We start from the raw sequence: 72089 nt of genomic DNA on the forward strand, positions 1-72089 counted from the left end.
CTGAAGTCTCTCAGCCCCACTCACCTCACAGAGTGTTTGTTGTGGGGGAGGAAGGGAAAGGAGAATGTGAGCCACTTTGAGACTCCTTAGGGTAGTGATAAAGTGGGATATCAAATCCAAAACTCTTCTTCTCTTCTATATAGGTTTTTTATTTCCTGATGGGTTCTCGGTTGATATCTGTATCATATGTACATTGAACTGTTATGGTGGTACTTAATGGAAATTTGAAACCATGGTCACAAAGTAATAAAAATGGAGATTACTTATTTATTTATTTAAATAAGTAAGAAAGAAGGGAACATCCAATTTTTGGGCAACTTTTACATAAATATGCAAGTTCTCATGATTAGGCTGTTGCATTTATACACTGTTGAGCTAGAGTATTCTGCTTTGCTATGTTGATGTTGGGAAAGATGGAGGGCACAAGGAGAAGGGGACAACAGAGGATGAGATGGTTGGACAGTGTTCTCGAAGCTACCAGCATGGGTTTGACCAAACTGCGGGAGGCAGTGGAAGACAGGAGTGCCTGGTGTGCTCTGGTCCATGGGGTCACGAAGAGCCGGTCAAGACTAAACGACTAAACAAAACAACAACAATGTTGATGTGAACATCTGCAGAGCATCCAGAACAACTAACAGACCCTACAAAGTCAGGCGAGGACAAAGAGATAGAGAAGGCCTGGGGGTTTCCAGTGCACAATAAAACATTTTATTTAAAAACAATGCATTCAATATCATGTTTTGGCACATGAGTCAATGTGGTAGGCACATCCACACCCGACAATAACATTGTTGAAATATTCAAAAGGAATCGTTGCAAATCTCCCACTCCCCACCCCCAATAATTTTCAATCACAATAACTATGCAGAATTCATCTACAAGGAAACAATAAAGAAAAGAAAATACACACACCAAGGTGTACAATCCAACCAAACTGGATCCAACCTTTAAGCCTCTTTGATTTCAGAGGAGGTTTCTGATGCTCCCACTGAAACTGGTAAGGTTGAAACATCTTAATTTTGGCTGGATGAACTAGCTGGCAATGAACAAGTCAGACAAAATATTTACATGTACATTACATTGTACAGATCACATTCCAATCTCAGAGGTGTGGCCTGTTTCATACATCTTTAATACTTATTATCCTGGAGCTGAACCGAGTTCTAGACAAGCTATTGGGAACAACTCCTCCATCAAAAATGAATTAAGTTGTGTAGCAGGGCAACGCTTCATTCATTTAATGGCGCTTGCTTGTTGACTGGTTCCCCCACCAGTGAAATCTCCACTGACTTCACTAGGACAACCTCCAGGTTTTTTCCTCCCCCATGCCAAACGTTTTGAAACATTGTGCAGCTTTCCACACCATTTCACCTGAGATTAAATCCTGACTCTAGTGTACATTTGCTACCTGAAAAATAAAGACTTTCTAATATGGCTATTTAAGAACAAATGGTTGGTTTTGATGACCATGGCAGAACTTCTGAAAAATGCGATTTCTGTGTAAAGATGATGCCACTCAGCAAGGAACAGCAAGCTCCTTAGAGTAGTTCACACTTATTTACAGGATCCTGTCCTCTGCTTGCAACCTCCATTCACATTTCCTATTCTTGGCTTTTTGGAGATTTTGGATGCTTAAAGGAAAGAAATGAGAGCAGACAACCTGTTGGTATCTGATTGGGCCTGCAATCAATATACTCACCATATTATGGTCTGTCAGGAGCCCCCTCCCCCTGGCTGTGCAGCTCCAGGTAAGTTTCCCCCCTCCATCTTCCTTGGACCTCCTATGCTTTGACCATGCTTGGACAACTGTCTGCCTTTGGCTCCCTCTATCAAAAGTTGTGCAGGCCCATTTTAAATGGATGGATGCTAAGACGTACACACCTGGCCATAAGTCCATGAAATTAGGGAATCAGAAAACTTTGTTGATCTACTGCCAGTCACTCAGAGATCTACTAGTAGATCTCAATCTCCCTTCTGAATGCCTATATTTTATACAGACCAACTGACAATGGACGATCATGTAAGCCATAGTACATAGATTTGAGCTGGATTTCCAGTCTGGAAATATTGTGTGTTTCAATCGCCAGCCCAGTCATCAGATGCTCACAGGTAGTTTTGATTATTTTGACCAAGGCCTATCTACCGATGCCTAATCAAATCAAGAGCTTAACAACACATGCTGTATACAGCAGTGTGTACCAGCATGGGGTACAGTCCCCATGCACTGGGGACTGCCATTCGGAGTGTTTGCACATGCATATCTCTTTGATGCCATTGCGGGTCTTCTGCAGGTGAGAATGAAGGCATGTTACAGACGTGGACAATGGAATACGCATGCACCTTGAACACATACGTTTGGATGTGAGCTTCCTTCCACCACAGGCAGTGCAAGTTTCTCATTTGATATCAGTGAACGCAAGGTAGGTCTTCATGCACGATGCTGTGAAGAACAGCAAAGATGTCAAGCACCCCAGTCTAAATGTCTACTGTCTGCCAAGATGCACACATGGACCTCTTGTGCACATGGAATGTGCCCCGCCATTAATTTCAATGAAGGGAGCCAAGCTACATGGCTTAGCTGGTTCCTTCCACTAAAATGAATTGCGTAACCTTCCAGGTGGGAAAGCTGTGTGCACATACCAGAACACTCATGCCCAGAACAGATCACTTGGTACAGTGGTGAAAAGAGGTCCTAGAATAATTGGATTAAAGTTTGTTTGTTTCGATAGACATCTTATTTAAGTCCTGCCCTATATTTACATTTCTGCTGCGTCTATCTATCTCTTGAATCTCTTAGTCAAGGACCCAGGCTACTCTAGAAGCCATGCTACTCAAGGAGTTGTGTCACCCTAGAATTCACAACTCATTAAAAAATCTATGTTGCATGACTGTTACATACCATTCTAGGACTGATGGTACTCAAGCATTTATACGATTGTTGAACAGCCTCTCTTGGGCTCGGCAATGGGGTTGCTTTGGACAAACACAGTGGAAGTCCTTTCAACTGATGCCAGCAGAAAAATAAAAGCTATTTACAGTTTTGGCCAACAACTGTAGGATCACAACAGTTTTCAAAAGCAGGATTAAAGCAGCATATAGGAAATACATGGTCGTGAATCATACACTTTGCTTTAAGGAGAGACTTTTGCCCTGAAACCAAGAGTATTGATACGTCAAAAAAAGTAATTTGCTTTGGATGATATTGAGCTGTTGATTTTGAAGTTGGACTCCCTGATGGAATCTATGGCTCTGAAATATTCAATGAGGTTATGAAATATCAATGGCGAATTCCACATGAAAATCAATGACTATGATATGACCCTTTCGTTGTCAATACCTTTCTGAATTCCAATTACTAATGTCTGAATAATTTGTTTTCTTTCTTGGATCTCTTTCTCTCCTCTCTTTTAACAGAGCCATAAGCGTTAACCTGCACAATGTTTTCTTGGGTGGATTTCTACTGCGGTCAATGGATTGCTCCTGTTAAAGAGGTTCGAAGACTGCAGGCCATTACACCCAGCAATTCATCTTAGCTGGATTGATGACCAACTTTGTGACTTGGTAATAATGGTAGCTATACAAAAAGGAGCACATAAGTGGTCAATGCAATTTCTTAGAGATACTCACAAAGCACATTAGTCTGTGGATAACACAAGCCCTATTACTATGTCCCTATTAATGCAACAACATATCAATAATTAGAGATCAGTGCTGTTCAAACGTTCATTGAATGCCTTCCCTGAATTGTCGTCAAGGATGTCAATTATAATTCAAATAGAATAACCAGGCTGGCTTCTGAGCAAGTTCTTAATTTAGGACTTAGCTTGGAAGTCCCCAAATGCCTGGACCGCTATAGGTTATCTTACATTAACATGTATTAAAAAACCACAACAAAACAAAACAAAAACCTCAGCAATCTAGGGCAACTAACACAATGAGATAGGCTCTGTTTAGGAGCTTACCATCCTCAGGGTCCCATATGGAAAAATGGCAAGTCAGGAGGCTTCCATTTCATCTCCCACATTTAATAACTCCTATCTGCTTCTCCCCAAGTAGACATGTATCAAATACAGGATCAGGCTACTACTTTTTGTCGCACTGTTCTTCCACTATCAGCCTCTAATACAGCACACAATGGCAAACAGTTACTGATGTCAATGATATCACCGGTAAACATATGTTAAGTGCAGGGTCTTCTTCAGTGGAATATCATGGTGGAATAATGGAAGTGCAAATCAGTTCCTATACATTTTTTGTGGAGGGGAAGAGAAGAAGCATGTTTTTAAGGACAGGATATGGCCATCTGAACCAGCTCAGCTAACACCAATGAAGCTTTTGAACCATACATCAATAATATCAAAGCTTGAGGTTAAAACAAACAATCAAGATTATATTGAAATATAGGTGCTCCAGTGATAGACCATTAATGTCAATGGGTTGTTATTTCAGTAGAGGACCTTAAAGATCAGATCCTTTGAAGTCTTTAGCAAAGCTCATGGCACACTCAACGAAGCTGAAATCACTATTTATTTATTTCCTTTTGAAAAAGCAAGTTCTGCAGGATTATGGTATACGTTGCAAGTTTAATTGTTTCTGAGACTTAAATTTTGGAAAGTGGAAGGACTTGAAAGATGGTCCATCCCACCCACCCCCCCAGAAGACCCATGCTTGCTTAATCATACATATTTTAGTTGACTACTCTGATCAATCTATTGCTTTAAATCTGCAAAAATCTTCAGATGGGCAAAATAATTTTGAAGCAAAACCATCGTTTTTGCTGTTGTTGTATGGTTGTCTCTTTTAAAAGAGGAATTATCTCCTGCATGAGAACAAAGGAGGGTGTGTGTGTGCCTGTTTTATGACGGTACTTTTAATGAATGCTTGTGTTAAGGTTTGTTTTAAAAACAAACAAAAAAACACCCTTCCTGCTTGACTAAACTGGGACAGTTTTTTAAAAGGTAATTTAAAACTGTTTAATAAATGAGTCTAGCTATGGAATTTTCCACACTGCAAAATCTGGGGAGTAATGTCTTCGCAAAGAGGCAGTCAAACAGAGTTGAAACTTCTACAGGTGCCAGTTTTGACATAACTACCAACTGTAAACAACAGAAAGTTAAGTAACTGCTTCGACCCGATGGGACAATGCCCAAAATGCCAAATGATGTAGCTTGAGGTTTAAACTTCCAGAAAGCAGTGGCTTAGAGCAACAGTGACATTTAGAAGTGAAGTAGATTTCTAGCGGGAAATCAAAAAAAAACCCCATTCCCAGCCCTGGTGTGAAAACAATGGCATTCTTCCATTAGTCATGTCAGAACAAATACTTGGGCGATATTAGACGAGGAGAGATGGAGACCTTCGTTTGGAGCTCTCATGAATCCTCTCAATTTACAGCAGGAATGGGGACATTCTGGAGTACAAGGTGAGGTGTCGCCACTGCGCTGCACCCCCTGTGAAGACCAGGAGGGGACATGGCAGGGCACCATGCTGACAGCAACAGAGCTTTCTCATCCCTGATCCAAGAACTTCAAACTCATCAGAAACTATGGCAAAAACCGAATGACTCAAACTCGTCTGTAGCTTTTCTAACTAGTCTCAACACAGCCTAGCATTTTAGCATTGTGTTCATAGTCTATTCAAAACTGTAGAGCTGCTGCGGACAATATCTTCAGCCTCAGGGGCCAGACTGTCCCAGACCGAGTTCTTTGATGAACGAACTCCTATGGAGTCATGCCTGCGCCCTTTGGCTGGGGAGAGGCTGCGACCTTCTTGGTTGGTTGGTTCGGAAGCCCCCTTGGTTGAATAAATTGGCCTAGGATGGGATGTGGCAATTCTTGCTTTCACAGATGGCCTTTGAGATATGACTGGGTGCTACAGAAGTTTCTGTATTGCCACAGAGACTTCTGGTGGCATGCTCTTTCTTTACAAAGGGCATTTGCTAAGTCTCTCTCACTTGAGGAGCACACTGGGAGCAGCACAGGTCAAGTCAGAGACTGCCTGGCCCTGTCCAGATCTTCTCTACCTAGCCATAGTGGTTGGGACAAGCTTGAGTGGGATGGAAATAGGAGTCCACAAAAGATTGTGACAAGGGCCAAATGCATCCCTTGGGTATCCAATGGACCATCTCTGCATGCCTGCATGGAAAGTATATTTCACTCCCCATTGGGCTTGTTATGCTAATGAAAGATCTTTGGAATAATACAGTGACCACTTACAGTGATATATTCCCATTGACCTTAAAGGAGTTAATACTGGTGCAAATGGTCATTCGGTCAGAACATTCAGGAGCGGTCCTCAAACTGTTTTTCAGCTACTAAGAGGAGTTGTGCAAGTTAGCCAAGAAAACAAGCCAAGAATCTTAAGAAGCAAACACAGGTGTTTTAACATTCAATGTTTTGAGACATATTGCGGAATGTGAAAAATACATGACTATGAAAATACTTTAAAGAGAGCCATCTTGGCAGCATAACCAGAAATGCAAAACTTTCTGCTGTAAACAGCTTTGACTTTCTTACTGCACAAATAGAAGAAATCCTTCTGCATTGCTAAATATGCTAAAGACACCCTCCAATGCTTGAAAAGATGGCAATCAAAGGGTGCTTTCAGAGCATCTCTGAATCAAAGGAAATCCCTGCCCATAAATTCTTTTTTTTTCCATTTAGAATTCTGTTTTGAAAAAAACGGTGAATTCATTTTGGGCACTTTTTTTTTTTTTACTTAAAAAACAACGACAATCATTTGGCACTTCAAGTGTTAAATCCTTAGGCACACTGGGACAAAGTCAGCTTTGCTAGACCTTCGCCGTGAATTCGAAAGAGTTGCTGGAATTCGGCAGGGAGCTGGTGGGACTCTTGCCACTTGGTCGTAAACTTTGTTCCTTTTTTATCATAGTAATGGTACGGAAGGTCTTCCCGGTTGTTCGGATTAAATCCAAAAGGCCAGAACCCGTATAGGTGGATTTCGTCACAAATTGCAGATGCCAGCGTATACATGAGAATACCTGTACTGAGCCGTTTGGGTGCCAAGTGCTTGTTTTTCCAATACCTGCGAAATAAAAAGAAAGCATGACATGGGAAACGGATTATATATATTGAATGGAAATGTTCTGGAAATGCATAATAATGTCATTTTGAAATCCCTTTTAGAGCAACACCTTTACTAGGCCAACCACGACATCGAAAAACAATGTGCAAGCTTTTGTTAAGGCATAGACAAACTCAGCTCTCCAGATGTTTTTGGGACTACAACTCCCATCACCCCTGACCACTGGTCCTGTTAGGTAGGGATGATGGGAGTTGTAGTCCCAAAACATCTGGAGGGCCGAGTTTGCCTATGCCTGCTTTAGTGAGTGCTCTAGTGATGAATCTCATCTCTGAAAAGACGAAAAGACTAGCTGTTCTTGACTGTTCTCATCTTTTCAGAGACAAGGAGTCAGCTGCTGCTGTACTTCTTGTTCCTACCAAGCACTTGGTGCAACGTGATATCTATGGCACAAGAAAAACAGGGGGAAGAGCACTTTAAATGAAGAACATATCCTCCCCTCCAAAGGGGAGAGACTCAGCTGACACCTGGGGCAAAGGAAATCTTTATTATAACTCCATGTGTCTCAGAGCACAAGGACTGCTCAAACTCTACCCATACATTTGCATCTGAACTGCACAAAACTTAAGAGAGTGTTTGAAAAGAAGTTCACAGCACGATGACATGTGTGCCAGTACTAAATGGAAACCTTGGCCAACCAAGGCCGTCATGTACTGATAGCTCTTGTCTTCTGGGCTTCTTTTCAAAGATTCCTTTACTGGTAAGCTTAAGGGCCTTCCTTCACCTTTTGGGGCAACCCTGATATGTGCACAGCAACTTAAAGCGCCCTACCCAGTGCTGGCTACTTGTTCCATATTAAAACCGTGACCAGATGCAGACTTCATGGCTTCAATATAAGCCACACAACTGCTCTGTTTCCCACTTAGCCTGATGAATCTCGACAATATAAGAGCTTGTTCAGTATTCTGCGATATTTTGGTTGGCCCAATTAAGGGGCTGCCCCAAGAGGGACTATTTCTCATGGGCCAACGTGGCTATCTAGACTTCTGTTTTGACTGATAATGACAGCATCTGGATGCCTTGGAGTGAGGCATCTTTCCTATGTTCCCCCAATGATCATTCCCTGATACTGTAATGAATGGTCAAGTCTTAGCTTTTGGGGTTGCTCAGTGTACATGGCTAAGGTTCCCTCTAGATCTGGGATGGGGTGCCTGTGGTCTGATAGAGGTTGCTGGATTCCAACACCCATCAGCTCCAGCCAGCGTAGCCAATGGACAGGGATGATGGAAGTTGTAGTTCAGCAACATCTAGAATCTGTAGGTTCCTCTCTGCCCCAGCTGCACCTTGGCTATTCCTGATCCTGAGTCCCCCCATCTTGTTTAGATATGTTTTTTTTAGCTCCTGGTGGCAATTTCTATTTACTCTACACTTCTCTACTCACACCACCACAAGTTCTCGAGAGTTTGTGGGCCTCGTTCATTTACCCAGCAGCCTAAACCGGCAAAGACCTGACAATCTTATCTTAATAAGAATTTGATTAGCTACAATTGTTCACAAATGTTGAGTGCGAATGATCAAACGTACGGCTTCCAGGAGCAAAGATGGCAGCTGCCGCACTCCTTCCCTGCCCCTACCACAGGGATTAAGTCATGGTTTGTCTTAGTGCTACACCCAAACCTGGGCTCATGGTTTGTCAAACTCGAGGCAAACCACAATCTGTAACCAAGGTTTGTTCTTGGGTTTACCATTCATGGTTTGTTGGGGGGAGATAAGCTACAAGCCAGGGTTTGCACAGAGCAATAAGCCAAACCATGGCTTAGTTCTGGGTAGCAGCAAGACCAAAGTGCCCTTGATCTGCTCTCCAGCAATCTGCATGTTTGCTTGTGCTACTGTAAGTAATGGCTTGGCTTAGCATTACATAGTTACTGGGCCACTGTATCATGATTGCTTCTTTGTTATTTTTTTTTTGCTGAAGAAAAGTAGGCTACAAATTTAATCTACCTCTCTTTCAAATAAGAACCAGTCCTGTGTGAGTGTCTGGAGGCGGTTGGAGGATGGATGGCGGCTAACAGATTGAGGTTGAATCCTGACAAGACAGAAGTACTGTTTTGGGGGGACAGGAGGCGGGCAGGTGTGGAGGATTCCCTGGTCCTGAATGGGGTAACTGTGCCCCTGAATTTTGGACTCACAGCTGTCCATGGAGGCACAGGTCAAATCTGTGTCCAGGACAGCTGTTTACCAGCTCTATCTGGTACGAAGGCTGAGACCCTACCTGCCTGTGAACTGCCTTGCCATAGTGGTGCATGCTCTGGTTATCTCCTGCTTGGACTACTGCAATGCGCTCTATGTGGGGCTACCTTTGAAGGTGACCCAGAAATTACAACTAATCCAGAACGTGGCAGCTAGACTGGTGACTGGGAGCAGCCACCGATACCACATAACACCGGTCTTGAAAGACCTATATTGGCTTCCAGTATGTTTCTGAGCACAATTCAAAGTGTTGGTGTTGACCTTTAAAGCCCTAAACGGCCTCGGCCCAGTATACCTGAAGGAGCGTCTCCACCCCCATCATTCTACCTGGACACTGAAGTCCAGCACTGAGAGCCTTCTGGCGGTTCCCTCATTGCGAGAAGTAAGGTTACTGGGAACCAGGCAGAGGGCCTTCTTGGTAGTGGCACCCGCCCTGTGGAACACCCTCCCACCAGATGTCAAAGAGATAAACAACTACTTGACATTTAGAAGACATTTGAAGGCAGCCCTGTTTAGGGAAGCTTTTAATGTTTGATGCATTACAGTATTTTAATATTTTTTTGGAAGCCGCCCAGAGTGGCTGGGGAAGCCCAGCCAGATGGGCGGGGTATAAATAATAAATTATTATTATTATTATTATTATTATTATTATTATTATGAGCACATTTATAAACAACCCACTGCCTCTCTTAAAAACCCCTCGATTCTTGACTGCTGCTCCTCTACTCCGCTGCAAACTACAACGAAAGCAAACAACAGCATCACGGGGTGAGTTAAATGCACCTGTTGAGATGTTGCATGATATTTCCTGGCCAAGCCAGCTGGACTTTTAGCTGCCCACGATGCTCGATAAAGAAGTCAACCAATGTTCTTGTAATGGTTGCTGAAGTATGGAAGAAAAAGGCTGGGATCCAGAGAATGGCGCCGTCAAGCTTCTTCAGGCTTAGGAAAAAGTTATTTCGATCTTGAATGGTCAACAGGTTGTTGTAGTACTTCTCCAGAATGCTGGGGTTGAAGGTGGTGAGATTAGTTTTCCTCCCGACATCCTTCTGGAATGCCTCAGTCGGGGCAAAATTGCAACGGAAAACAAAATCGTATTTATCTATTTCTTGCCCACACTGACTTCCCACAAGGATGCCGCTGTTTCCGACGACAGCACAAATATTGTAGTGCTTGTTCTGAATAGGAGAGACATCTGGAAGCAGCAAGCGGAAGCTGTTGCTAATGGAGAAGACATATTTGTGGCTGGAGTAGTCGTAATGCATCAGCTGCCCAATCCGAACCATATTCTTCGTCAAGGAGAAGTTTTTGATCACGTCAACATGCTGAAGAATTTCTCGCCTAGAACAATAAAAGAACACGCATTTCATGAACATGATGGGTCTTCCTTCTTATGTTGAATTGTTATCTTTGCCTTGAGGAAATGGGAAGGAAGGGGCTAATTTCACAATTATGTAATTGAAGGAGCACCTTCCTCCATTCCAGCCAACCTGTTTTTTTGAACTGCTTGTGGTGCCCGCAGGGAATATGGCACCTTTCACCAAAAGAAGCAGGGCCTTCTCAGTGGTGACACCCTGGCTATGGAATTCCCTCCCTGTAAAGATCAGATTGTCTCCATACTATATTTATTCAGGAGGCAGCTTCCAACCTATTTGTTCCAGCAGACTTTGGGAGCATAACAGGGATGATACTACTGAGGATTATTCCATTTCGCTTCATGGTCTGCTTTTGTTTTTAATACTATATTTTAATTTTAACCTGTCATTTGAAGAAGGGCAGGGAATAATACTAATACTAATATTTACAACAGGGATGCAGAGCTATTGTCCCTCCAGAAGTTGCTAAGACTGCAACTCCCATCATCCTTGTCCATCTTCTATTGATGGGAGTTGAAGTCCAACAGTGCTAGGAGGACCAAAGGTCCCTCGCTCCTGATTTACACCAAGAACAGAGTACATTTGGGCTTGGTTCAGACAATACTGTCCATTATTCTAGCTGCTCACTCCACAGGCTTCTGTACATGCTTATAGAATCCAGTGCACACCTGCCCAATATCAGCGCCCCCCAAATCTGAAAATAGATCACAGTCAATATCAGCACCCCCCATCTGAAAATAGATCACATGATCTGGGCCTACATTAACTTCCCTTCCCTATGACTATCAGGCAGTAAGTAGTGTAATGGCAGATTCATGAACACAGGCTCCCTTCAGGATAGACAGAGGCATGTCTCCTCACAGCCACCCTCCCCTCTACGATTATAGAACCTTCTTGATTACACAACACTTATATAATAATTATAATTAGGGATGCATTGCAGTAATCAATGCAGATCTCCATGTGTTTCCTTTCAGCTAGATCTACTATTTTCTGTGCACATGCATGGGCAAATGATTTGGACTACTCCAATAGCTTCTTTCAGAGTGATTTAAGTTGCGTTCTCCTTGAATTCCCATTGCACGTAACAGAACCGCTTCAAGGGTTTCTCTCTCTCCTTAAAATCAAGTGGTCTAAACGTTTTGTGAAATAAAAGGCATTCATTTCACTCATTTATTTGTATTAGTGGGGTAATTAAAATAATAATAATATTCACCTACTGAGAATTTGTCTTGTGGCATGAAATTAATCCTGAGTCATAAAGGGAATAAGAAAGTAGGTCTTTGCTGCTTTTGCTTTTATTTATTAAATTTCTATACTGCCTTTCATCTGAGGATCACAGGGCTGTTTACAATATAAGAACACAAAAACACATAATACAGTAACAAACAAAAAGAATACCCTACCACAGTTTAAAAGGCAGAGGAATGTTTTTTCCTGGCACCTAAAGGAGCCAGACAAGTCTCCCTGGGGAAAGCATTCCACAAAGAGAACCTCTCATAGAGGAGGCACATGAAAAAGGGCTTCAGGTCCATGAATAATCATAGTTTAGAGGTCCTGGGCCCTAGGGAAGTTAGATTATCCTGCACCAGGGCCAGGGCCTTCTCAGTGATGGCTCCAACCTGGTGGAATGCTCTGTCCCATCAGAACAGGGCCCTGCAGGATTTAACTTCCTTCCGCAGGGCCTGTAAGACAGAGCTGTTCTGCAAGGCTTTCAATTTGAACTTAGCCTGATCTGTTATCCCCCTTCCTTCCCCCTCTCCCCTTTTTTATGAAGATTACCCGCTCTGGGATCCCACAGCTAATTCTCCCCTGGCCTCCTTGCTGGCCCACATAGGACTAATTTAGCCAGCTAGCCCTGGTGATCATCTAATGTTTATTGGATGGATTTCCCCCCTAAATTGATTTTTGAATTCTGAATTTATTGTTATTCATGTTTTATACTGTATTTTATGCTGTTTTTGTTGCATTAATTAATTGTTTTAAATTTGTTGTTAGCTGCCCTGAGCCCGGTTTTCTGAACCGGGAAGGGCGGGGAATAAAAAAAAAATATTATTATTATTATTATTATTATTATTATTATTATTATTATTATTAACACTTGTCTACCAGGCAGGATTTCAAAAAAATAACTTCATAATGAAGCAGGAAGTTCCTTCAGAACAAACAAGGAAGTTCTTCTCCACAGACGGAATCAAGAGAGAAAAATTACAGCAGCAGCAGCCACCACCCCACCTTTCTGAGCCTGAGGGCGCATTTGGAAATCTAAGGAACTGCTGAGGGCACTACAAAATACCTACTTCATAGAAGAAAAACTGGTGATGCTCAGAGCCCCCTTTCCAAATACTAGGCAAAACATCTGCATGCCCACCAAACAAATGAAACACAGATAAAACAAACAAACAGCCCCCCACCCAAGAAACCTCATTAAAAATAATTGGGAGCGGCAGGGGGCCCTGACAGGCACCAAGGGGGTATCTGAGAACACTATGATGTTGATAAACACCACATGGGGGAAAACTCCAGGCCAAGAAGACCCCCGAAAGGGGAAGTTTATCCTCCATTTCCATCCCAAAGCTACAATTCTCAAGAGTGGTTTAAAAACCAACTCCTCTTCCCAGGGAACTCTGGGAATTGTAAGTCTGGAAGGTGAACAGGGGTCTACTATCAACTCTCAGACCCTTAGTGAACTACAGCTCCCAGAATTCTATGGGGCCAAGCAACAACTGTTTGAAGTACTTTAAATGTATGGTGTGAATGTGGCCCGGTTGAGTCCTCATTCTTAATGCTTAATCAACCAAGTACATTAAGCTAAGAAGTACATAATATCCTCAACAATATGAGTACGCCTGAACTTATAAACCTATTAACCATACTTAAGGAACATTGACTATTGATTGTACATTACTTAACTGCCACACACCTATCCAATTAACATATCACACCATATCTAATATCCAGGTGTATCTAAAAAAAACCGCTCCTGTTGTAGGTTGATCCAGTACAGTGGTATCTCGCGTTAAGTTCGTTTCGGAGGTCTGTTCTTAACCTGAAACTGTTCTTAACCTGAAACACCACTTTAGCTAATGGGGCCACCCGCTGCTGCCACACGATTTCTGTTCTCATCCTGAAGCAAAGTTCTTAACCCGAGGTACTATTTCTGGGTTAGTGGAGTCTGTAACCTGAAGCATATGTAACCTGAGGTACCACTGTAGAGGGTTATTAATCTGCCGTATCAATAGAAACCATCAGTATGCCAAAGTACCAACCATCTATTATGTACAGCCCATAACTTGATATGGAACCTCATCTTGTTCTGTGACCTTATTTAGTCACACGCTTCCCTCTCAGATGCTATGATTAATAGATTAATTAAGGTCTGTAGCACACTTATATCATAACTAGTTTTCCTGGCAAATGCCACCCTGTGCAACATCATAGTGTTCTCAGATACCCCCTTGGTGCCCAAGGGTTTGGGTTAACTGTGGGAAGGTAGAAGCTCATTCCTCTATTGCACCTTGGAAATGTTTGGGGACAGTATTGGCTGAAATGGGCACTCATCGCCATCTCTGATGCCCTTTGTCAAATCTCCTTACAGCCCACACACTGACCCTGCATCCATTTCCTAAACTTTCGCCAAAGTATTAGCATAACTGGCAACCACAATGACAGTCAACAAGGAGACACTTCATCAGAATGAGCTCTGTCATCCTTCCTTTAGATTTTAGAACATTTTATGCTATCTTTGAAGAACCAAGCTCCATAAGATCTATAATGCACAACTGCCTAGGATGTAAGTGGAAGCACATTTGGGCTTAGGGTTGCCATATTTCAAAAAGTGAAAATCTGGACACAAAAGCTTTTTAATTTTTTTTTTAATCTCCAAATAAAATGACATTTTAAAGCTTTTTTTAAAAAAAGGAAAATTGCCAATAAATCAACACTTCCGATATGGGCTTTCATGCGCCCGGGTTGTCCCTGACATTTTAACCAGGTTATGAAACTTCTGCCCAGACATCATCAGGGGGTTTGAACTGAGTGTCCATCAATATACAGATGATACCAGCTCTACCTCTCTTTCAAATCAGAACCAGTGAAGGCGGTGAAGGTCCTGTGTGAGTGCCTGGAGGCGGTTGGAGGATGGATGGCGGCTAATGGATTGAGGTTGAATCCTGACAAGACAGAAGTACTGTTCCTGGGAGACAGGGGGTGGGCTGGTGTGGAGGACTCCCTGGTCCTGAATGGGGTAACTGGGCCCCTGAAGGACCAGGTGCGCAGCCTGGGAGTCACCCACTGAAATTAATGAGCATGACTAAGCTAGGTCCATTGATTTCAACAGGTCTACTCTGAGTAACGTTCAGCTGACGACCACCAATTATTTCTAAAATTGCATCTAAATTAGCATATACAAAGTATATGCAATTCTGCACCCTTTTTTCCCTGGGTGTGTATGTATGTGCTGCACTTCCACTTTCCCTGCGATTTGCGTAGAATGGGCACAAGCCTCCAACGAAGACATTGGGCATTCGCAAACTGGGCTCTAAAGCCTTTCCAATCTAGGATTCATCTGTGAAAGTGAATTAGTTTTAGGACATCTAGAGGATTAAACCAATCAACCCTCTTCCTGTGGATTAATTCTGAAATGGGTGTGTGTGTGTGTGTGTGTGTCCACTTATCATCAAAATCAAACATAGGGCTAGCACATGTTTAATTAACTAAGTAACACTTAAATTTATGGAATTTGCTACCAGAGGATGTGATGATGGCCACTAGCTTTACACAGCTTTAGAAGAGGATTAGAGGGATCTATCATTAGGCATGAAGGCTATCTGGAACCTCTGTTTTTTAGGGGCAGCACGACACTAAACACCACTCCATGTGGGGCACCAGTGGGAGATGGCTAAGGCCTTCAGTCCTCACTCATGGCTTTCTGAAGACATCTGCTTACTTGGCCAACTGTGGGAAGCCGGATAGTGGGCTAGAGATGGACCTTTCATCTGACATAGCAGGGCTCTTACATCACCATCACCATCACCATCATAATTTATATACCGCCCTATATCCACAGGTCTCAGGGCAGGTACAACTATGACAATAACAAATCCCTCTGTCTTGAGTGTTAATTTCCATATGATGGGGTGTACGACTGCACACCATTTCTCACAGCCTGTAGGAGTTTCAGATGCTGTAATGCAGGTTATGGCTATGGTTTCCCCAGTAGTGATGTATGGTAGTGAGAGCTGGACCATAAAGAAGGCTGATCGCTGAAGAATTGATGCTTTTGAATTCTGGTGCTGGAGGAGACTCTTGAGAGTCCCATGGACTGCAAGAAGATCAAACCTATCCATTCTGAAGGAAATCAGCCCCGAGTGCTCACTGGAAGGACAGATCCTGAAGCTGAGACTCCAGTACTTTGGCCACCTCATGAGAAGAGAAGACTCCCTGGAAAATACCCTGATGTTGGGAAAGATGGAGGGCACAAGGAGAAGGGGACAACAGAGGATGAGATGGTTGGACAGTGTTCTTGAAGCTACCAGCATGAGTTTGGCTAAACTGCGGGAGGCAGTGGAAGACAGGAGTGCCTGGCGTGCTCTGGTCCATGGGGTCACAAAGAGTCGGACACGACTAAATGACTAAACAACAACAACAACAATGCAAATTTGGGGATCCACTTTCTCTCCAGATGGAAACCACAACTCCCATCACCACTGGCCATTGCTGGGGCTGATGGGAGTTGCAGTTCACCAACGTCTGGGGAGCCAAAGCTTCTCCATACCTCTGGCGATGGCACAGCAGTGAGAGCATTGGATTGGCTCCACTGCACTTCCACCAAGATCCTTGCTGCTTTGCTGCTACCCTTCTTGGTAACTGGCAGTGATGCACAGCAATGGGAAGCCAGATCAACCATCAAGTCCCTCCCACCACACTGTTATGGCTTGCAAAGTGCTTACGTACTTTGCTGGCATAACTTTATTAATTATAGCAAAGGGACAGAAAATGTCATTCCTGGGTTCCTCCAGAGTATATTTGGAAGCCTCTAGTCTAGTTGGCAGTATTAAGGGATTCTTTGGGATGGGAATCCAAGGGGAGAATTAGAGCTTTGTTTATCCATAGTCCTACAAAGGTATGTGGTTTTGGAATCACAAGTGTTGCCTTTGTATGGTTTTAGTTTTGTTTTAATGTATTTGCTGTTTTGTGTTTTTAACAGTTTTTAATTACAGTGGTACCTCCGTTCTCAAACTTAATCCATTCCGGAAGTCTGTTCCAAAACCAAGGTGAGCTTTTCCATAGAAAGCAACGCAAAACAAATTAATCCATTCCAGACTTTTAAAAACAACCCCTAAAACAGCAATTTAATGTGAATTTTACTATCTAAGGAGACCACTGATCCATAAAATGAAAGCAATATTCAATGTACTGTACTATAAAATAAGTAAGACAGTATTGTAGATGATAAAAATGAAAATTTAATTTTTTTCTTCCCTGCACTGATGATAGTCATTGTTTGGATGGGGGGCTTATATCCATTTCTGCAGTCACACAATCAATCAATCAATCAATCAATCAGTAGCTGAACTGGGTTCCACACAGTCACAAAAACAAATTAAACGAAAAAGCCTCGAAAACAAAAACGCAAAATAAATAGCAAAAACAAAAGCGCCAAACTTAATCCGTTCCGGAAGTCTGTTTGACTTCCGAAGTGTTCGAAAACCAAGGCGCAGCTTCTGATTGGTGCAGGCGCTCAGGAAACAATAGCCAACAACCGCATCAGATGTTTGCTTCCAAAAATCATTTGAAAACCAGAACACTTACTTCCATGTTTTCAGAGTTTGAGAACCAAAGTGTTTGAGAACCAAGGTGCCACTGTATTATTAGTGTGTACATCACACTGACCAAGTTCTTAAGGAGACAATTACCACTTCTAACATTGCTGCTTTAAAGAAAATTGGATGCTTTGTGTAATGTAATATATACACGTGTCTGTATTTTAGTTTTTATTATGGGATATATGCGTGCATGATTTAATAGAGTGGTATTCAAATAGGGTTTACACAGAGTAGACCCACTGAAATTAATGAGTTCGGCCCATTCATTTCAATGGATCTACTCTGCATAAGACTTATCTGTAAGCTGCTTTGGAGGAATGTGGGCTAGGATTTCTATTTATAAATTAAGATAAATAATTCACCAGTATCAGATACTTTCCATCCTGTGCTAAGAAGCAACAGAAATACTGTCAGTCTGAGCCCTTCTTCAAAAACAATGGGCTGGATCCAGACTTTGCCATCCGCAAAGGAAGGCTGCTTCTGTCCATGGAAGACTATTGATCCCATTGGCAAAGTGGGAGAAGCAACTTCGGCCGACTTCTCCCCTTGTTGTCAGGAGTAAACTCTAGATCCAACCTAATATATGTGGACCAGGTGGGTGGGGTCCCTTCCAGGGGCCACATGAGAGTGATAGAGGCAAAAGTGAGTGGAGCAATGTGCACTAGGTTAGTTTGTGTGGGAAGGGTTTTAATGGGTAGGGGAGGATATGTTAATTGCAATTTATCCCTCCAGCTGCCCACATGTGTGCATTAAACAGAGTTTTAAAATCCCATTATCGACAGTGAAATTGAAAGCCTAGGAACTGGGCTGCAAAGACTCACTTTGTAAGCTGGCTTCCCCCTTCTTAGCCTGCATAACAATGAACCAGGCAACAACGTGTAAAGTTACGTATAAAAGTAAGATTTACTTTATAATCTTGCATTGGTTCACAGAAACAGTAGCAGTAAAAACTATGCTAGCAAAATACTTATATTTACAGTATAACCAATCTCAGGCAATCAGGTACAGGGCAGAGAGAGAGAGAGGAACAGGAAGTACTATATGCTCCTTCCTCTCCAGGAGATGATGGGAAATGACATCACACAGAGCCCTGTCTACCAACTGCATTTCTATGGTCTGAGTATCTGTATCTCAGCAATATACAGTGGTACCTTGAGTCTCGAACATAATCTGTTCTGGGAGTCTGTTCCACTCCCGAAACGGTTCAAAAACCAAGGCATGGCTTCTGATTGGCTGCAGGAGCTTCCTGCACTCAAGTGGAAGCCGCGTCAGATGTTTGGCTTCGGAGAAATGTTTGCAAACCAGAACACTTACTTCTGGGTTTGTGGCGTTTGGGAGCCAACCATTCGCGAACCAAGGTACCACTCTAGCTCTGTGGACTTAGCCTCTTCTAAAAGATGTCTGTTTAAAAGACATCTGAAGGCAGCCCTGTTTAGGGAAGTTTTTAATATTTAATGCTGTATTGTTTTTAACACTCAGTTGGGAGCCGCCCAGAGTGGCTGGGGAAACTCAGCCAGATGGGTGGGGTATAAATAATACATTATTATTATTATTCTCATGCTAACTCGCAAGAATCTGTATTTGTTAGGTTTGTCTGCTAATCTCCCACTACATAAACTCACACACCCTTTTTTCCCTCCTCCATACAGGCAGCCACTCCTGCCAACCTAGCAGTTCGAAAGCACGTCAAAGTGCAAGTAGATAAATAGGTACCACTCCGGTGGGAAGGTAAACGGCGTTTCTGTGTGCTGCTCTGGTTCGCCAGAAGCGGCTTAGTCATGCTGGCCATATGACCCGGAAGCTGTACGCTGGCTCCCTCGGCCAATAAAGCGAGATGAGCTCCACAACCCCAGAGTCGGCCACGACTGGACCTAATGGTCAGGAGTCCCTTTACAGGCAGCCAAGAATCATTGTCAGGGCTTAAGGACATGGTCCAGTCAGGCAAAAACACTAAAAGAGTGTGTGAAGCAGCTTCAGTGAGGGGGTGTGACCTGGGAAGAGTTCTGGAGACCAGACAGAGAGGCCTGGAGAGCCACATCCTGCCTCTGGGCCTGAGGTTACCCCACCTTTGCTCTAGACTTTATGAAGAAGGTGCTGCAAAGACCCCCTTTCACTGTCTCATATAATGAAAAAGCTTCCAGGATTAGAGACTTTTTTATTTTAAGAAATGCATTTCAGCAAAAAAAGAAAGAAAAGGTTTCTTAAAAATTGTGCCCAGTGTAATTGAACGTAATTGAGACTCTGACCACCGACGCTTGTCAACCTCTACTAGACCACAAAGATAATGCATTTTGGTTTGGGACTGCTACCTGATTGCAATACAGTTTATAGAAGTCTTTCAAAGGGAAATAAACTGCAAAGGTATCTTATATTATTACCTTGCGGGGGGAAGTAAAGAGCTTTGCAAAGAAACATTACTGCACATTCCCTGTATCATCAGCACAGAACTTTCAAGTCATCCTTAAATGTCATTAATGATAATGCGCTCCAAGTTTTGAAGTGAGTGCTTCCAGTATCCTCATTTGGCATCTCGAAGCAACATTCAGCTGTCTCCCCTTTGCAGACACACAGCTTCTTAATATTCTATTTGGGGAATCATAAGGTCAATTTGCAAATATTAAAATTTCTCCTAAAGCGAATAAGGCTAATAAAAATACCATTATGGTTTCCATTTACTCATCATCAAGAGAAAACTAAACAACCTGGTCTATTTCATTACTTATATGCTACCGGCATATGCTGCTCTTCCTCCAAAGAGCTCAGGCTGGAAACTACATGCTATGCATGACCCTGGAAATACTACTGAAAACAGCATTCTTCTGCTGAGTTCCTCCCATTTTCCCTGGAAAGTTTAACATCTCTTATCCATCTGGTAATGGCATCACATTGCAATTTGCCCCTCCTCTTCCAGCCACCAATAAAATCATTTATTTACTTATTCCATTTATTGACCGCCTTTCATCAGAGACCACAAGGTGGCTTACAACATTCTAAAAACCAAACAGTATCTTCCTATATACATAAAAATGTAAGTCTGTTGTCACGTTGCAGTTTGCATGGCTGCTGATAGGTGGCCATGCTAATTTCAGCGAGATGATAGAATGGCAGGCAGTAAGGGAGCAAGCAGTGCATGGGGGGAAATGTTCTGTGAAGCACCTTGCCCCTCCATAATAATAATAATAATAATAATAATAATAATAATAATAATAATAATTTTTATTTATATCCCACCCTCCCCAGCTGAAGCCGGGCTCAGAGCGGCTAACAACAATAAAAGTAACACAGCATTCTAAAATCAATTCATTTTAAAATCAATTCAAAATCAAATCAATGGCAACCATTGGGCTAGAGTTCTGTGAGGATTACCAAAGGAGGGGGTCAGACTGTGCCTTGGCCAAAGGCCTGGTGGAAGAGCTCTGTCTTGCAGGCCCTGCAGAAAGATGTCAAGTCCCGCAGGGCCCTAGTCTCTTGTGACAGAGCGTTCCACCAGATTGGGGCCACAGCCGAAAAAGCCCTGCTCTGGTTGAGGCCAGCCTAACCCTCCTGTGTCCCGGGACCTCCAAGATGTTTTTGTTTGAAGACCGTAAGGTCCTCCATGGGACATACCAGGAGAGGCGGCCCTGTAGGTACGAGGGTCCTAGCTGGAACATGGAGGCACTTCAGAAACTACTCTCTAAAGGTGGGGCTTGGAGGAGGCTGTGCGGGGATAGTTGAAGGGGTGGGTCAGGTATGGGGAAAGTGGGGTTGGCAAAGTGGTTGACAAGCAGAGCATACGCACTCTTATGAGTTGAGAAGGGGTTTGCAGGCCGTATGCCGAAAGCCTTCTAATTCCTTGATCCAGCAAGTTGTAAAACTTAAGCAAGAATTCAAATTTCTGGAATAGCTAGGTTAGCTTTCTGGTGAGGTGACAGCCTAGGTAACAGACCATTAAGAGTACAAAGGAAGTGGCTCTATGCCAGACGGCAAATGGGTGGGCCCCCACCCTCCCTCAACTTACTGGTAGTTAGAAAAAGCAAAGGCCAGAGCTTAGTTGTGTGCGTAAGCTAGAAACTGGAGGAAGAAGCAGGCTGAATCCCTTGAGGGAGAGGCATGCCTGATTTCTGCTTGCATCCAAGGCTATGGCTAAGGGTGAAACAAGATCCCATTGGGATATTAAATGCAATGAACTCCTCCATTGTAGGCTCAGGCTGTGTATATGTGTAAATAAACCATGTATCATAAAGACACCACGGTCTCCATTGTCCCTCATTCCAAAGGAAACATAAACCCTGGGTAAGCGCCTGGAATTCTGCACTGTTCAGAGACTGGTGTGGCGTGCAACAGTATGTTCAAGTTTTCAAACCAAAACTATTTTCCAAATCGTAATGAGCAGTATAGAAGTCAGTTACACAAACTCATTGCATAGCAATTAGGCTGACCCCAAAGACCAAGATTTATACCACCTCCAGCCCTCTAGCTGGCAAGTCTCCTGCTTCATTGCATCATCATCATCATTTTTATTTATACCCCCCCCCCCCCGCATCTGGCTGGGTTTCCCCAGCCACTCTGGACAGTTTCCAACAAAATATTTAAAATACAATAAAACAACCTATGCACTCCACAGTGATGGTGAGGGTACTCAGGAGAGCGACCGAGTCAAAGGCTCTGCACATCTTGCCATTCCACAATCTAGGCGCAGTGCATTTCCCCTGAAAAACATTTATGTTTGCAACACATTGGGGAATCTGGAAACCAGCTTGTTGGTAGGTTTCCCTTGCGTGTATCGTCCTACTGGCATCTCACTTAGGCAGACCTCACTTTGCCCTGTTCTGATGGCCCTCAGAGCAACCTACAGACTTGCCGGCCTGAAATGTTTAAAGCTTAATAAGATCTAGAACTTGCTTATCTGACAGAAAATTGCCTTGGATTTGCTAGCGCGACAGTATATATAGAAAGCTGAAGAAAGGTTCCATGGAAATAACGCAGCATATTCTTGACCCCACTGACAAGAAGAGTCAAATTGAAACTGAATAGACTCTTGCCCACTTAATGAAATTTCGTATTGTGCCTTGTTTATTGCCTGCCTTACAAAGGTACATCAAAACGGAAACTGAGGTGATGACACTCCTAACCCAAAGCTGTTGTGCTTCCTTTTGCCATCCCTATTTTAAAAGCCACGTAATCCAACTTCTAGCCTCTTCTCCTTGCAGGATCAAATAAACTATAATCCAATCAACGGTCAACATACCTACATTGACCTCAGAGCACCGTGCCTTATTCCATCTTATTTTATTTTACTTGACGCTAGATGTCCACTCCCACAGAAGAAAGCTCTTGGATTTGAAAGCATGCAACACATTTGAACAGCCTGTTGGTTGAGCAAATTACATATTTTTTGCACCATAACACTCACTTTTTTCCTCCTAAAAAGTAAGGGGAAATGTCTGTGCGTGTTATGGAGGGAATGCCTACGGGTGGCATGCCTACGGATTTTCCTCCTCTAAAAACTACATGTGTGTTATGGTCGGGTGCGTGTTATAGAGCGAAAAATACGGTATGTGATTCCGAGGGCATTCTATGTTGCTTGCTGGGCTCATGCGGTTGTAAGCGCCGGATCCCTCTGATACAAGGTTAAGGGATCAATAGCGAGCTATAATGCTGCAGATATCTCCTGCAGCCCCCTTTTCAGTCTGCACAAATCCTCCCCTCTTGCCTTAACCAGCTAAGAAATCCATCTGCAGCAACTGTGATTAAAGTCCTGTTAACAATAATTTGGTTACTGGTTGTGGTGTTTGCCCTACTAGGTGTGTGACATCATACTGGGTTCATAAGGAAAGGGTTAACTAATTGTAAAATGACTAACCAATGGGAACCCAAGGGGAGGAGTTAAGAATTAGAGTTAGGGTGTTTGAGAAGTCAGTCTGGAGTTAGAAGAGACAGAGAGGATAAGTCTGTGGGTTGGGCTAGTCTGGTGAGAGAGAGTGAGAGAATTTGTTAAGAGGAGTCAGCCAAACAGTTGAGATAATCAGTCAGAAGGCATTAGGAAGGTATAGGCCGGTAAAGAAACTAAAGTTAAGAAACTGACAGGAATATTATCAGAGAAACCATAAACTTGTTAATGTTTGTAAAATAAGCTTGTTTATTTGGTTCAATTTTAACAGCTGTCTGGACTCAGTGTTTTACCCAAGAGAAGTGAGCACAGTGGTGGCACAGGGATCAACAGACCGTTAAGCATCCGGGGACCCTGTGTGATCGCCACACTGGTTAAACTGGAAATCGGGTCTGGCATTAACTGGGGTTAAGGTCTGTGCCAAGGTAATCCTTAATAGAGCAATGCTACAGAGAAGTGGAGGGGACATGGGTGGCGCTGTGGGTTAAACCACAGAGCCTAGGACTTGCTGATCAGAAGGTCGGCAGTTCGAATCCCCGCGATGGGGTGAGCTCCCGTTGCTCGGTCCCTGCTCCTGCCAACCTAGCAGTTCGAAAGCACGTCAAAGTGCAAGTAGATAAATAGATACCGCTCCAGCGGGAAGGTAAACGGCGTTTCCGTGCGCTGCTCTGGTTTGCCAGAAGCGGCTTAGTCATGCTGGCCACATGACCCGGAAGCTGTATGCTAGCTCCCTCAGCCAATAAAGTGAGATGAGTGCCGCAACCCCAGAGTCGGCCACGACTGGACCTAATGGTCAGGGCTTCCTTTACCTTTTTTACAGAGAAGTGGGTAGGAGGAAAAGTCCTTGGTAGAGGAATCACCACTTACTAAACCCTACTGGGCTTGTGCTGGCCATACTGGAAGGTTTCCCCCTCTGCCCTTCAATCCACTGGTTTCCAGGGGAGGGAAAATAACTGTGTCTGCTCCAGGACTGGCACAGTCTGTCTCCTTTGTTGGGGGCATGTCAAGGGAACAGGAGGGCTTGGGATCCTGTGGATCCGAGGTCTCTTCTGATCCAACCTGATACACCCACGCGACACACCCCTTTTCAGCCCCTCACAACAAAACTTTCCACCGTTGCAATAAAGATGGCTTTGAGGGCAGGTCTTCTTTGCCAACAGATCTCCACACTGCCAACAGATCTCCAGGGTGGTCCAGGGAATCCACCCATCCACTGGCTACTCCAGGAAAAAGACTTTTTCACATAACGTAAGCTAGTTAAGATATGGGGTTTTCTCCTGCAAGATGCACTGATGAAACACCGTCTTGCTTGCAGGCTTTTGTCAGGAGCAGGTCAGCAACAAAACACCTGGCGTCAGTGAAGTTAACTCTTTATTCAAAGAAACCAAAAATAGTGCATGCCTAGTGGTCACAGCAACTCTTCCCAGTAGGTCTTGCCCCAACGAGGCAGTTGTGAGGACTGAATGTCCCACTGTTCTCTAAGGATCCTCTCTTGGTTCCTTCTCCAGCAACCTGAGGTGCCTTCGCCTTGTCTCTCTTTGCTCTGCCCTCTTCATTCCTCTGTATGTTCTGGGAGACCAGTGGAGAGAGGAACTGGTCACAACAGGAAGGGGAGAGTCCCTGGCGTCTTCAGCAGCATGTCCCCACTCCTCCCCAGCCTCCACTTCTGCCTCTGATTCCGAACTGCTCTCTGCCCCAGCTTCTTCCTGCTCACTAAACCCTGTTGCCTCTTCAGCTTCTGACACCTCCCGCTGCCAGCCTGCTCCCTCTTCTTCTTCTGACCACTCATCATCACCCCAATACTGATCCCCTGGCTCTGAGTCCTCTTCCCTGGGGGGTTCCTTAGGGGAGTTCGCCAGCTAGTGCCTCCTACCACTCTCCTGTATCCACCAGCCCATCTATAGCCATCTGGATGGATACTGTGAGAATAGTATGCTTGACAAGATGGGCATTTGGCCTGATCCTGCAGAACTTTTCTTATGTTCCTACATAGGAGTTGGGAGGAGGAAGCATGCAGCTTTGTGTACACACACACACACACACACACACACATTGCCCTTCAATCATATTTCCAAGTTTATTTACGAGAATGAATAAAATAAAATATAACTGCAAACATAAGATCATAAACTGATCTCATAGCTGCCCCCCCCAATTACTTAACTGCAGATTAAGCCTACATTCTGCCTGCACTGGCCTATTCAGTTGGTCCAATATATTTGTAGTTTTTTGTTTTTTTTAACACTGCAGCACAGCTGTATCATCCCAGTTTATATTTCAGACAGAACAGGTCGCTATTAGATAACAGTGTCTGCTTTAGTAAAACTCGGAACAGACTTGGAACAAAACTAATAAAAGACAGCAGGAATAAAGAGCATTTTCATTATTATTATTTTTTATGCAATAACCGGGTGCAGGAGTTGTGTGCTCTTGGCATAGAGGAAAGATGGTTTAGATAGGATCACAAGAAGCTGCCTTATACAGAGTCAGACCGTTGGCATATCTAGCTCAGTATTCTCTAAAATGACTGGCAGTAGCTCTCCAGGATTCAGACAGAGGTATTTCCTAGCCTGGATATGCCAGAGATTGAACCTTGAGACCGTCTGCATGCAAAGCAGATGCTCTACCACTGAGCAAGGTCATTCCCAATAATGTGAGGGCTCTGTCTGCTAAGAATTTTGAAGGCTCCTGGCCCAAAAGATAAGAGAAAGTTGGGGTGGAGACCCATTTCATATACACTGGAAAGGAGAAGCTCCTGGATACCTTTCTTCATCAATGGCTATCTCCTCTGCCCTGTCTCCTTTTAAACCCCCCCCCCCACCTAAGCTCCTTGGGGAAATTAGTGGACAGAAAGAAATAAGGAGCGGCAAACTATGAATGGATATAGAAATGTGTGGTTTTGCAAAAATTTAATATGGGGAAATGTTTCTGGAAATGTTTCCTGGGGATATTAAGCTAACATGCACAGGGTAATTTGTACCTGACAGTTTTCTGATGTGCGAGCAAGTGATTTAATTTAGGATGTTATTCTCTCTCTCCTCCCCCCCAATTTAGTAAACAAAGCCCCTACCCTCAAAAAAGTACCCCCTGTTAATTTTTGTCCCAATTCCCCACAATTCTTTGAAGGGAAGAAATAAGGCACGGCTTAAATTATGTATTATTTGAACACTTGTAAAAATTGCAAAGACTTGCAAAAATTGCAAAGAATACTTGTAATTTTTTTTGCAAAGAATTGCAAAGAATACTTGTAAAAATTGCAAAGAGAATCATGTGCTCCTCTTACATCATTTAAAACTAAGGGACCTCCCCGAAGTTATTGAAAACTGTTGACGCACTAATAAATGTTAGAAACTCAAAGAATTGCGCATGATATACGCTGACTCACATCACCGGACAAATATTAATTACATCTTTGAAACTGCCGAGCTTGCTTAATATTCTATTCGCATCTGGAATCCATTCATTGATACCAATGAACTTCGGGAACAGAAAATTTCCCACAGAAAAAGAAAGCCCTGGGAAATTTTATACCCCACATCGCTGGATGGAGCAAGCAGTCAGATCCTGCAGTGAGCAATTGATTTCTATCCTCCTTCAACTTTCTCTGTTGACTTCAGAATTCTCAGCAAGCAAAGTTTTGTTGTGGCAGAGCTGCTCTCACATTGAGAGTGTAACGGGGGTCAGAGAGACAAGAAGATGGCATGGTGGGGAGGTGGTGCTTACCTGACCTCCCGGCAGGTGAGTTGTCGCTGCTTACTGAGAGGGCTGGGGTGAGGCTGCGACAAACCTGGTGCAATGCAAACGCCCTGGCAGTGCCAATCTGATGCACCTCCTGGCGTGTATGTACCATGCTGCCCTTTCTGCAGCCATGGCACTCTCCCTTCCAGCAAGCGGTATAAACTCATTTGCTGCGACTGGAGGTCAGGTAAGCACTTCTGCACCACCACACAACCTGACACTGGAGCCAGGGTTGCTAGGAGGCCATGGAGGTGAGAAAGAAATCGAATACAACTTTCACATACCGATCAGAAAGAAGTCACATCTTCAGCGACAGGTCTGCGGTAAAAACATGCCTTCTCAAAATAGGAAGGGCTTAGCGTTTATTGGTTTAAGCACTGTTTTCAAACATTTGAGAAAAGCACAAGATCTGATTTTGAACACAGAAGCCCATCTCAAAGCACTGCTCGTTTATTCATAGATCACTGTTATGGCTGGTTGATCTTTAAAACTCCCAAGAGCACACACTACCTGTTGCCAAATAATTAGTTAAATAACAACTGCGATTGCTTTTTTTTTTAAAGAAACATGACAACACGCTTTTGGCCTGATGGCTTAGGTTTGTCTCGTTCTCACTCACCTTTGCTGCAAAAATGCCGTTCTGTTGAATGTCCATTTGGGAGCTTTATCCTGCAACTCATGGTTCAAGGAGTTTGTATTGGGTACAAAGGAAGGGTCAAGGAACTTCAGTGCAAACTGGGACCTGAAAGGGATCACATATCCACACCGTCAGTGAATTCACTCGAAGCTTGAAGGTGTAAATTAACTATTCTATTACAGTCTAGAATGAAGTGCAAACCATACTCTGGTTTCTCTTCAGATCGTATAAATGTTAGAGGCAAGTTGTTCATTCTTCCTGACATGCTATTCGTACATGTGCTGGGAGACGCCTCCCCCACAGGAAGAGGGTTCGAAAGCATTGCTCCTGTTGTCCAAAGTGATGGAAAGTTTACTATTAGATCCTGCTACATATGCAATCTTGCACTTAATATGTTGTGGGAAGGAAAATATGCTATGGAATGCTACAGGCAAGCTAGAGACCTGAAACTATGCTTGCTACCACTTTTAATCATCTTTCTTTAGACTCTTTTTGGTCTTCTCCTTATCCCCAGAAATTCATGCTCTTCATGCTCTCCTGTTCCTCTACTGCTTCTTCTGCCCCACCTATTATTATTATTAATAATAATAATAATAATAATAATAATAATAATAATAATTGCCTTCAAAACAACAATCTCAAGGTGATGTACATGAAAGATAATTAAAAAGCAAAAAACAGCAAATACATCTAAAAAGAAACTAAAACCAAACAAAGTAAAGACCCATTTATCCAGCTGGAAAAGCCTGTCAGAACAAAAAGGTCTCCAGCTGTTTCCAGAAAGTGAAGATCGTGGTTGTCTGTCATATCATGGCAGCAAATGCTATTCCACAGAGGAGAGGAAGCCACACTCAAAAAGCCCTACTCCCAGGAACTGCAGAGCAGATTTCTGAGATCTTTAGAACCTGTAAGAGAAACTCCCCTGCAGACTGGCCCTTCTTCCTCTCTGTACTTTTGTTAAGTTTTTAACTTTTTGTAAGTACGGTTGTAACCCCCCCCCCCAATTTTTCTGTTTTATCTTTTGCAAACCGCTTTGAGGTGGCTTTTTCTACACTCAGGCAGTGTATAAATTTTATGGAATAAAAAAAGAGATATTTTTTCCCCATTGATGAAAATGCTTGAAATAATAATAATAATAATAATAATAATAATAATAATAATAATAATGATGATGTTATTATTTATACTTCGCCCATCTGGCTGAGTTTCCCCAGCCACTCTGGGCAGCTTCCAACAAACATTAAAATACAATAACCTATTAAACATTAAAAGCTTCCCTAAACAGGGCTACCTTTAGATATCTTCTAAAAGTTTGGTAGTTATTTTTCTCAACCTAACTCAGTTTTATCTATGCTGATTGATTGTTGCTTTCCAGGGTTGTTCAGATGGAAGTATCTTCCATTCTCTACTTGGAGATGCCAGGGATTTAACAAAGCAGCTACTCTACCACTGAGCTAGAGTCCTTCCTAAGCATCTTGCTGCATGCATACAGGCAGTCATAGAGTTGAAAGGGACCTGAGGGTCATCTAGGCCAACCCCCTGCAATGCAGGAATCTCAACATGCAGTCCCTCATCCAATTAGAAACCATACCGGACCCTGCTTAGCTTTGTAAATGTGCCAGTGTGTACATTCTTCTAACCTGATGAGCTGTACACCATACTTTCTATCTACATCTGACTAGAACAAATGTAACATATAAAGCAAGGGTGAGGAGCCTATAGTGCCCTCCAGATTTTGTTGGACATCAGCTCCCATCACTCATGCTAGCTGGGGCTAATGGGAGCTGGAATCCAACAGCAGATTCTCGATCCCTGATGTAAAGCATCTTTTAGGCTGCAACTCTAAACAACAGTAAGTCCCACTGAACTCAGGAAGACTTAACTCTGAGAAGACATGTATCTGATTATGCTGTTAGCCTCTAATTTCCCCCAATACTTCAAATTTTCTAATGATTAAGAGCCAGTCCACACATTAGTCTAGACAGCAGACGATGCCACCAGAAGCAGCCACAGCATTATGGTTACATAACACTATATTTATTAAAGTGGCAGCATGGAGACGACAACATGCAAAAGCCATTTCAAGTGGGACCCACGCACAGAATATAGATTAAGGTATCCAGCTGCCTTGTACTGGGCCATTCAGCTCAGCTCTGCTTCCTCTGGTAGACAGCACCTACGCACAAAAGTAGAAAACAAACAGAATGGTCCGCCCTTTCAAATGTTGTGATCTGAGAGTTCTCCTTAATTAGAAGCAGAGGGTGGACGGGCACCGAACAGGGACTCTGCAGGATTTCCTGCATCAGCAAGAGGTCGGACTAGATGGCATTTGAGGTCCCTTCCAAACTCTGATTTTGACCCCCCCCCCCCCATTCTGAATAGCCAGAGCCGTTAGCATCTGGGTGGTTCATTAGCGGAGAGTAAGCTTGGAAGGGAGTGAAGGCGGAGGGGCGCAGAACGGGAGCGGATGCAAATTCAGCACCATGGACAGCGACCTCCGAAAGATAACGTCGGAGCCTCCAGTTTCCATTCACTTTAAAAATTCTTCTTTCTCTGAGAGGTAGGAGGCCACTTCAAGCAACGCCCCCCACCAGAATCATTTGTGTGGGCGCTAGGAAGGGGCTTATTTTTTGCAAAGAGCCAAGGCGACGCCACGTCTGCACAGCGTGGGGCATTTCCCGGCCTCTGGACCAGCGGAGGAGGAGGAGGAAGACCCAGCAGAGCATGCGAATCGTCTGCACGACTTCCGCCTCTCGCCTGCCTGGGAAATCCACCTTCCTCCTGCAATTCCCCTCCCCTAATTCTCCGGGCCCGATCTCTATGCGCAGAGAGGAGGGTGCCTCTAATCTGCCGGCGCTAAAACGGGGAGTAAATCTGCGCTTCTTTGGGATGGTGGGGAAGCGCAGCGCTTCCAAGCAGATTAAAAAAAATGCATTTTAAAATAAAAATAAGAAAGCCACAATCACACAAAGGACTCCCCTCCCCACTTCCATCACCAGACCTGCGGGGCAGTGCAGAACACCGGAGTGGGGATGGGGGAAGACAAGGAATGGTGGAATGGAGCGATCGGAGACCCTTCCTAGCCCCCCTGCGCGTTTAAAGAGCGTTTGTGCATCTGTCAACCCGCCCCCAAAACGGTGGGGAAGCCGCGCCGATGTCTTCCCCCATCCCCAGCCGGGGAAAGAGGGCGCCTGCGCCATCAGCTCGCCCCATGATGGAATATACATGAACCGGGCAGGGAGCCACCATGATTCTCGTCAGAGACCCGCATCATATTTTATCTATATCTATAGGAGCCGGGGGTTCCTCACCTCCCACCTTCCTCTGGCCACTGAGGCAACCCCCCCCCCACCTCTGCACGATCTGATCGATTTTTAAAAGGGAGGGGTGGGGGCTTAGTTTACTGCTGGCACAAAAAGCGAAGAGGTGGGGAATGGGGGTGTCCCGGAGCGTTGATCCAATAATGATCATAATAATAGTAATATCTACCCCCCGCGCGCAACACACACCCTTCCCTCCTCTAAACCTTCCTCTCCAGCATGCATACCCTCCGCCCAGCTCACTGGCTCTTTCCTCCCCTGGAAGATGATATATGTACATTTAAATATATACACGTATGTATTTCAAGCACTCACCTAAATCCAGTGTGGAACATGTACATTCGTGGCACTCCCGTGTTGGCGTATTTGGGAGTGGTGAAGATATTGTCTTTTTTCAGAGACACGTAGCTGATGAAGGACAAAATCAGCAGAGCTACGCTGAGCATCACCAGACCCAGAACACTAACCACCCGGACCATCTTGCAGCTTCTCATGCCTGGGGGCGGAGAAGGTGGGGGGGGGGGTGAAAGAGAGAACACACACACACACACACCCCACACACACGGAGCTGAAAGAGCTACATTGGAGTTAACACACCCAGAAATCAGGGATGGAGCTTGTATGTGTGTGTGGGGTGGGGTGGGGGGAGAGCGGTGTGGCTAAGGAGCGGGGGAGGGAAAACATACACAAATACTCCAAAGGATTAATTCAAAGCACACGCACACACAGGGGAGCTAAGCGCTGAGAGGATGAAGAATTAAAAAATAATAGTACAAAAAAAATATGGAGGGTATGAGCTCTGCAGCGTTGTAATGGCAGCGGATGGGGGTGGGTTAAAAAAAAAAAAGGTGGATCCTGCCGGAAATTATAGAAAGCTGCCTGATCCTGCCTGCTTCCTTTGTGCAGGAAGCTGTGGATCCTATTGCCTTAAATAGGTGTCCCATTCAAAAGCACTCAGGGGGTGTCAAACACACACCATCCTGGAATATTCTGGAGATTTGCTCTCTGAACATAAGGAAAACGTCTTGCATTGAGTTGAACCATACCAGTTCAGTTCAGTATGGTCTACTCTGCCCAGTGTTTCAGACAGGGGTTTCCCAGGCCTGCCTGGAGAGAGGGGACTGGATCTGGGAACTTGTGCATGCTAGGCAGGTGCTGTACCACTGAACTGCGGTTCTGGGTCTGACTGAGACGGGGTAGCACCTGTTTTCCTGCCCAAATGCCATCGGCACAATAGAAGATGCTCCAGGCTCCAATATCCGCCCCTTAAAAACATCACTGCCTACAGACGGACATGAGTTGGTGGTTTGGAGCTGGTACAGCAGAGAACTTTGTGGCGAGCAAAGCCTTTGGGGGGCGGTTTGGAGCCGAGACAACCGGGAACTTTGTGGTCAGTGAGCACAGCCTTCCAGCTCTGGGCCTGTATCCCAGAACACACAAGGGGCAGCTGTGAAAATGAGTGGACACTTTCAGGTACAGTATGCAGTGGCAAGGCTTAGCACAGGAACAAGGAAGCTAAGGCTCGCCAGATGTTAAAGGTAAAAGGTAAAGGTACCCCTGCCCGTACGGGCCAGTCTTGCCAGACTCTGGGGTTGTGTGCCCATCTCACTCAAGAGGCCAGGGGCCAGCGCTGTCCGAAGACACTTCCGGGTCACGTGGCCAGCGTGACATCGCTGCTCTGGTGAGCCAGAGCTGCACACGGAAACGCCGTTTACCTTCCCGCTAGAAAGCGGTCCCTATTTATCTACTTGCACCCGAGGGTGCTTTCGAACTGCTAGGTTGGCAGGCGCTGGGACCGAGCAACGGGAGCGCACCCCGCCGCGGGGATTCGAACCGCCGACCTTTCGATCGGCAAGCCCTAGGTGCTGAGGCTTTTACCCACAGCGCCACCCGTGTCCCTTTTACCCACAGCGCCACCCGTGTCGCCAGATGTTGCTGGACTACAACTCCCATCATCCCTGACATTTGCTGGGATGATGGGAATTGGGAGTCCAACAACATCTGGAAGGCCACACCCTTCCTTTAGCCTTTTACAGTTTCAGGGGGTTGGACTCAATGGCTTTGGGTCCCTTCCAACTCTCAGTTTCTATGATTCAGGTGTTGTTTATTTTTTTTAAAAAGGGCCTGTTATCAAGGGAAGTGCAGGTGATGCTTCATTTTTATTTTATTATAAAGAGAGCTGTCAGAGTTTCCACCAATATGAGACTCCTGCCATCTACCTTGAAAGGAAAACCAGGAAGGATACCCAACTCTGGTTATTGGCAACTCACTGAGTCCAAGCCAAGGGCATGTAAAGCCCTAAACAATTTGGGACCCAAGTACCAAAACCCAGCCAGATGGGCAGGGCAGAAATGATTAATAATAATAATAATAATAATGGTGATGACGACAGGGCATTCTCTGTGTTGGCACCCCGCTTATGTAACTTCCCCCCAGGTGATATTTGGTTCAGCCCTGCAGAAATATTTACCAGTAAGTGAAGGTGAAAGACCTTGTAAATTGGTTTATGTGTTTGGATTACAAGTGGAACTGATTTTTTTTTGCAATATTATTATAGATATTTGTTGCTGCTTAAAGAGCTGGTATGTGAAGTTGCTGGTATTCTAACAAAAATATGTAACAATAGAACATGTGGACCTCCAGTGAAGCTGAATGCTGGAAGATTCAGAAGAGATGTTTTTAAATAAAAAAAATAGTACCTCTTTGTGCATTGCATAGTTTTGTATGTAGTGTGGTATTTTATGCGTTGTGACTTGCAGTTATTTTTAACTTATCATAGTTTAGTAATTATTTATTGTAATTGTTAAGAGTGAATTTCTGTTTAATTATTATTTGCTGATGTTTTGAGAGTTAATTTTATTATATTCTGATAGATTATTGAATACAGTGGTACCTCGGGTTACATACGCTTCAGGTTACAGACTCCGCTAACCCAGAAATAATACCTCGAGTTAAGAACTTTGCTTCAGGATGAGAACAGAAATCAGCAGCGCAGCAGCAGCAGGAGGCCCCATGAGCTAAAGTGGTGCTTCAGATTAAGAACAGTTTCAGGTTAAGAACGGACCTCCAGAACGAATTAAGTACTTAACCCGAGGTACCACTGTATATAACTTACAAGAACTTGGACACACTTGGACAATGTAGGACACACCTTCTTGAATTGTAGGTATGGAATGTGCGTTTCAAAAAGAATTCTCATTCGTCTTATCTAGGTTGGCCCTTGAAGTCAGCACATCATCACTGTTTGCTAATAGACTCCAATGTATTGCATTTGCAGCCCAGAAAAGTACAAATATAGACCTGATTCCAAACAACCTTATCGATTTTAAAATTATGCATGGGTTGTAAGATGACCAAGAGGTATCTTAGTACAGTACAGTGATGAGCACAGCTTTTTGACCTCCTTGGCAGGTCCTGGCCTGCAGAGATACAAGCCGGAGCTGACTAGAGGAATCAAATTAGACCCTGTCTGTTGGAGTCACAGCCCATCCATGCATAATCTTCCAAATAGATGTATGTCAGGATTTGTCTTGTAGTTTGGCCTAGGTTCTCGTTGTAGTCTATATGCAAGTCTTAAGGTATGGCTGAAAGCCATATGATGCATGAGTTATGCAGAAGCTAAGCAGGGTCTGGATGAGAGACCAGCTGAAGGTCTCATGTGATCTGCATTTAGCATCATGGAAGAAAGCAATAATATAACTATAATTAAAAAAAGAAAAAGAAATAAAGCTTAGAATAATTATTCCTAAAAGAGAAAGTCTGCTCAGAGCCCTGTTTGCCATCTTAATGAGATGTGTGTGTTGATTGTTGTGGTGGTTGATGCAAACCAAATAATTTGATAATTGCTCCTAAGGAAGCAGGTTTTTTTTAAAAAACAACAACAACTCACAAATAAAAGTGTAGTCTTTACAATCAATCAATCAATCAATCAATCAATCAATCAATCAATCAGTAAGCCAGTCAATCAATTCAGTCAGTCAATCTCACAAAAGTTACGAGCCTGCTAAAAGGCTAAACAGGGAGAAGACTCTGCAGTCAGCATGGAAATGCAAGCTATTAGTCTCTGAGATGGCTAGTAAAAATTAAATAAAATTGCTTTCTTCCAATGGACTGGTGGAAGAAGGGAAAGTGGCTTTCCTCTACCAAGGGGACAAGTAGACTTGGGAAAGGGCCACAGCTCAGTGGTACAGCATCTGCTTTGCATGCGTTAGGTCCCTGGTTCAATTCCTGGCATCTCCAAGTCAGGTTGAGAAAGTCTGAAATCCTGGAGAGATGCTGTAGGTCAATGAAGACAACATGGGAACAAGATGGGCCAATGACTTGATTCTGTAAAAGGCATCTCCCTATGTTCCTAAGGAGGATGGAGTGGTCCATTCTCTCTCTGCCAATCCCTTCCTTTGCAGTTAGCGCTGAAATCAAGCAAGCTAGCAGAAGAGGGTTGGAGCATCATGTGCCAGCTTGTTTGCTCATCTCTGCATAGAAATCCACCCACTCACCTGTGGCTACCTGGAGAATTGTTAGATAAGAGGCTAAATCAGTCACCAAACTTTATTATCTTGGCCACAGCCACAACAAAGGAACTATAAACCAGGAAGATAAATATGTGGCTAAAAGCAAGGTTAAAGCTCCAAATCAGAACCAAAGTCCAAGTCAGAAAATACCCAATGGACAAACTTATCCTACGGATTAAAATTAGTTTGGCAGTTAGTGCTTCTTCCTAGGGAATTATGTAGATTCCAGAAGTGTTTTTGCATTAGTCTGATCTGGCAAAAAGAGCCAAATGCTATAACTATTCAGTCACCACCTTCCACGAAATAGAGGCCACTGTGTCAGGTGCATTGGATGAAATGGGCTCTGGCCTCCCAGAGTTTATACCACAAGAACCATGTGCTCATCTCCAAGGTGCCACTAGGGTTAAAGGTAAAGGTACCCCTGCCCGTACGGGCCAGTCTTGACAGACTCTGGGGTTGTGCGCCCATCTCACTCAAGAGGCCAGGGGCCAGCGCTGTCCGGAGACACTTCCGGGTCACGTGGCCAGCGTGACATCGCTGCTCTGGCGAGCCAGAGCCGCACACGGAAACGCCGTTTACCTTCCCGCTGGTAAGCGGTCCCTATTTATCTACTTGCACCCGGAGGTGCTTTCGAACTGCTAGGTTGGCAGGCGCTGGGACCGAGCAGCGGGAGCGCACCCCGCCGCAGGGATTCGAACCGCCAACCTTTCGATCGGCAAGTCCTAGGCGCTGAGGCTTTAACCCACAGCGCCACCTGCGTCCCGCCACTAGGGTTAGGGACATCTAATATTGAATTTATTTATTTGCCAAAATTTCTAAGCCCACCAACACTAAGAAGAAAAAAAAATATGGTGGTGAACAGCATGCAGCAAACAGGCTTCACAGAGAAGGAACACCAGATGATACCACCAACTCCAGGGCCCGGCGCTGTTGGTGAAGAATTACAGAACGACTGCAATCTACTCTAATTACTGTGAGCTGCTTCACTGAGAGCCACTGAGCCTTCAGAGATACCCAGAGCAAATGTGCAATAAATCCACTATGGTGCTAAGAGAGCCCAAGAGAGGAAGCAGAGCAATAAAGAAACAGCCCTACCTCTCCTACAAAAGACCACCCTAGACTACTGCCATCCAGTGGTAACTAGCCATATAGCTACTGAAGATACCCCACTGGCCCTGCCCAAGAGTCACTGAATCTTGCAACCTTAAGCAGCATTAATGACCATAACCAACAAACAGAAGGTTGGCAAAACTCCTCCGACCATGAACAGTTGGGTAACTGGTCTCCTGACCCAGCACTAGTATGTGAAAATTCTTATATTACACACGTGGATCATAACAACATGCAGTTCATCACAAACTCTACCCCTAATCAACAGGCTCAGTCCACAGCCAAAGGAACTGATAGGGCAAAGCGAGAAAGATTTGCAGATTTGTATGGCTACCTCCAAGACCATTGTCTGCTTAATGCCCAAACTAATGAAAAAAAAATTCAGAACTTGGACTGCTTAAGAAAGGAACTATCTGGCATCAAGGCTAACATGCTTGTCTTGCTAGGGCTAATTGAGTTGGGGATCCTAACAACAGTTTCCCCACCTCTGCTGGCACAACCCAATAAACCTAACCAAGACTGCACCAGTAACAAATCTACTAATTTAAACAATAATTCAAACAATCCCAAGATCCTAACCAATATGCCTTTTAACAAAGAATGGGATTCGGAGAGACAGGCAGATGCCCTTTTACAAGTCTGGGCAAGAAAGGATTCGCCCCCTCCAAATCAAATAGCTACAGAAGACCACCAGAAGAACTGGTTGGAAAATTCCCATATCACTTTATCCAACCCTGACTTGCTGGTCATCGATGACTGGCAAAATGCTCCAGAGGGGCAAACAGATAAAACAGATGAAGCTGATCTAGCAAGAATCCACACCAGCCTGGACCTAAGGCCAAACTGCAACCAAAGAAACAGTGACCCAACTTTAAACAATTCTATCCCCAAAGTGTCATTTAAGTGGGGTAACCACTTCCTGGGGGGGGGGGAATCTCAATTTACATATAGACCACAACAATCCCGCCAAACAGGCACCAATTGATAGACACCCTTCTCATCAAAAAAGGTACTGGCCAAGTGGTCTCACACATAACAATAGCACTAGTAGGAATACAGCGCCCCCATACATAACCTACCCCAATAACATCCCTGTATTAAGGGAGAGACATGGGCAACAAGAAAAACCTCTCCCCAGAGATGATACCCTTATTCCAGCATCGCACCCAAAACCCTACAACAGGATCTCTCACCCTAGATGGAAGAAGCCTCCACCTAGAGAAGGGGAATTGACGTTTAGTCATTTCTATAATAGCCCAGTATCAAAAAACCTCACATCCCCAAGATTAAATGCCGGTACACTGGAGCCGGTGCCACAGTGAGACCACCTGAGAGCTCTTACTGTTGACTCAGTAGACCCAAGAAAGATCTCAACATCCTCACCTAGAACTTGGAGCAAGAAAGGAGATAAAGATCTTACTACATTTCTGCAGAATTTTGACATCATCTGCCTACAGAAAACCTGGCTGCAAGATGCTGACCTTCCACACTTGCAGGGATACTCTCAGCATAGCCTCCCTGCAGTCAAGAGACATCAAAAAGGACGAGGAAGTGGGGGATTGCGCACCTTTACCTCACTGGATTTGGCTGGGGAAATCAGTGTTGTGGAGTCGGATCTCCTCTATGAATATTTCTTGCCACTACAGTTCAGTGCAGGGGCAGGAGACCTATTTTTCTGTATCAACATCTACTTTCCACCAGCACATACCCTAGCTGTGGTGGTTAAGATCTGGACCGATCTAACAAGCGTTATAGAGCAGATAAAGGTGAAATATTCAGATGCCCTAATCCTACTATGTAGGGCAGCGGTTCTCAACCTGTGGGTCCCCAGATATTGTTGGACTACAACTCCCATCATCCCTGAGCTCTGGCCTTGCTAGCTAGGGGTGATGGGAGTTGTAGTTCAACATCTGGGGACCCACAGGTTGAGAAAGGCTGATGTAGGGACTTTAATGCCTGCATTGGCGACGGCCCAGAGGGAAGCCTAACATCCCGTGGAATAGATCAGGATGATATTTCCACCTTTACTTGTACTTCCATGGATAAGAAAGTTAACCCTTAAGGATTGAAACTCCCAGAATGCATTTTTCTGCACGATTTCTTAATATTAAATGGATGCCCAGCATACAGCCAACAAGAGAATCACAACACAAGTACAAAATACATCACAAATCAGTAGATCTCAAAGAAAACTTGGGTGAAAAGATGAGCTTGAAGCCAGTGTCAGGTAGAAGCCTGCCTGATGTTCATTGGAAGCACATTCCGAAGGGCAGCTGCCAGCAGGCTAAAGGCCCTGGTCTTAGAGGATGCAAGCTGAACCTTGGGAGAATAGGCCATTACTAAGAGAGTCTATGATTGAAGTGACTAGGCAGTGGTATACAAGGTAAGACATTCCTCAGAGGTCCCTGGTCCCCAATTGTTTTGTATACATGCCCATAGCAAGACCATAAAACTGTCCTGGTAGCATACTGGCAGCTCTTTCAACACAGGAGTGACTGGGCACTCCCTCCAACAGCCTAGTGGAAGTATTCTGCAATAGCTTTCGATGAACCTCTACAATCTACACCAGCATAGTCCATGCACAGCCACGTAGCCAAATCAGGCTATAATTTAGATGACCAATTAGAGCTGGATGTGTGTGTGATTCACCAAGCAACGGATACAGCCTGCATTGGAAACTCTAACCTCAATTTGGCAAATGAAGGCATCTGGTAGATGAGTCATGGCTCTGGCAGGATCTCATTGGACCCTCCGACAATAGAAATCATAGAATCGTAGTCTTGGAGGCCTTATACAGAAATGGTAGAATAGGAGAGGACAGAGTAGTGAGGGTTATGCTTTATTTCATTTACTGCACACTGTATAAGCCTGCTAGGGAAGAGATTTCACCTCTTATCCAGAGCTTCTTATTGGCCTACCTATAAAAAATGTTGAGAGCTGGGAAGATTCACTCCTCTATGTGTGGATTAAGAATTAAGATATAATTGTGACAGAGGGCTATATGCATATGGTTTTGTGTTTTATTGCTTTTTTAAAAAATATTTCCCTCCCCTTCTCTTTCTTTCCCTTCTGTTTATCTTTCTTTTCTCTTTACTGCCGTGCCCTTTATTATTATTTTTTAGGTTACCGAACTTTTCCGGGTACAAGACGAGTTTTTTTTACTCTAAAATAATGTTATAAAATGGGGGTCGTCTTAGGGGACGGACGAGAGATAGGTTGCGTCCGCGAGTAGGAGCTTGTCAGCAGTGATATTGTGGGTGATTTGTGGCTGCGTCAAGTGCTGCTTTGGGTTTGCTGCTGCTGCTGCAGTAATAGGGTGGGTGATTGGCTGCTGTGGCAAGGTTTGCTGTGGATTGGCTGCCCCTTCGGCAATTGGGCGTGCAACTGCCATTTGCTGTTGGTGAGCGGACAGACGCATGTTGGCTAGTGCGACGCAAGCGGTTGTCAGCATGTGTCAGTCTGGTTAGTGATTTTCAGCATTCCTCCCCCCCCCCCCACCAAAAAGCTCAACCACTCTGGGCCATCTCCCCCCATTTTCTTAAATTTGAGTCCCCCAAAATAGGGTTGTCTTATACATGGGGACGTGTTATACACGAAAAATACAATAGTTTTATTGCCTCTTATGTTGAAAACTTTCAATAAAATTAATTATTTTTTTAAAAAAACATGAAATTCCTACCACCACCAAATGCATGTAAGAGATTAGAGTGTTCTGTTGGTTTCTGTTGCTGCAAAAGTTTCCTGGAGCCAAAGTTGTGGGCTGTTATGTGGAATCTTACATGTAATAGCGCTATTTTATTATCCCTCTGTATTGTTTATAGTTATTGATGTGTATGACTGATTGCTATGCCCAATGGCTAAGGCAATAAAGTTTTGTCAATTGATTGATTGATAGGGGCCACTTTGATTTTTATATAAAAACTCCCTTTTCCCATTACTAGAAACGACACTGCCTGCTTTTACAGCAAGAGCCACAAAAATGCCTCCAGCTACCTGCAAGAGGTCCCCCACCTTGTAGTTGCTGGAGTTCAAGTGAAAGTTATGAATGAATCAGATGTGGTTTATCACAAGTCAAGTAGAAAACATGAAAAGACTTGACATAGGATTTGTGGCTCAGCCAAAGTAGCTTTAATTGATCTGGGGCTGTGTATTCTGCCTTCCCTACAATGTTCCCGTGTTTGCAATGGCCCACAAACTGCAATGGCTTTCCCCTCAAATTGAGGACCCAATGAGGGAATGGCGGATAAAACATGGATGGCGCATGTTTCCTCCCATGTTCAAATTATGTGGCCAGGAAGAAGGAAATGGGCCAAGACGAGGTATTAGCAAAACTGTCCATTTTCAGTGCACTCTGAAACACCAGCAAATCATATTGCTCTCACACTTCCTTTCTTGACAATCTGTAAAACAGCTTCCCAGCTGAGATTAACCGTAAGTGGCTTCTGATGTTAGATGAATTGTCTTCCTTGTAGATCCACAAGGAGCAAGGCATTGCCAAAATGTTCAACTCTGCTGTGACAGTTTGAACATTGGAGGACAACCTTTTCAAGGGCATTTGACAATAGACGCAATCTAGTCTGGTGTTCTGCACCAAGCCTTTTCTCTTGCGATTGCCATTCCTCGTTTGTTCACTTTTTACAGGTGATCCTCATGACAACGTAGTTATGAAACTGTTGCATTGCACTGTTTTCCGCCTTCTTCCTCCTGTGTTTTTCAGACCTTGATTATTTTTGTTGATGTTTTTTTTGCAGATGCTCTAAAATGCAACTGTAGTAATCACAACATGTTGGGCTCAGAGGATGAAACAATCTGAGAAACAATTAATGTTGCCAGTGGAAATTGCAATACATAATGACAAAAGCATGAAAACACATTAAATAAACAATAATAAACAGGAGAATGGGAATTTTCAGTTAGTTCAGTGGTTTTTTTGAGCTACAGTCTCTTATGTACTATTATTGCAACATATTAGTTCATTTTGTATGTTTTCATGCCTCACTGTTGTTATGTACACACAGATCCTGCTATCTGACAGCTCGCTCTGCAAAAAATTACTTATGCAAACATAAAGAATTGTGCCCAAACCCTGCTCCACACTCCACAGATTCCGAAATCTGAACATCCAGAGTTTTTCCACTTCCTGACTTCCTTGCTTGTTTGTGCTTTGCTAGTTGGCAGCAAGCATTTTTGGGCAGAAACCACGAAAGCAGGGCGTGAGATTGGACAAATCAGAGTGTGGGAGAGATATGTGGGGCAATTCAGTTTTTCCTGTTTCTCTCTTTTGCTGTAGCCATTGCGGGAAGAAACCACGGGAGAAACCATTGCGGGAGAGAAGGACTGTGCGGAGAGACTGGGCAAATCCCTGATGAGAAATGTATCCATAGGAATGCACGGAAATTCTAGACTCGTTATGTGAACGCTTGCCTAACGAACGACTTCCAGGCAATCCATTGTATTTGGTAAGCAGCCCTTGTGTGCATTGCATTGCTATTTCCATTAATCTTAATTATTTCTTATATTTTTTACAAGTTTCATTTTCTCTTTCTGTGTCTGTGTGTGTAGCTGGGGACCCTTTCCTTTGTGTTTGTGTTTAAAAACTGTTCTTTTAATATTTTTAAAATATTTTGTTGGGAGCCACCCAGAGTGGCTAGGACAACCCAGTGAGCTGGGTGGCATATTTTTATTATTCTGATTATTCTAATCACTATCATTCTAAATACTCTAATCATTATTATTCTAATTATTCTAATCATTATTATTCTAATTATTCTTATTCTTATTTTTATTATTCTTATTCTTATGCAGGGTTGAGGAACCTTTGGCCCTCCAGAGATGTTCCTCTTTATTTGTTTGTTTTTTCATAGTCTCTAGACTCTATGATTTAACCATGCTGGCATCCTTTTAGACTTATAGAATCATAGAGTTGGAAGGAAACCCGGAGGACATCTACGCCAACCCTCTGCAATGCAGGAATCTCAACTAAAGCATCCATGATAGATTGCTATCAAGATAATAATAATAATAATAATAATAATAATAATAATTAAATTAATTTATATCTCACCCATCTGGTTGGGTTTCCCCAGCCACTCTGGGTGCCTTCCAACAAAATATTAAAATACAGTAATCTAGTAATAACCAGAGCATACACCACTCGGGCAAGACAGTCCGCGGGCAGGTAGGGTCTCAGTCTGTGTACCAGATGGAGCTGTAGACAGCTGCCCTGGATACAGATTTGACCTGCGCCCCCATGCACAGCTGTGAGTCCAAAATGACTCCCAAGCTGCGCACCTGGTCCTTCAGGGGTACAGTTGTCCCATGCAGGACCAGGAAGTCCCCCACACCTGCCTGCTGTCCCCCCCAAAACAGTACTTCTGTCTTGTCAGGATTCAACCTCAATTTGTTAGCCGCCATCCATCCTCCAACCGCCTCCAGGCACTCACACAGGACCTTCACCGCCTTCACTGGTTCCGATTTGAAAGAGAGGTAGAGCTGGGTATCATCCACATACTGATGGATACCCAGCCCAACCCCCCTGATGATCTCTCCCGGCGGCTTCATATAGATATTAAAAAGCATGGGGGAGAGGATGGAACCCTGAGGCACCCCACAAGTGAGGACCTAGGGGTCTGAACACTCATCCCCCACCACCACTTTCTGGACAAGGCCCAGATGACAGATGGTGTTAGACTCCAACTGTTAGCCAACATGTCCAATGGCCAGGGATGATGGAAGTTGTAGTCTGATAGCATCTGAAAGGCCAGGAGCAATGTTATACAGTGGTACCTCGGGTTACAAACGCTTCAGGTTACAAACACTTCAGGTTACAGACTCCACTAACCCAGAAGTAGTAAAGTTAAGAACTTTACCTGAGGATGAGAACAGAAATCGTGTGGCGGCAGCGGGAGGCCCCATTAGCTAAAGTGGTACCTCAGGTTAAGAACAGTTTCAGGTTAAGAACGGACCTCCGGAATGAATTCAGTTTGTAACTAGAGGCACCACTGTACAGTTTTCAGGACAACAACTTATGGCTACCTGTGTTAGAACTTGTTGTCACTGTGAAAACCCCTCCAAGTTAGGTCACCACTGGTGAACACTCATCATGTTATTTAATTTTTTGAAATAGTCCCTGGATTATATTGAAGGAATACAGAAGAAAAGAGTGGTTCTGAGCATGTGCAGAAAGCTGTGGGGTTTTGCAGCATGGACTGGGGGGTGGGTACTTTGAGGACTAGTCTGCCTGAGCTAAGAGATGGCATGGGACATTTTTAAAGGATCCCTTTTCGCTGGCGGCGACGGTAAACTCAATGGGGCCTTTTCATGTCTTGTACAGGGTGAGTGAGTCTTTTAAAAGAGGCCCTGTGGAACATGTGTACAGTGGTACCTCGGGTTAAGTACTTAATTCATTCCAGAGGTCCATTCTTAACCTGAAACTGTTCTTAACCTGAAGCACCACTTTAGCTAATGGGGCCTCCTGCTGCCACCGCGCCGCTGGAGCACGATTTCTGTTCTCATCCTGAAGCAAAGTTCTTAACCTGAAGCACTATTTCTGGCTTAGTGGAGTCTGTAACCTGAAGCGTATGTAATCTGAAGCGTATGTAACCCAAGGTACCACTGTACTCTGTATCCACGGGGCCTCTTTTAAAGGATTCACCCTGTACAAAGAGGCACCTTTTTAACACCAATTTGAAAAAATGCATGTTTACTTCCGATCCAAAAAATGCTGCGATACACGCATATTTTAAAACAAAACGCTTACTGCTATTTCGAGGGGCTATAGAAATTTCTGTCCTATTGCATTTTCATCATACGTATCTGATTTCAAATGATTTACACACACACTGTTCAGATTTTATAAAGTCGTAAGTCGCTTTGAGGCATGTTTTAGGGTGTTTTTTTCTTCTTGTTTTAAGAAAGCGGGGCCTAAATGCTGGAAACAATAAAATAATCGCGATAGATGTCGAGAATTCTGAGGAAGAATGTTCAAGCACAAAACCCCTCAGACATAAATAAATCTCTGGCATTCCTCTAAACCTATAAATTAAGGTTAGGCTATTTACTCACACATCCAGCTTTCTGGGGCCTTCAAATTTAGTTGCGGAAATGGCTCCATCTGCTCTTGCTGCAATAAAGGCCTCTCTCCTGGGGAATTGTTCCCTCTTGTGCAGTTAATCTGCAACCCTGATGCACAGAAGAAGGTCAGCATGGACTAAGGGACTCTGGGAATGGTAGTTCTTAAAACTCACAGGAAGGCACAGCACTCCCTGTCGCTCAAACAAGAAGTCCTAGTCCTTCACTAAGGTAATACAGTGGTACCTCGGGTTACATATGCTTCAGGTTACATATGCTTCAGGTCTCCGCTAACCCAGAAATAGTACATTGGGTTGAATTGTGCTGGGAAAAGTTCTGGCGAGCTCTGTCGGGGGGGGGGGGGGGTTAAGCCCTGGGGACATCCTATTTCATACCCTCCAACATTTCTCTGATGAAAACAGGGATGTCCTAAGGAAGAGTGGGACATTCCAGGATCAAATCAGAAACTGGGATGTCTTCTGTAAATCTGGGACTGTCCATGGAAAATAGGGTCTGGGTAATAAAATACCAGCGATCTGCCTCCCACCCCTCTGAGAAAGCAGGTGTTTGCCAATCCTGAACAACAAAACCCCGAAGTTGTTGAGTAATTAGCGCATTTTTGAGCTGCTGATACTCATCTGCAGAATCTCTTCTGAAAAATCCTTTATTGTGTGATTACAGTTGCATAAACCAGCGTATTGCCCCCCCCCAAAAAAACCATTAACAGGAAAACATCCCCCTGCAACAACAGTCTTGAAAGAGGCGTCCTCACCCGTGCCAGTGTGAAAGGATGATGCTCTGCAGTTTTTATTTTATATAATTATATGATATTTATATAGTATTAATGCTTATATATTTATTATATTTTATAACTACTTCTATTATTTAGCAATTCGAAATGTAACTTTGCATAGGTATTTATTTCTTTAACTATCCAGGAAAGATCTGCTGTTGCTTTTTAACCAACCAAAAGTTTTTAAATGGTTTAAACCAGGGGCCAGCAAACTTTTTCATCATGGGGCCAGTCCACTGTCCCTCAGACTTTGTGTGTGTGGGGGGGCTGGACTATATTTTGAAGGGGGAAAAATGAACGGATTCCCAAGCCCCACAAATAACCCAGAGATGCATTTTAAATAAAAGGGCACATTCTACTCATGTAAAAACACGCTGATTCCTGGACTGTCCGCAGGCCAGATTTAGAAGGTGATTGGGCCAGATCTGGCCCCCGGGCCTTAGTTTGCCTACCCATGGTTTAAACTAACCAATTGGAATTGATTAAAGCTTTCTGTCTGCAAACCTGGACTGATCCTCCAATCAAGAAGCACTGCAGCCCATCCTGGCTTTCTGATTGGAGCTGTTGTGCATGTTTGCCAGAAGCCTAACTCAATCACAAGGGAGGGGACAATGCTGGGGTGGAGAACCGTTTTGGCTCCATGGGCCAGGTCCTTATTAGAAGCAGCAGAGTAGGCTAACTTTGCAGTCTTTCTCCAGTTTGCAAATTGCTTCCCCAAACACAACTATTTCCCCTCTTCCTTACATCAGCCCCCTGCAATTCCTAAACTCTCCCTTCTGGACTTTGCATTGTCTTGCTAACTACCCATAGCCCAGGGTGGGACTCTACCCCTCTGCATCCAGCAGACAACCTTTGCCTCATTGACAGATTTCTTAATGGACACCATCCTGTCTTGCATTCTCTTAATGGCCCATGTCTTCAGGTGATTACTTCATCAGCCAGCAAGCCTGGCTGCTGCTGCTGCTGCTGCTGCTGCTGCTTCTGCTTCTTCTTCTTCTTCTTCTTCTTCTTCTTCTTCTTCTTCTTCTTCTTCTTCTTCTTCTTCTTCTAACATGGTTTATATTTTAACATGCTAAATTCAATGTCTGGCACACCGGAATTAGAAGCGGGAGTCCAGGCACCCCACAAACTGATAGTGCGGGGGTCTTATTTTAATATGGAGGAGAGGGTAAAATGTAACCTTCCACCTGCACTTTGAGGTCCAGGAACAATCTTCTCCCTTGAGATGTTGTGCAAATGAGGCCATAGCTGTACAGTAACTTTGAATGTGTACACTTCCAGGGGTTTGCCCCCCTCCTCCCAAAGTTTGCAGGTAAAAAAGGTGTGAAGTGCCCCACTGAAGCAGCCCCCAAGTCCAGGTGAATGTCCTGTGCATTGGGGAGGCAGGTGGGGGAACCCATGTTGTAGAAAGAAACAAAGAATAGGGTGTTTTTGGCTTCACATTCTTTAGAGATAGCAGGATGTCAGTAACCCCCAAGAGAGGGTGGAAGTAAATGAATCATTGCTCGAAACTGAAGGATATCATCCGTGCTGAATGGTGAAAAGGAGACCCAAACAGTATCTTCATTGATTTTTCTATAATTGACAAAGAAGCTTGGTTTGCCTTAGGGCTTCTAAACTAAAGATGTGGGGAGACCCATGTCCAGGAAGCTGCTTTTTGCCACAACCAGTGCAAAATTGCACCTCAATTAGTTGTCTTTTTTTTTTTTTTTAATGCAGTCATGCTCCGGACAAGTGTCTGGTTTGATAAGCCTTCCATTCCTGTGGTTCATTAAAGAGAATCAAGCAGCCCTCATTGCTAGGTAGCATTGCTGAAGAATTCACAGCCAACGGAGCACTGGGCATTCATTTATGGATATGTTATTTCAGTGACAAACTTGCTTGCACAAACACATGAGTAATAATGGGTACTGGAGTGTACCTTTAAGAAGTTAAGAATGATCTATAAGGTTAAGGACAGACAAAAGAAAGCAATTCTTTGCACTATGGAATCTGCTCCCACAATATGTAGCGATGACCACCAACTTTGGATGGCTTTAAAAGACGATTCAACACATTCATGGAGGAGAAGACTAATCAATGACCACCAGCCTTGTTGACTATGTTTTCTGTCCACTGTTGGAAATAGATAGCATGCCTCTGAAGAGTTGGGAATCACAAGTGCGGAGACCACTGTTCCACCCAGGTTCCACTTTTGGGCTTCCCACAGGTTGACCACTGTGAGAACAGGATGCTGGACCTAATGGGCCATTGGTCTGATCCAGCAGGACTTTTTAATGCCCCTAAGTTAGCCTACTCTGATATATTATTGTGCTGGATTCCTCATATACAGTAAAGAACAACTTTGGTACCATCAAGACAGGACCCTGGAGAAGACGCCTAGGGTCCCACTTAATGAAAGGAGCAGAGCAGGCTTGCTGGAGGTGTTATCGATGCTTACTAACACAATCCACCTCCCCCATTTTTAAGCCAGGATATGAAGACATGTCATTTTATTCTGCATACTTCTTCTTCAACTCTGTTGATTTCACATGGCTTTGATAGTTTCATTATATCTACTCGCTTCTAAAGCCTGCTGCTTTTATCGGTGTTTTCTTATGATTATCTTATATTGTTTTATGTAAACTGCTTAGTGATTTTTAAGTGGTCTGCAAATCTTGTTAAATGAAATACCACTACCGTTTGAAATAACAGAGCAATTCCAAACCCCTGATCCGCCACACTGGAGAGGGTTTAAATGAGACTGAGATCTCTGTTCATCCAGCAAACCTGATGTGGAACTCTTGACTGTGCCCACTTAAACCATGGGCAAAGTGACAGTAGCTGGTGCATAACAAACAGGGTATCTGAGAGTGTGGAGAGGGCAGCATGGGAGTGGATCTGTGCCAGCTAAGGAGCCACTGAATTTTTAGCTGGTTCAGTTCCCAAGGATTTGCTGCCATAGGCTCTCTGCTGTGATAGTCTGAAGTTGGCCCATACCCAAAATGCAGAATTTTCCTGCCCACACCTAAATGTATGGTGTGGGTGCGAGTGTGGAGATGCCCCAACTCTACGATTAAGAACACAGAATATCACACACAACCCCAGGGCCAGATTTAGGTTTGAGGAGGCCCTAAGCTACTGAAGGTAATGGGGTCCTTTACACGTCCAGCTGTCCTTTGTCGACAACAAATTGTTGCTGTTTTTTGTGTTGAATATATGCTATATGGTAATTTATGTACAAAGCCATTTGTACATGCAGAATGTAGGCACCCTGTATATAGAAATGAGCAAGCCAGTGATATTTTAGGGAGCAGGCTAGCAGGCGGGGCCCATTACAGTGGTACCTCGGGTTCCGGAGGTCCGTTCTTAACCTGAAACTGTTCTTAACCTGAAGACCACTTTAGCAAACCAGTGATATTTTAGGGAGCAGGCTAGCAGGCGGGGCCCATTACAGTGGTACTTCGGGTTCTGGAGGTCCGTTCTTAACCGGAAACTGTTCTTAACCTGAAGACCACTTTAGCTAATGGGACCTCCCACTGCCACCGCACTGCTGGAGCACGATTTCTGTTCTCATCCTGAAGCAAAGTTCTTAACCCAAGGTACTATTTCTGGGTTAGCGGAGTCTGTAACCTGAAGCGTATGTAACCTGAAGCGTATGCAACCTGAGGTACCACGGTACTTACATCATAGGAGCCTACACAACACAAAACACTGTTGCTGTATGTAGGTTTTTATTTTATTTGCTTTTTATCTTATATTTTGGAAATGTACATCCAGTTTCTTTCCTTTGATTTTTTGGGGGCCCCCCAAGAGAGTGGGACCCAAACTATAGCTTGTTTAGCTTATACGTAAATCTGGCACTGATACACACCCTTTTATGAGAGCTCTTTGAAAACCAACCACAAGAATGCACTGGAAACGGGGAAGAAATCTACAATTCCCCTCATCCTTTAACCAGCCTAATGGAGAGCTCATAAGGTTGCTAATCTCAGCTCATGATCCCGGGTGCATGGAGAGCTGTAACTTCAATTTGTTTTAATGATTGTAAGGACAGAAGGAGGGGCAGGGTGAGTGGAATGCAAAAGAAAGAAGGAAAGAAAGAAAGAAAAGTGATGTTTTGAACTTCCTCCGAAGACTTAAGGCTTGACTGGCTGGCTGGCTGGCTGGGGATAGGTGAGTCCCTCAGGAACATCTTCAAAAGTAGTTGACACCGAATGGTTGCCCTTTCAAATTACTTTGAATCCCTAGTCATACTCACAAATCAGGCTGCTTAAAGGCTGGTAAATAGACAGATTTTCCCACAGTCTATTCAGTGCATTAGTAGATGTACAATGGAGGCTTAATTCAGTGTTTAGCATTAAAACAAACTTACTTCGTGGTACTTTGCCTGCAGACAGACAGTCAGGTCATGTATCCACAGCAGCGACCGGAGGAGAAATGACCACTGGTAGGAGTGCAGAGAGAAAAAACGACATGATGCATCTGCAGCAGCACAACTGCCCCGGCTGCAACAAAACATGTCTCTCCCTTATTGGTCTCTAGAGGCACAGCAGGTGCTGTAACTCTCCAATGGTTTGACTTCACCTCCTCCATTGTCTCCCGAGAAAGCTAGGTGTCACCTTCAACTCCATGGGTTCCCCCATGAATGTGGGGGGAAAGGAACTGCACAAGGACCCTCAACCACCTTAATCCTGCCTTGCTTAGGTGTACACCAAAGATGTTTCATGGATAGATGTGAAAATGTTGAGTGTGATTGGAAAAGGTAACTTTCTCAATGGGAGCACATGTCATAGGTGGTCTGTGGCTTTCCTGTTCATAAAATCATAGAACAATAGCACTGAAAAGGACCCAAAGGCTCATCTAGTCTCTGCAATTCAGGAAGCACAGCTGAAGAATCCCTGAAAAAGCCATGCATTCTCCCCCTCCCCTTTCTTCAATACTAACATAGGTTGTCCATTTGGGGCCTAATTATTGCTTGCTTATACATACCCACCTCTTTCTGTGGACAAAGGCCGGCTCCCTTGGCCTGAAAGCGAGATGAGTACCGCAACCCCATTTGCCTTTGACTGGACTTAACCATCCAGGGGTCCTTTACCTTTTTTACCCTATTCAGCTTGCCTTTTGGAAGCCTGATTCTGGCATCCCCAGCTTCTGAATTGAGGTGCGTGGCCACCACAGGCAAGACCCTGTTACATGCGAGAACCATGACCACAATCTCAAGGGTAATTTTCTGCTTACATTTGAAAATGCACGTACGCTGAAATTAAAATAGCTTCTTTCCAGATTTTCTGATTGCAAAATTCTTTCAAAACAGAATTTCTCTCCCATATATATTTGTGTGCTCCTGCATGTGCTAAATTTGCCTATTGGGTTAGGAGATCTGGAGGTGATGAAACTACCAAATTGCATCTCCTCACCCCCGCACTTGTTTCAGTGGTGGATATATTACAACCCTAATAGGTGCAGAAACTCGGTTATGTCCACAAAAGGTGGCAATTTCTCTGTACTGCATTCCCTCCAGTGTAAATTCTAAAACACAAGCTGACTTCAACTGGTACAGATCACACTGGGAGACTTCTTCCGGGAGTTCCATTGTGCTGTCTCTCTCTCTCCCCCACCTACCCCTCCCAATTTAAAATAAATTGCATGGGCATCTCAATGACTGCACAGGTCATATCAGATCTTTTGCACCGAGGAAGGCCCCAGGTGGCCCAAATATTGTCTGCCTCACCAAGTTAATGAAGAGCAAAGCAAAGACATGTCTGGGTTTCTTTTCTTTCGGTCTGGGGTGATATTGGCTGCTGCTGCTGCTGCTGCTTTTCCCCTATCAGTTGGTATTGTATTGTTTTGGAACATTATTCTGTTGCATGATTCCAGTGCGCTGAGCTTAAGGTTGGTTTGGAAATATAAATCTGAATTCCATAAGTTAAAGGCGGGGGGGGGGGGGGGAAGGGTATTTCATAGAATAGAATAAAATACCTGCAAAAATCATTTTATTTGGCTTCTATCGCCCATCCTCTCATGCTCATTGGTGTGTGCACAGCCAGATCATTTACGGATAAACAAAACAATAGCTCTCTGAACCATCCACAAATTGCAACACTGTAGAAATGCTATACTGTACAGTGAATAAGTTTTGCCAGCCCCATCTGGTTCACCAGCTACAGCTATTCCTGGACTGGGATAGCTGGACCACTATAGTCCATGTGTTGGTAACCTCGAAGATGGATTATTGCAATGCGCTCTTTGTGGGGCTGCCCTTGATCCTGGTTCAGAAGTTCCAGCAGATGCAGAATGCAGTGGCCAGACTGCTGATGGGGGCACATAGCCGACAACATGTGACACTATCTTTAAAACATCTGCACTGACTACTACTACCATCTACTACTATCACTTGTAAAAAAAAAATTACAAAGCCCTGAGCAACTTTGGTTCATGGAACCTGAAGCCTTATATCCCAGTTTGATCACTGAGATCATCTGCAGGAACACCACTGGTCATTCTTCAAATTGGCAAGGCTCATTTGACAACAACAGGAAACTGGCCAATACAGCAGGCACCTTTTGTTTCAGCTTCCAAACACTTACTGAAAACTTTTCTAGAGAATATAACTCTTCACAGCGGTTATCTGATTTCTGGTTTTAATTTGTCTTTGTGTGATTTTCGTTGTATGGTTTCACGTACTATTGTTGGAAACTGCTCTGGGCTTGTTGTTTTTAAATGACTAAAGGTAAAGGTAAAGGGACCCCTGACCATTAGGTCCAGTCGTGACCGACTCTGGGGTTGCGGCGCTCATCTCGCTTCACTGGCCAAGGGAGCCGTCATGCAGCTTCCGGGTCATGTGGCCAGCATGACTAAGCCGCTTCTGGCGAACCAGAGCAGCGCACGGAAACGCCGTTTACCTTCCCGCCGGAGTGGTACCTATTTATCTACTTGCACTTTGACGTGCGTACTTTCGAACTGCTAGGTTGGCAGGAGCTGGGATAGAGCAATGGGAGCTCACCCTGTTGCAGGGATTCAAACCGCCGACCTTCCGGTCCACAAGCCCAAGAGCCTCAGTGGTTTAGACCACAGCACCACCCGCATCAATCCGCAAGCTGAATTTGGTCTGCATTGGAGGAAGTTGTGCTTTAAATCCTAGGCAGTGTAAAATGATCTCAGTAGTCGCGTATCAGGCCAACACAGGTTGTAGGTCCACTAACCTGAATGATCAAAATACAAGTCATAGGGGTGTGTTCTACGTTTTCCATAGCAAGATTAGACAGCAGGTCAGAACAAAGTTCTTGGGTATATACCAGGTGTGGGAAAGCTTGGCTTTCCAGATGTTGCTGAACTAAAACTCCCATCACCAACAACATCTGGAGAACCAAATGTGTCCATGCCTTGCATTTGCCACTATGCGGTAAGGATCATTGGGGGCGGGGAAGCAGCAATATTCCCCTCCCCCCATGGAGACAGAAATGCAGACATACTACATAAAAGAAGCCATTCATGCTTATTCACTTTGAAGCTGGCCAGGATAGATCTTAAAAACCAAAACCAAAAAAACCAATTGAGCCAAGTGTACACTTAGGAAAAATTCTCGTATTTTGACTTATTCATAAAAAAACAGGACAACCCTTTTAACTCCAGAGGAACGTTGTGCTTTGAAGATTTGCACCTACCAAAGCGAGCCCTTTTAGGACTAGATTTCCCTTTGATGCTCACGATATAACCTCAAAGTAGCAATCCTTGAAATAGTGTGGCTTTAAAAATATATATATAATGAAAAGAATATCTTTAAAAATAGACACTTTTCTGTCTCTGCCAGGGTGTAAAGCTTTAGCAGTTTTATTCATCCTCTGACTTCTGCAGTTGTGATTGTCAACTTTGCTGCTTTTGTAAACTCAGCAAACATGCCTTCTCTTGGGGAGCAGGCGGTCCCCAATGAATGGCCTTCTCTCAAGAATCTTCAAGTCATTTGGTCTTGCAAAGTGAGGAGCAGCCTAAGTTGTACAGTGAACATGGAGCTGTGAGCACGATCACACGCTTACTCAGAAGTAAGTTCTACTGGACCACATCCAATTAAATAGGTGGAGCTGTAGCAGTCATCACAATAAGATTCAGTAGGGCAGGCACATCTAACTCTCTAGAGACTGTGATCTACTCCCAGTATAATAAACCTGGCAGTGTCCCATTGTCATTGCCAAGAGTTGTTGAGCTTTTTTCAGTCCCATGATCGACCTGGAGCACCCCGGCGATCTACCTGTCGATCACGGTTGACCGCTTGAACATGTCTGCAGTAAGGGAATAGGAAAGGTGAAAGTTACCTTCCCCACCTGCTGTTGTCCCCAAACTGCCCACCCCACTGCACTGTTAATCACATTGCAAAAAAGAAAAAGAAAGAAAGGGGGAGCATTTTAATTGTATTCATTTGGCAGTTGAACCTCCATCCCTGTATCAGTTAAACTCACATCCTTTCCTGCATGAGTCAAACCTTTGATATGGCCTAAGGGAGGGGGGCAAAAATCAGGGCTCTATCTGTCTTGACAGCCACCAGTTGCCCACCCTCTATTTAAGTGACCAATGGCTGTAATTATAGAGAAACAAAGGCTAGCTCCGAGCTGAAGGCTTTGCAATGTGTAGCAGTTCCTTCGATCCACTTATTTTGACTTCTCTAATGGCCTTAACAGCTTCATAATTTCGTGCCACAAAACAACCCAATTAAGGGCCGTCCCATAAGGCATCTTTTGTTTTCAGCTCACCATATTTCCGTACGGAGATGCAATCTGAGTGAGATGTGCGCGGGCCGGAAAAATGTATCGGAGAGAAATGCCAGTTTTGTAGGAGTAGTAACGCTGCCCGCAGTCGGTTGCTTTTCTCACATTTTATATCACATCGCAGTAAAGGTTAATGATAATGAAATGGGGCCAGACAAGCAACATATGATAATGAATATGCTCACATGGAAAAACAAAAATTGCTAATGAGAAAACAAACGCTAGGAGGAAGATAATATAATGGGTCCTCATGGGTTACAGTACCTATAAGAGTTCTGCCGAAAGGCTGCAAGAGGCATAATCTTCCTCATTTGGGGGGTTTTAAGGAGAGGCTGGATAGTCATCTGTCATGGATGCTTTAGTTGAATTTCCTGCATTGGGTTGGATTAGATGGCCCTTGGGTGTCTTCCAACTTTACAAGTCTAAAAGGATGCCAGCATGGTTAAATCATAGAGTCAAGTGGCAATGGAAAATAATAATCAAATAAGGAGGACCAGTTCTATCAGGACCAACATAACAACAAGAAGGAATCTGAGGGACACATTTGCTGAAAACATAAAAGCCCTAATAAAAATATCAGAAGCAGGAAACTAGCCAGCGAGAGACGAGTGCTGGGTAGATTGTGAAGGTGATGAAGGACGACTGGGAAGAAAGAGGGAAATTGCAAAGAGGCTAAAGGAATTTAAGGCATATAGCAGGGAAGTTGGCTGGATCTGAATCTCGGTTTTGTGAAGAAGAATTACATCAAACAGAGAAGTGAAGGCTATATACAGAAACTGAAAACTGATAAGATAAACTTTACAAAAACTGAGCATCTAGATCCAAACAGGCAGCTTTGAATGAATGTAAGAACCAATGCAATATGCATAAGGAAAGCTTTGCTAGAACTGAGCTGCTGAAACAGCATATAATGTCTTGCAAGGCTGGTAGTTCCACTGAAGCTGCCTGTCCTTTCTGTCTGGTGTGAGACTTTTTAGGTCAGCGTATTTCTCCACTCCTGTCCTCCTCTCATTTGCTTAACATAATGGCATCTAGCTTTCTCCTTCTTCCTCCTTCCCATTTCCCTTCCAACAGACCTCAGGACCCCAAGTAACATTGGAGCCAGAGGAGGAAGCCAGTGAATGGGAGACTACAGAACCTGATCCCACAGAGAAGCTGAGTGGTTTGACAAGGGGAAAGCCTTGCTCCTGTGTCTCTGGAAACCTCCTGCAAGCCTCCGTTGTCAGAAGAGGCCCTTGATGACAATCCAGGTGCTGATTCAGTGCCAAGTCTCCAAGGACACGGAGATGCCAGCACTGGCATGAGCAGATCACTGGGGCCCAACGCACTAGAAGGTGTGCCCATTTCCTTGCCCAGTGACCTGTCCCACTCTTCCAAAGCAAGAGGCAGGTGCACGGTCCTTGCTAGATCAACATCTTATCTGGCCTAATCCTTCCCAGTCCACCTGCTGCTCCTTTTCACCCTTGCCTTGCCAATGCACTGCACTGACTAGAGCATTAAAGATTTGGGCAGAAACCAACATCCGAGCTCTTTTTAAAATAATAATAATAATTTTTATTGGTTTTTCCAAATATTTTCCACCATGACATCAATTTTATAAATAAAATAAAGAAACATTTGGCTATATAAGCTTGGAACTTCCCTCTTCCTCAAATAATGATTTTCCAACTTAATCTCTAATATGCATTTTATTCTTATTAATATTACTATTAAATCATGATCTTAAATAAACAATTTGTAAATTGCATTTAGTAATAAATGATAATTTAAGACTACAAAACTTCTTGTAACCCTATTAGTGATGTCAGTTGTTTACAGTTGTCTTTCATGTACAACATAAATTTATTTCAGTCTTTCAAGAAGTTCTGGTCCTGCTGGTTCTGAATTTTCCCAGTCAATTTCGCCAATTTGGCATAGTCCATTAATTTCATCTGCCACTCTTCTTTCGATGGTATCTCTTTTTGCTTCCATCATTGGGCTAGTAACATTCTTGCTGCAGTTGTAGCATATAAAAATAACCCTACCTGTGTATTTCTCTACCTACAATTCCTAATAAGAAGGCTCCTGGTTTTGGTTTTTGTTTTACAAATGTATATTTCAACATTTTAAAAATTTCATTATATATCATTTCCCAGAAGGCCTTCACTTCCCTACATATGATAAAAGGTACCGTCTTTTTCTTTACATTTCCAACATTGATTACTTGATTTGTACATTTTTGCTACTTTCACTGGCATTATATACCACCTGTACATCATTTTCATGACATTTTCTTTAAGCAAACTGCATGCTGTAAAGTTTATTCCATCCTTCCATAATTTCCCCCGGTCTTCTAACATCTGATTACAGGTAGGTAGCCATGTTGGTCTGCCGTAGCCGAAACAAAATAAAAAAAAATTCCTTCCAGTAGCACCTTAGAGACAAAGTTTGTTATTGGTATGAGCTTTCGTGTGTATCTGAGTGTATCTGAAGAAGTGTGCATGCACACAAAAGCTCACACCAATAACAAACTTAGATCACATCTTATCTGGCCCCATTAGTGGGAGGCCCCATTAGCTAAAGTGGTACCTCAGGTTAAGAACAGTTTCAGGTTAAGAACTGACCTCCAGAACAAATTAAGTTCTTAGCCCAAAGTACCACTGTACCGCCTTATTTTCTACTGAAAAGAAGAGAGAGCATATTAAATCATGGGTAGGCAAACTAAGGCCTGGGAGCTGGAGCCGACCCAATTGCCTTCTCAATCCGGCCGGCGGACGGTCTGGGAATCAGTGTGTTTTTACATGAGTAGAATGTGTCCTTTTATTTAAAATTCATCCCTGGGTTATTTGTGGGACCTTCCTGGTGTTTTTACATGAGTAGAATGTGTCCTTTTATTTAAAATGCATCTTTGGGTTATATGTGGGGCATAGGAATTCATTAATATTTTCCCCCCCAAAATATAGTCCGGCCACCACAAGGTCTGGGGGACAGTAGACCAGCCCCCTGCTGAAAAAGTTTGTGATCCCTGCTATAGCTTGTTCAGCTTATACGTAAATCCGGCACTGCTCACCGCAGCAGCCTCTACTGCCCTCTACAAGTTTTGTGTTTCAGTTTTCATCCTCTCCCAGAGCTGCTTACACACAACAAACAACAACAACAAAAACCCCTGTCCCTGCCTTCAGGCTTACAATACAAAAAGACGGGACACCAAAGGAAAATGGATCAGGAGGGAGGAGGAAATAAACACACTCAAGTTCAAGTTTTTAGATAAACATGGTTCCAATGATCATCTGGAGTGGAAAAGTTCAAGGAGAGGAGGTACCAAAAGCTGCTAGTCTCTTAGCTAGGCAAATACGTAGACGGGCCCTGAATCCCTTGGCTTTCGTCTGGTGCAACTGGTTACTTCCGATAACTGGCAGCTGATGGCTTCTTAGCAGAGCTGGCGTTGGCCTTGCCTCACCCCTCTTCCCTCCTTTATGACAGCCTAATATAGCAGCTGTTGCCAGGTGACACAGTATATGGTTAAATAAATAGTGTTCCTCGCTAGCTTTCATTTCTTACATAGACAGGAAGTGGCCTCATAGAATCAGCACTGCTGACACTAACTGGCAGATGCTCTCTGGGGTTGCAGACAAGGGTTATTCCCACCCAGCCCTACCTGGAGATGTCAGGAATCGAACCTGTGACCTTCTGCAGGCGCATCAGGTGCCCTATCACAGAGCGACAACATTACTAAAGGCTGGTGCCTTTAGTAATGTAACGTAGCACTTTAAAAAAACCAGTTAACTGTACTGTGCCTTGGAAGGGCTTGCTCTGAAAGGGGGTCTATAAATAATGTAGGTAATAAACAAAAAACAAAGGTGAAGCACCTTAATAATTTTGCTTTTTACATGCCTTTTTCAAAAGTGGTCCAAATTTAGTCCCCTCTCTCTCTTTAGAACACACCCAATATAGTTGTATGGGCTTCACTTTCGAGATGGTTTAGAGGGGATGAAAACCTTGGGGTTGCAGGGATCGAAAGGGATGCATCTGTTCTTTGGGTTTCTCAAACATTGGCTGGCGTGGAGCAAATGCAAGATAAGCAGGAAGAATGCGGTGAGAGGCGGTGGCTGCAAGTTTTGTGCAAGCGTTCCTGGTCAGGGCGAAGGGGGCAGACAGTTCCTTGTTTGCTGGTGGCTGCAGAAGCCCCAGAGCAGCAGCGCTGTCAAAAAGAGAGTCCTCCTGGGATGGAGCGAATGCAGAGGAAGGATTTTTCTGACTCTTTTGTTCCGAGAAAATGAAAAGCCCAGACAATGGATGTTAGGTGAATGGTCAAATCAAGTCGTATTTTTAGAACCTGCTCATCTATGCTCCGTTCTGGTGTCCTAAGGACAAAGCAACGTGTTAATGGGGATACATGAATCTTCCTTGTTCTCAGTCAACAAAAGCCAGCTTAAACACTACTGCTTTGTTGTTGTTGTTTAGTCGTTTAGTCGTGTCCGACTCTTCGTGACCCCATGGACCAGAGCACACCAGGCACTCCTGTCTTCCACTGCCTCCCACAGTTTGGTCAAACTCATGTTTGTGGCTTCGAGAACACTATCTAACCATCTTGTCCTCTGCTGTCTCCTTCTCTTTGTTCCCTGCATCTTTCCCAACATCAGGGTCTTTTCCAGGGAGTCTTCCTCTTCTCATGAGGTGGCCAAAGTATTGGAGCCTCAGATTCAGGATCTGTCCTTCCAGCACTCAGGGCTGATTTCCTTAAGAATGGAGAGGTTTGATCTTCTTGCAGTCCATGGGACTCTCAAGAGACTCCTCCAGCACCATAATTCTAAAGCAACAATTCTCCGGTGATCAGCTTTCTTTATGGTCCAGCTCTCACTTCCATACATCACTACTGGGAAAACCATAGCTTTTACTATACGGACCTTAATGCTACTGCTACTACCTTTAAATGCTTCCAGTAGGTATCTTACTTTGGTTTGAGGAACCTCAGGCATGGGGACCTGATGTGGCCCTCCAGACCCTTCTACCTGGCCTTCAAAGCTCCCTGTAGGCCACGCTCCCTCTCATTAGGCCACACCCCCACAGACTTTTTGGTTCAGATAAAAGGCAACTTAAGAAGTGACATCATAGAAGTTTGGATGGCATAGAGAAAGTGGATGGAGAAAAGTTTCTCTCTCTCATGAACGCTAGGACTTGTGGGCACCCAGGGAACCTGAATGTTAGAGGATTCAGGGCAGATAAAGTACGTCTTCTTGCAGCAGTGATGGGAACCAACCTAGACAGCTTCAAAAGAGGATTGGACAAATCTATGGAGAAGAGAGCTATTCATGGCTGCTAACCAAGATGGCTATGGAGGCAGCAATGCTTCTGAAAACTGGTTACTGGAAACTGCAGGAGGAGACATGGCTCTTGCTCTCAGATCCTGCCCACAGGCACCTGGTTGGCCACCATGAGAAAAGGATGGGCCACTGGTATGATCCAGCCGAATTTTTGTTGCTCCTGTGAAACGGATGCTGTTGGAGAGACCTGCCCTGCTAACTTGTTTCTTCATGCTCATCTGGGAAAGGGCCATAGTTCAGTGTTGGAGAAACTACTTTGCATGCAGAAGATCCAAGTTTCAACAACAACAACAACAACAAGAGGAAGAAGCAGCCCATCTGAGTGGATTGCCCCAGCCACTTTGGGTGGCTCTCTTTGACATCTGATAGAAGGCATCTGCCTGAGTCCCTGTAACTTCACTTTTCACAATTAGGGAACCATCAGAAGGCCCTCAGAGCTAGACCTCAGTGGATGATGCAGGTGGAGACACTTCTTGAGGTGCATAGGGCCGAGGCCATTTCGGGCTTTAAAGGTCAGCACCAACACTTTGAATTGAGCTGGGAAATGTACTGGGAGCCAATGTAGATCCTGGCAGTCGCTCCCAGTCACCAGTCTAGCTGCTGCATTCTGGATTAGTTGTATTTTCCGAGTCACCTTCAAAGGTAGCCCCATTCTAGGATTCCATCACCTGTGGAAGTGGGATGCATGAAGCAATATGAACCTCCAGCTTCAACTCTTTCAACATGGCACCACCCCAGAATTTCCTATTCCTGAATCAGCCTGAAAATACATTGCATTTCGGCTTGACCTGTCAGCGGATGGCTTTTATGCATTTTCTGTTATGAAGTTTCCACACACACACACACACACACACACACACACACACACACTGATGAAAGGCTGAAGCTGCAAATGGTGCAGGGGTGATTAGTGGCATACATTCAGCCAAGCCTCCTACAGATTACTTGTATTAAAGCCTAATCCTCCACATTCAAAGCCCCCCAAATCTCTTCATTTTTTTATGGAGCGATTATCACAGACTCCGGGATAATTGTGCAAAAATTAATCTCTGGGGGATGAGATCAATTTGGGGAGGAGGAGTGGAGCAGCAGCAAGGGATTTGGAAATCTTGGCCAAGCCAGCTCTTTCAAAGCCATGTTGTCCAGGTGCCTGCCTAGTTTTCCTTCCTGCCTGCCATGCCCCTGCTCTGCACTATCTGGGTCTGGGGCTGCCATGGGAAGCTGACCAGCGAACACAGAACTTTGTACAGAAGGGTTTTTTGTATCTGATGTACATGTGCCAGTCAGCAGCTGCACATGCTAACACAACCATGGCAAAATCAGTGGAATGCAGATATAAACAGCCCGGTAAGACCGCAATGACAAACCTAGACAGTATCTTAAAAAGCAGAGACATCACCTTGCCAACAAAGGTCCGTATAGTTAAAGCTATGGTTTTCCCAGTAGTGATGTATGGAAGTGAGAGCTGGACCATAAAGAAGGCTGATCGCCGAAGAATTGATGCTTTTGAATTATGGTGCTAGAGGAGACTCTTGAGAGTCCCATGGACTGCAAGAAGATCAAACCTATCCATTCTGAAGGAAATCAGCCCTGAGTGCTCATTGGAAGGACAGATCCTGAAGCTGAGGCTCCAATACTTTGGCCACCTCATGAGAAGAGAAGACTCCCTGGAAAAGACCCTGATGCTGGGAAAGATTGTAGCACCCTGCTTGTGGTTAACGCTTAGCTGGAATGAAATATTCAACGCAGCAATAGAGAAATTAAAATAATAATTTATTTGTCAGACAAATAAATGAGAGGCTCAGTGGTATATGGTTACCAAGCTCTGGCCTGGCCTCTTGCCATCCTGGCCAGCACTTATATTCCCTTAATCCAGCCCCCTTTGCTCCTCCTGTGGCTGCCTCTGTCCAATCAGCCTGGTTGAAATTCCTATTGGCTGTTTGGTAGAACCAATCACAAAAGATACACCCACAAAAGATACACCCACTTCCTTGCCCTTATAAGGGAGACAAAGAGCTATATATAAATGACAAATAAGTAATAATATATCTTACATGGAATCTTAATTACTAGCTCACCTCTTGCCCTCCTTGCCCTATTGCCTTCTAAAACAAATGTTTAATCTTACATTTTTATGTTCAACAGATGTCAAGGATCTTGAGTTTCACATCAATATTGAAAGATTTCCTTCATTTGAAAGTTTCTAAACAAATGCCTGACAACCATATATATCAAGAGTGCTTGGATGGCGTCTTCTGTCTAGCAGGGGGGCTAGGCTGGTGGCTGACTTAATTTCAGGATAAATACAACTCTTACAACCATATGAAATAAGAATCTAGCATTCCTTAAATCCTTTGCATAATTACATTTAAGCCAATATATTTAAGCTAATATATTTCATTCACTTATCATAGGTAGCCTTTTAAAAGAATAAAGCCTTTGTAAAGTAAAAAGGAACTCAGTAAAAAACAGCTTTTAAAAAGAAGCCTCTTCAGTTTACACCTCCCCCCTTTCCCCCTCCTTTCCCAGCCAGCTAGATGCTTCTCCCATTAGCTCTTCCCAACAGCTTTAGAAAATTTCCCAAAAATGCTCTCTTTTCTTCTAGCCAAGCCAGTTGCCTTTTTCACTGCTCTTGGCCTTTCAACCTTGGAAAGAAGATCTGGCTCATTTTACTGAGAGGCACATTGGTATTATTTTACTATTTACCCTTGCCTTTAATTGTGTTTTTTCAGCCTTGGGGCAGCATATGTAATTCTCCCTTTTTTATGACTTTGAGAATTGTTTTTCTACTATAAATCAATGGGGCCCCCTTGTCTTAGGAGAAAAACCTCTTGCCAAGGTTCTTTCTGCCTGGCATGAAACATTTGAAAATCCTTTTTTTTTTTAAGCTCATTTTTAAATACAAGCCTTGATTGCAATATATAAGCTTTGATAAAAAATGCAGGCTTATGATTAGATGCCTCAAGATGGAGGGCACAAGGAGAAGGGGACGACAGAGGACGAGATGGTTAGACAGTGTTCTTGAAGCTACCAGCATGAGTTTGACCAAACTGTGGGAAACAGTGGAAGACAGGAGTGCCTGGCATGCTCTGGTCCATGGGGTCACGAAGAGTCGGACACAATTAAACGACTAAACAATTGAAAGAATAAAGAAATTTAAGGTTTCTTGCCTGTGGCAAGCAGAGCCATTCTGGATACCAGCATGTATGTGGTCTACATGAAGTCAAGAAGTTAACACTGACACTAAACTTGGAGAAGAAACAGGGAGGAAGTAAAGTCTGAAGAGAAATAATCTACAGGAAGTTACTCAAAGAAGAATCAGTGAGGGATGAATATGTTGCCATATGTCTGGAAATTCTTGGACATAGCTGGGATTTTGCTGTCTCAAACAGTGTCCAGGCCCATGTCGGAAGTCTAAATTTTGGTGAATTTCCTTAAAAATACCTCAACAACTTTGCCCCCCAAAATCCAACAACTTTTGTGTCTGGATTATTTTCACTTTTTGAAATATGCCAACCCTTGGAATAGGTTGCCTTCCTGTTACCCAGCTCCTGAACATAAGACAAGTTGTGTTGGATCAGGGCTTGTCTATTCCAGTATCCTGTTCTCACTGTGGCCAACCAGAGGCCTATGGTAAACCCACAAACAGGATTTGAGCACAAGAGTACCCTCTCCTCTTGCAGTTTCCAGCAGCTGTTTTTCAGAGGCATTGCTGCCTCCAGGTGTGGCATAGCCATCTTGGCTAGTGGTCGTGGATTCCTCTCTCCTCCATGAATTTCCCCAAGCCTCTTTTAAAGCTATCTCGGTTGGTGACCATCACTGCCACTGTGAGAGTGAGTTCCATAGCCAGTCCACATTGTTCCTTTGGGCAGAGGTGAGGAACCTGTCTCATGTCAGTGGCGAGCAGGGCTAGAGGCAAAATTGAGTGAAGCAACAAATGTAAATGCCACTTTTGCACAGGAGGCTATTTCAGGGGTCAGCAAACTTTTCCAGCAGGGGGCTAGTCCACTGTCCCTCAGACCTTGTGGGGGACCAGACTATATTTTGGTGGGGGGAAAAACCCAAAAATGAATTCCTATGCCCCACAAATAACCGAGAGATGCATTTTGAATAAAAGCACACATTCTACTCATGTAAAAACACCAGGCAGGCCCCACAAATAACCCAGAGATGCATTTTAAATAAAAGGACACATTCTACTCATGTAAAAACATGCTGATTCCTGGACCAGATTGAGAAGGTGATTGGGCCGGATCCGGCCCCCGGGCCTTGGTTTGCCTACTCATGGATTAGTTATTAGCAAATAACAACAACAAAAAATTTACCGGTATATGCTGCCAATCTGACTGGATTGCCGCATCCACTCTGGGTGACTTCCAACAAATTAAAACATTAAGCACAGTGAAACATCAAACCTTAAAAAGCTTCCCTATACAGGGCTGCCTTCAGATGTCTTCTAAAGGGAAAGTGTTCTACAGGGAGGGTGCCATTACTGAGAAGGCCCTGTGCCTAGTTTCCTGTAACTGGACCTCAGTGTCTGACCTGTACGATAGGGGTAGAGACACTCCTTCAGGTATGCTGGGCCAAGGGCTTTAAAGGTCAGCACCAACACTTTGAATTGTGCTCAGAAACATGCAGCCACCTCCCCGCCCCCGGGGATGAATTCCAGGACACGTTCCAGTCAGGCAAAAACACTAAAGAGGGGATCAGAGCATGGTCAGTAAAGGCTGTGAGTGGGGACAGGGCATGCTTTGGGAACAGAAAAGCTTGTGTATGTGTGTGCATACCCTCCAACATTTCCCTGATGAAAATAGGGACGTCTTATTTCATAACAATAATTTTACTATTTGTAGCCAGCCCACCTGACTGGATTGCCCCAGCCATTCTGGGTGGCTTCCAACTTATATAAAACATAATAAAACATTGAACATTAAAAAATCTTCCCTAGACAGGGCTGCCTTCAGATGGCTCAGGGGTCGGATAACTCCTGTGATAAAAAGTTTAAGGTCATATATATGTGTGTGTGTGTTTGTGTGTGTGTATAATATAAATGTTCATAAATGTGCCAACCGAGCACGTACATAGATATGTGGACCACATGTCTGGAGCAGCACAGGAAGACTGCCCTGAAATCATTTTGACTCCCAAACTGACCCAATGTTTTCTCTGCGATGAGGGAGGGGGTCAGGGAACCTTCCCATTGTCTCAGGAATTGGGAAATCACCATCTCAAAGGAATGGCCAGATTACCAGGAATGGCAATCAGATAAGGCATTATCAGATAACCTGGCAGACAGGAAAAACAACAACATTCAAATTTCTGTTGTAGACCACCTTTTCTGTGAAGTAGTTATGATGTTTGTGGGGGTGGTGGTCTTGGGTTACACCCCTTCTGTGATGTATGTATGATGTATGGAGGGGTGGTCTTGAGCTCCAGGGCAGGGAATTTAAAATGTCTATATAAGGGCAGGGACACCTTGGTTCTGGGTCCTCCTCCTTTCCCGCGTGTGAGGGGAGCACCCTGTTGCAACAGTTCAATAAAGATCAGGCTTACTAGCTGCTTTACTTCTCAATATCCTCTGGTTGGCCTGTTATTTTCTCCTACTGATGGAGAACCTACAAAGGACTCTATAAGGGCTCTTGTGTCCCCCATAAAGGAATAAGGGCAGGTTTTGTTTATTACACTCCATACCCTCCAACATTTCTCCAATGAAAATAGGGACTCCCTAAGGGACGCGGGTGGCCCTGTGGGTTAAACCACAGAGCCTAGGACTTGCTGATCAGAAGGTCGGCAGTTCAAATCCCTGCGACGGGGTGAGCTCCCGTTGCTCGGTCCCTGCTCCTGCCAACTAGCAGTTCGAAAGCACGAAGTGCAAGTAGATAAATAGGTACCCCTCTGGCGGGAAGGTAAATGGTGTTTGCGTGCGCTGCTCTGGTTTGCCAGAAGCGGCTTAGTCATTCTGGCCACATGACCCGGAAGCTGTACGCCAGCTCCCTCGGCCAATAAAGCGAGATGAGCGCCGCAACCCCAGAGTCGGCCACAACTGGACCTAATGGTCAGGGGTCCCTTTACCCTTTACCTTTTTAAGGGAAAGCAGGACATTCCGGGATCCAGTCAGAAACCGGGATGTCTTCTGTAAATCTGGGACACAGCAGACACGTGTGTGTGTGTGTGTGTGTGTGTGTGTGAGAGAGAGAGAGAGAGAGAGAGAGAGAGAGAGAGAGAGAGAGAACCAGCTCTGCGTTACTTTTGCCTGAAGGGGAGGGAAATGGACTCGCTCCCTCACTGAGAGGCATTTACTTCTACAATGTGTGGCAGAGGATCTGTGCTGCTACAGGGGACAAAGGCAGTGTCTTCTGCTGGCTAAGTTTCAGTCAATTTCATTCACCAAGCCTCTAATTGGGCTAGGAGCGCTTTGACCTCCATCCACTCTGCCAATAAAATCACTGTCCTTCATAGCAGGGGACAGATACTCTAGGAAGGCAGTGGATTATCCCTGTGGTGGCGGCATTAAGCAGCAGTGCCTCCTTCACAAGTACAAATTGCTTCCTCCCCTTCACATCCAGATAATTACAAGCAGGGCCAAAACATGGAAACTTTCAATGGCTTGAAGACTTAAGAAGTCAGGCCCGAACCGGCTAATTTCGAGGGGTTGTGGGGGAGGGGGGGACGTTTAAAAGGACACAGAAGCTGTAACAAAAGAGCTAAGGCAGCCCTTTTGGAAAGAGAGGAGCCGGACTAAAATGCAGGATTTAATAATGCATTTTTAAAAGCTCCTTCTGCGTTTTCTTTCTTTCTTTCTCCTCCCCCCCTTCCTCACACACAAAAGAGCTACTTAAGAGGTGAGGTTGGAAGGTGGGGGGGGGGGACTATGGAGAGAGAGAGAGATATGTACAAATGAAAAGCTCAAGGGATTTGGGTTGTCAATCATACCCTGCACGGGGGCAGCAGCATTTAGAAGTTAAGATTGCTTTACTAAAGGCCCATTATCACTTTCATACAGTGGGTATTTACAAGAGGATAAATATTCTGGTATATATTATAAATGGAAGGTGCCAGGTCTTGGGGCTAGCGGCTTGCTGGCGGAGTGAGGTGGGGGGGGGGGGAGAAGCCATGGGCAAGGCCTCTGTCAGTCGGAAGACAGCTCAGGCAGACCGTGGTTGCTTAGCAACAAGTCAGCTGGAGAATTCTTTCTTCCTCTCTTTCCCCTTTCTGTTTATTTCACATGGCTGGAACCTGTGATCAATGCCTTCCCCCCACCCAATCCTCACCCAAAACGCGACCTGTGCTCTGACAAAAAAATTGGGAAGCTCAGTAACTGCATACCTTCCAACATTTCTCTGATGAAAACAGGAATGAAGGGGTGTATAAGACAAAGTTTCTTGCTATAAAAAAATTAGTAAAAAAATTGGGCGTCGTCTTGTACATGGAACATGGGCATCTGGGGGAATTTTTAAAAAAATATTTATTTATTTAGGATTTCTTTAATTATTAATGTTCTTATGTCACATATGTATACATTATCATATTACTTTACAGGGCATATTATAATATAATTTCCAACATGTATACAAAGTTTATATACCAAATTTATGTACCTAAAGAAAGAAAAAAGAAAAAAAAGAAAAGAAAAAACAAAGACATATTTTTAAAAAATATTTAAGCATATGTCCAGGATCTTGGGCTGAGGCAGTCCCTCCTGCTGCCCCCCATTTCTCCTCCTCCTCTGGGCTGTGTGCTGGCGACTGGCTCACCTCCTGAATCCCCCGCTGGCTTGACCACTGGTTCGAGAGCAGCTGCCACCGCCACCGCCACCGCCACCGCTGTCGAGAGCTGCCTCAGCTCCCTCTCCTTGCCCTTCTTTCCTTCTTTTCCTCTTCCCCTCTCAAACTCCCACCCTGCCCCCAGCCCGCTCACCACCTTCCTCAGCTCAGTTTGCTCAACGGCATGGCCTGATGCAGAGCGGTCGCTGCCTTCCCCCAGCTCTTCCTTGGCATCCTGCTTGGGAGCCTGCTTCCCCACTGAGGGGAAGCGTGTGGTGCCCCCCCCCAAGTCTCTGCCTTTGCTTCTGCACCACAGTGCACTCCTGGTGGAAACTTTGAGAGTGATCTCCCCTCGAAAAGATCAACAACTTGCCGCCACCAATCATCCAGATTTTCATTTCATTTCATTTCATTTTATTTTGGGGCTTCATTTTCTTAATTTTGGGTTCAAAAATAGGGGTCGTCCTATACATGGGGGTGTATTATACATGGAAAAATATGGTATTTCTTATTTATACCCCACCCATCTGATTCCAGCCACTCTGGGTAGCTTCCAACACATATAAAAACACAACAAAACATCAAACATTAAAAAAACACTTCCCTATACAGGGCTGCCTTCAGATGTCTTCTAAAGGTTGTATAGTTGCTTATCTCCCTGGCTTGGGGGGGGGGGGTGTCACATAACTCAATACCCTCCAACATTTCTCCAATGAAGATAGGGACATTTTAAGGAAAATCGGGACATTCTGGGATCAAATCAGAAACTGGGATGGCTTCTGCAAATCTGGGATTGTCCCTCGAAAATCGGGGCACTTGGAAGGTCTTGTAACTGTTAGGTAGCTCTTGACCAGGGGTAGGCAACCTAGGGCCCGGGGGCTGGATGTGATCCAATCACCTTCTCAATCTGGCCCTTGGACGGTCCGGGAAGCAGTGTGTTTTTACATGAGTAGAATGTGTCCATTTATTTAAAATGCACCTCTGGGTTATTTGTGGGGCCTGCCTGGTGTTTTTGCACGAGCAGAATGTGTGCTTTTATTTAAAATGCATCTCTGGGTTATTTGTGGGGCACAGGAATTCGTTCATTTCCCCCCCTTCAAAATATAGTCTGGCCCCCCACATGGTCTGAGGGATGGTGGACCTGAGGGACAGCTGAAAAAGGTTGCTGACCCGTGCTCTTGACTATGACATTGCCACTGGGGTTTCTAAACTGGCAACTATATAGCCCTTCACTCTTCTCTTGATATTATCCCGAACCATAGCATTCCCTAAGAGTGCAAAAACTTCCCAAGATGCTCTTAGGGAAATAGGCTGAGCCAAAGCATCCATCCATATAGCTTAGTACTGTCTGCACTGACTGGCAGGGTGCTCCAGGGTTTCGGATGAAAGGAACAGAGCCCTAGTCACAGAGACCAGACCTCCTCAAGACTCAGTTTGGCAGAAAACCCATCTTCCTACGTACATCCTGCTTAACACAGACATGTCGGCCCACAATCAAAGTGGAGTTAATGTCACTGCCATAAAAAATTATAGCACTCTGTATATTTTTGCAAATTAGTATTTCAGCCAGGGTTTCTTTCTTTCTCGCCCCCCCTTTTATTGTACCAGTTAGCGCCACGTTGAGATTAGAGTGTTAATGGCAGCAAGTCAAAGCAAACATTGTCGGTCAAAGAACTTTGGAACTAAGCCTCCTTATTGTTTCAACTGTCGCTTGTTTTGAGTAATTATTATAAATGTCTTTTATATGTAATCTATTATATGTAGAGGCTGTGCACCAGCAATCCCACACAGAAAGAAATCTACCTTTCCCCCTGATGTCTGGATAATGGCTAAGATGCCTAGGAGAGATTAGAGGTGAAATAGGCTCCTCTTTTATAACGAGTCTGATAAAATTTACAACATTATTAATGTGCTTTTGGTTGGTGTGGAGTAGCATGCATATTTTTAGCCTGTGTAATTTTATTGGATTAGGGGAACACCCAGAGCTGGGCAGAAGAAAACCTTGTAACACCCATTATCACACCAGAGATAACTACCTGAATACCTTTCCCTACTTCTTTTCCCTATCTGCTGTACATTATATTCATTGAGGACACATCTGCACTATACATTTAAAGCAGTATCATGCCACTTTAAACAGCCATGGCTCTCCCAAAGAATGCTGGGAAATGCAGTTTGTTAAGGGTCCTGTAAGTTGCTAGGATACCTCTAAGTCCCTTCGAAAACAGCAGTTTCCAGAATGGTTTAACAACCATCCCCTCTTCCCAGAGAACTCCGGGAATTGTAGTTTTGTGGTAGTCAAAAATTTTACCCACTCTTGCTCTTAGTGTCGGCGCTAGACTGGTTTCTGAAGCAGGGAATGTCTGTAAACTGGCCATTATTCCATGTGCCACCCGTGTGCCTTTCTATACACAAAGGTCTTCAACAGGAGCCCTTCTCTGAATGCCCCTGCCCTCTGAGCTGTGGCAGACAGCTACAGAGAACAGGGCCTGCTTCGTGGTGACACTCCAAAGGTAGAATGTGAAGATCATTTTAGTTCCTCAGGCTTTTCCATCTATAGTAGTAGTAGTAATAACAGTAACAACAGCAGTAATAATAATTTATTACTTATACCCCACCCATCTGACTAGATTGCCCTAGTTACTCTCAGTGGCTTCCAACATAATAAAAATGCAGCATTCTATGCTATGCTGCTTTGTGGGGCTTGACAGCTTTCTGAGCTTTTTAAAATTATGGGACCTCTTTGGCCATTTTTCCGTGTCTACCCAGCCCAACGTCTGCTCCAGGATAGGAGTTCCAGTTCCTATGGGGGTGAGTAGAAATTTTGGCTTGCCTGCAAAGTAGCTGAGCTGGGCAGGTTTTCCCATCAACGCTTTACTGGATTCGAGGGATGTCCGGTCGGCCGCAGTGAAACAGGTTCATTTGGTTGCGTGATTAATATGGCCACATTGTTTGTAGGACAGTGAGGGGAAAGTTCTGGTAAGATATGGGAACAGGTTGCCATATCTGTAAGTTATGGGAACAGCTTTGGGCACCTTTGAAAGTGGAGGGAGTTTTGGAGGTCAGCTCCTCTGGGCTCTGGGTCTCTAAGCCTGGATATCGAACATTCTTGAGGCTCACCTATTGTATTTGCCCAGAGTTGTGGTACCCTACTCACCCAAAAGTGGATTTGGAATGGGCTGGGTTCAGCTCATCCAACGCTGAAGTTAAAGTTAGCTTCATGCATTTTACCGTACTTTTCTGTGTATAAGACTAGGTTTTATTATTCAAAACTAATGTTAAAAATTGGGGGTCATCTTGTACATGGATAGTGCATTGCGGGGATGTGGGATTGGTTGCTGCCACGAGTCGGAGATTGTTATTGGTGGCTGGTGTTGATAGGCTATCGCTGAAACAATTGAACAGGCAATTCGCTCCTTTCGTTGGCGAGGGGACAGGGGATAGGCTGCTTTTGCCATGCGTGTGAGCATCATTGTTGATTTTCAGCATTCCCCCTTAAAAAAAAAGCTCAACAGCTCTGGGCAACCCCCCCTCCCCATTTTCTTTTTCTTTTAAAAATAATTTTTATTAATAGTTTCAATATAACAAATTATCATAACATATCATCTTTGTCATTCCCCCCCAATTTCCCCCCCTCCCCCAAAAAAACCCTGCCCCCAAGACTTCCCTCAGTTCCTCTCTCTGATTTTTCAGCACATTTTGTTCTCTGCAAATTATAAAATTGTAAAGATCATTAAATTGTCTATCTATTAATAAATAAATTTGTATATGTTTATTCAAAGCCTGCCAAGGAGTCCAATTCATTTTGTTGTTTTCTAAAGCAGTTTGTAAAAGGTTCCCATTCTTCTTTAAAGTCACAGTTGTCCTTGTCTCGCAGCCCCCCCCCCCATTTTCTTAAATATGAGTCCCCAAAAACAGGGGACGTCTTATACACAGGGGCATGTTATACATGAAAAAATTCTCTGCACATGCTATTGAGAAAATGTCGCCTTCGTTCAACTCCCAGTTTCGCCACAGTTGGGAGGCAGGAGTGCTTTTGCCCACCAGTTGTTGGGCACCAGACGAGAGTGCTCAGGTCTGACTTACAGACCTCCCTTGTTTGCCACTTTGAAAAGAGGATGCGCGACTAAATGGGCCTTTCACTTGTATCTTGGGTCTGATCACAACTGTACAATTGCAAAGGCACCATAGCTCCAGCGCTCTCTCTTGCAAAGGAAAATAAACCCTGGCTGCCTTCTTTCCACTTGGAGAAGTAGGAGAGTGTTTAACATCTGTACTGCTGTTCACTCCTGTGACACAAATGCTATTACATCCATGTCTCCAATAATTAGATGCCGCTGCACGACACTTAAAATCATGCCAGTTGTCAGGTATGACACTCTCTGCAATAGTGGTGCATTATATTGTTTAGATTTCATGCAAGAGGCACCTCGCTGCAACGAGGACACCAGACATTTGGGTCGGGAGCATCATCCAAGCCATATCTCTTGTTTCCACTTTGCAAAAGCATCTCTCCAGCGTGTGCGTCATGCAATATGCCAAGGCAAACAATGACTGGATTATTAAGGGACCACTTTGCAGTAAAGCTGTAACAAGTAGTTAAAATCAAATGCAATTAATTGAAGACACTGCCTGCTTCCATACTTCTCTTAACAGATTTAATACATTTACTAAATCCTCCTCCTAATTCTATTGTGTTGCAGAATGCAAAAATCCATTATTGTAATCACTTTAAAGTACCGC

The 72089-nt window shown here is 44.1% G+C and overlaps 1 protein-coding gene across 1 annotated transcript; it reads right to left on the reverse strand.

Annotated features, from left to right (window-relative positions):
• Positions 1–685: 685 nt before the first annotated feature.
• On the reverse strand, positions 686–44863 carry ST8SIA3 (ST8 alpha-N-acetyl-neuraminide alpha-2,8-sialyltransferase 3). The gene is made up of 5 exons (XM_083702858.1): positions 44741–44863; positions 31371–31551; positions 27718–27840; positions 10072–10629; positions 686–7041 (listed from the first exon to the last, which is right to left on the reverse strand). The coding sequence occupies exons 1-5, from the start codon at positions 44787–44789 to the stop codon at positions 6759–6761; spliced, it is 1194 nt and encodes a 397-aa protein (XP_083558984.1). The 5' UTR covers positions 44790–44863; the 3' UTR covers positions 686–6758.
• Between the last annotated feature and the right edge of the window lie 27226 nt (positions 44864–72089).

Source organism: Podarcis gaigeae, assembly GCF_964106915.1.
Source record: "Podarcis gaigeae genome assembly, chromosome: 11".
NCBI classification, from domain to species: Eukaryota; Metazoa; Chordata; class Lepidosauria; order Squamata; family Lacertidae; genus Podarcis; species Podarcis gaigeae.

Excerpts from the sequence above, each read along its gene's own strand:
- ST8SIA3 (XM_083702858.1), bottom strand. The coding sequence starts at position 44,789 with ATGGAGCCATTTCCGCAACTAAATTTGAAGGCCCCAGAAAGCTGGATG. Across the intron at positions 31,552-44,740 it reads GGCCCCAGAAAGCTGGATGT|GCATGAGAAGCTGCAAGATG; the intron begins GTGAGTAAATAG and ends CTCCGCCCCCAG. Across the intron at positions 7,042-10,071 it reads ATCATGCAACATCTCAACAG|GTATTGGAAAAACAAGCACT; the intron begins GTGCATTTAACT and ends TTTATTTCGCAG.